The 72,089-nt window shown below is 37.6% G+C and overlaps 2 protein-coding genes and 1 pseudogene across 5 annotated transcripts; 1 reads left to right on the top strand and 2 right to left on the bottom strand.

Moving 5' to 3' along the window:
• Positions 1-28,167: 28,167 nt before the first annotated feature.
• On the bottom strand, positions 28,168-33,925 carry LOC132631641 (uncharacterized). 4 transcript variants are annotated; one of them, XM_060347295.1, is made up of 6 exons: positions 33,487-33,652; positions 32,434-32,781; positions 29,642-30,771; positions 28,994-29,165; positions 28,653-28,820; positions 28,168-28,566 (listed from the first exon to the last, which is right to left on the bottom strand). In XM_060347295.1, exons 1-4 carry the CDS (start codon positions 33,635-33,637, stop codon positions 29,097-29,099), a joined length of 1,698 nt encoding a protein of 565 aa, XP_060203278.1. In that variant the 5' UTR covers positions 33,638-33,652; the 3' UTR covers positions 28,168-28,566; positions 28,653-28,820; positions 28,994-29,096. The 4 variants fall into 4 exon arrangements, with proteins under 4 accessions (XP_060203278.1, XP_060203279.1, XP_060203280.1 ...); XM_060347296.1 differs by lacking the exon at positions 33,487-33,652 and adding an exon at positions 33,772-33,925 and having other exon boundaries at positions 28,168-28,820; XM_060347297.1 differs by lacking the exon at positions 33,487-33,652 and adding an exon at positions 33,693-33,822 and having other exon boundaries at positions 28,168-28,820.
• Positions 33,926-34,428: 503 nt separating this feature from the next.
• On the top strand, positions 34,429-38,429 carry LOC132631642 (GPN-loop GTPase 3-like; annotated as a pseudogene).
• Positions 38,430-48,467: 10,038 nt separating this feature from the next.
• Positions 48,468-52,319, bottom strand: LOC132631643 (large ribosomal subunit protein uL18-like). Its single transcript, XM_060347300.1, has 9 exons — positions 52,082-52,319; positions 51,072-51,141; positions 50,892-50,983; positions 50,515-50,641; positions 50,344-50,423; positions 50,141-50,257; positions 49,629-49,763; positions 49,306-49,475; positions 48,468-48,866 (listed from the first exon to the last, which is right to left on the bottom strand). The coding sequence occupies exons 1-9, from the start codon at positions 52,082-52,084 to the stop codon at positions 48,758-48,760; spliced, it is 903 nt and encodes a 300-aa protein (XP_060203283.1). The 5' UTR covers positions 52,085-52,319; the 3' UTR covers positions 48,468-48,757.
• Between the last annotated feature and the right edge of the window lie 19,770 nt (positions 52,320-72,089).

Below are 72,089 nucleotides of genomic sequence, written 5' to 3' on the forward strand. Positions count from 1 at the left end.
TCTGAGCCCGAGCCTGAGTAACTATCTGTATCTGGCTAGTCTCTCCTGCCACTGCTTTGCCCTTCTGGGCAGCCGTCGTCTTCTTTGGAGGCATCACTGTAAACATAATAATCGGTCAGAAGAGATCATCCTAATAGCACAGCTCTATCGCACGATCTAAGATCCAAAGAAAGGTAACACCCTAAATGTCCTGTAGCCTCCTATTTATAGATGTGGTGCACAACACACCGATAAACAATACTCTACTAGACACGGCCTGTAGACATTCCAAGGACAAACCGCTCTGATACCACTTCTATCACGACCCAGCCCCATACTTCTGAAAACAAATATCATCTTAAGCGGTCGCCCGTACAGAAACATCATATCAAATCCAGTAGGTTGGCGGAATACACATCGCCCAGATATGCAAACATATATGCCGCTGTGGCCATAATAGCAAATGGGACCGCATTAAGACGCAGATCATAATCACAGCGAACAAACATGACCCATGACCCACATATATGACTACAGGCCTCTACAAACCATGACAGAAACATATGACGGGACATGGCCCCGCCGTACCCAAATAGTCATATATAAACAGAATATGCATAACAGAAGGTATGTACTAAAAATATGAGCTCCGGATCAAAAGGAGTAATCCAAGTGGCAGAATGTGTATCCTATACTGGAGGATCACCAAAACGAGCGTCCGTACCTGCGGGCATGAAACGCAGCCCCCGAAGAAAGGGGGTCAGTACGAAATATGTACTGAGTATGCAAAGCATGAAATACAGAAATCCGAATCATAACCGAACTGAGGAGTACCGAATATGGATACAGGATGAGTATATCAAAATCTGTGCAGAATATATATATATATATATATATATATATATATATCATGCAAATAAAATCATGCATAAGGCTCAGGAACGTGGCCGCCACTCCGATGCTGGCGCCACAACACATCATACTCCAGAAGGCTTCATATCTCCGTACAATCCCCGAACATATCGTATCATCGTACATATCACAACACCAGAACATATCATATGCCATATCACATCATAACACCGTATATAAGCGGTACCCGGCCCTATGGCGAGGTCTCGGGAACCGTAACACATCATACTGCCGAATATCACATAGTGCGCACGATCACAAAACCGGCCCGAGATCCGGTGAACGACATCATTGTAGTAGGCACGAGCGGAGTAGTGCGAAAACCATATGCATATACATAATTAAATTCCGAGACTCGACGAATAAATACATATATATATACTGATATCAGAAGGCTCAAAGTAAGTATCGAGTCCATCGGAATTAGTAAACAAAACTTGCGGGCTTTTAAATTACAAAACTTTCAAAAAAACACATCATAGGTCATTTTCTGAAAATTAAGTATCATTTATATTAAGGAGCTTTCAAATAACCTTATAGAGTACTTCAAACGGAGCCTTAGAATCATATGCACATATCCGAAATATACATATCCAAACTTTGGCCATATCAAATATTTTTCGAACCACATCCGGAAACGTATCGACTAGTACTTCAAACATAATAGGCATGTGTCAAGTCATATAGAATAATTCATGGAAATCAAAGACATAGGCCATCCTAGTGGCTCTAGGAGTAGAATATTTCTTTAGAGCATACATATATGTCATTCGTTTATTTCATAAAGGTCATGCCAAAAAGGAAGAAAGGTAGGCTTTACATACCTCGATCGCTCACTACCAAATCTCGATCACTCGCCAAACAAATCCCGACTCAAGTCTCGGGCTCTCCAATATCTACAATAATATTATCAATTACCCAAAAATTAGTTACAAGTACTTAGGAGTTTAATTCTAATTAGTACTTGTCTACAGAAATTTCGGCAGCATCTCCCCTGTAAATTCAACATCCCCGAGAATTGAACTCGGCCAAATTCATCAACAACCATACCAACAATACCAACAACCATACCAATAGCATCACTAATCAATTCAAAACACATTCTAAAATTAGTAACCTTCCTTCCAACATAATTCATCAACATTCAATTCAACTACGAATTTTCAAGCCGATATCGACTCTTACATATTCACTACCAATTCAAGATCATTCAAGTGCAATTCAAAAGTATTTCATACCATTCTACAAAATATACAAAAATCCTACCAAGACTAGAATTCATCCGAAATCTCCAACCTTCAACACAACATTCACAATACATTTTTCATCTTCCAATTTCATCAACAACAACCACAATTTGCACTTTAACAATTCCATTCCCATAATTACATAAACTATAATAAAATCACATACTTTCCGACAACAACTTAACAACAATTTTTTCATGCTAACTAGAACCATTAATCTTCCACTTACATCACAAGGCCACCACAACATAATTAACATACTAAACAAATTCAATTCATCTCCCTTCACAAAAGGCACCACACGGCCACAACCCCCCCACACACACACGCACACACACGGCTCACACACCACACACAACATCTCCATATCTTTCATTAAATTCTACTCACTATAACAATATAAATTTCCCATAAGAAAAGAGTAGAATTCTTACCTTTTTCCAATTTTTCCACTTGGTAAAAAAAGTACTTTCTTGCCTCAAAATTTATACCACGTTGAAGAGGGTCTCGAGCTTAGTAGGAACACAAGAAAATTACAATTTTTGAACTCAAGATTGATGGGCTAAATTTTTTCTTTTCTTTTCCTAAGGTGGCCGAATGCCCCTCTTTTTTTCTTGCTCTCTTCTTTTGTTTCTTCTTAAGTGTTCTAGAATGAATGGCCCTCATCTATTTTTATGACTTGGTTGATTAGTCACATGGGCTTGGGCCATGTAAGTTGGCCGGCCACCCCACAATTTTTGGGCCTCTTTTTTTTTTCATTTCATTTAGGCCCAAATTGTTGCGGGTCTTATTTTAAAATTCCCGAAACTTGTCTCTAGAATTTCCCATTTTGCCCTTGACCTTCCTCCATGTTTCCACATCAACAATTTCATAAGCAACACATATATTTTAAATAAAATCACATTATGGCCTTATTTCTTACAAGTCACAACTATTTCGAATTTTCCGAATGTGCAAAATTACGGGTTATAACAGCAACCCTGTATTCTTGAATATAACGAATAAATTCTCTCCTCGCTCAATATTCTGAACTCTTTCTTTGTGGGTACGAAAACTTCTTCTTGGAAATACCTGGGTATTTATAACATTGAAGCTCCACAGGTCGGTTGACACAAAACCCTTTTCTAGTCGGTCAATGACACGAACGTATAGTTTGTGTAGTACTTGGATTCTTGCCTTGTTGAGTCTGCTTCTAACACGTGTAGAAGGCTTACTAATCCCTACAAATATGTCAAGGAATATTTCATACTTAACAGCCAAGTTTTCTCCATAATTCTACAAATCCTAGTTGTTGTAGGACTTGCCCTGGAATTTGTTCATGAAGCTGTTTCATCCACCAGGTTCGTCTGCCTCTGAATCTCTGTACTGTCTGAAATAGAATATGTTCTTGTACCTATTCCACCAATCTCTTTCATTCCTTATCTGCCGTTGAACTGCTTCTGAGATCTTGGCTGGAACATGTTGACAGACCTGTTTCATATAACTGTAAGCTCTGTGTCTGCAACTGATCAACTCTTCTCTATCTTTCATTGAACTACTCTGGGACTGTATTCTTCTTCTCCATTCAGATTTATTCCTTGCCTAAATACATTATTTCGGTACAACGAGAAGGGGTTTACTATGGTCAGTGCAGTGAGGGTACTTGTAAATCACTAGGTAGCCATACAACACTCGTCCCAAGGTTGACTTAGCCCAAGCAATGCCCAAAGACTCCCATTTCTTTCTTTCTTGGTCAACAACCAAGCACATTTCCAACAAGTCTCTCTTCTTTTTTTGGGGGGGAGCAGACAAAGAAAATAGAATCTTACTATTTCTGATCCCTTTTCTAAAATGCTTGAGTGGTCTGCTCAGCAAACGTACAAAGTGGACCGCAGTTTGGCTGACCCTCTTCTTCCCATTCGGGTTGGGTTGACCCAGAAGTACAGTAAGAAGGAATGGAACCACTGGAGAGTAGTCTTCACTTTTTGACTTATGATTTTATTTTTACTTTGTGATGGAACATGTTTTCAGACCTGGTTCTTCTGTTAACCTGATACACATGCTTTATCTGCAAACTCTTTAGCTGAATAATTTCTTTCTTCTAATCATTATCTTCTAAGTCACTTCACTTCTCCTTACAGCTGGGTCATTCAACCAATGCACCTGATGACCTGTGACCATTAATCCCCGGTACATGATGACTCCTTTGTATAGAACAACTTGCATAATTTTTCTATTTCTTCAATGAAATGCTTCTTCCACTGAGTCATTTATCCTTCCCTTGCTGCCTTCTTTCGTTGTCTTATTCATTAAATCATTTATGTTGCGTACTGAACATCTCTGTAGGCTGGGTCACTTCTTCTCTGTGCTTGTCTGCTTGTCTGTATCTAATGGAACATGTTGGTGGACCTTATTCATGTGCATTGCTTGCAGCTGTCTCTTGCGGTCGATCAGTCTTTGCTACTAGTTCCATGTGCATTGCATTCTTGCTCATTCAGACATTGTACAGTGTTTGGAACATCCGCTTCAATTAGCCATAGGTATAGCCTGATTTGTATTCTTCATGGCATCATGTTCAATCATTGTTCATCTATTGTCAATCATCAAAACTTATATATACATTAGTCTAGCTAATGCCAACAGAGTTCTTCACAGAACCTGCTCTGATACCATATTATGAAATAGAAACAAATGTAGCAAAATATTTAATGCTTGTATTGAATGAATTACATGTTGTACAATGTTTTTTATATAGAAATAAAATCTAACTAATTTGTACACTTTTCTATTAACTATTTGCCGCCTTCTAACAATCTAAAATGAGTTGTCCAAAGAATATGGAAGGTTCCAAGAATGTGAGTCATCAGTTTATCATCAACTTGGGCTGAAGAAGAAGGCATTTTGCCCTTATCTTTCAAGTTTTTAGAATTGTGCCCAAGTAATTGATTAATAACTTGAGCTTTGTTTTGTGAGCTGATCTTTAAATTCTCCGTCTTTTCTCTGTCAAACATATCATCCTTAGCTTCACCGGAGCTATGAACGATTCCACCATTTTCTTGTCCAATACTAAATAATAAATTAATTTTCTCATAAAATGGATAAAAAAAGAATAACGTAAGGTATTTTAATTTTTATTCCTCATTTCTTCGTATTTATCAATTTGATTAAATAGATTGGGCAATTGCACCGTCTGTAAATATTAAAATAAATGCATTCTATTATTGATTAACACATATCAACTCAAGAGTATGAGAGTAATGCAACATTAATCAAAAGAATAGAGTGTTTAAGTTTTTATTTTTATTTTTACGCAAACAAGTTATCTAAGCACAACGCAAAACAAGTCCAAACTAGATCAATTTTTTTTATTTTTTTATTTTTACCCTAACTCATTGATCAAGTATTAAGAGGTCGAAATTAATTCGTACTATAAAAACCTTGTTGGCAATAAGTCAAGAAATTCACAGGAATAAAATGAGTCTAATTAAGCTAATTTAGGGGGTAGAGAATACGCAAAGGGAATATATTTTTTTTGTGGTTATGTTTTTTTTAAAAAAAGTAATTGGTCAAAGAAAAAATTCTAAAACAATAATTAACCTTTCGATTTTAAACAAAACATTATTGAAAAATTCATCTATATTCTCATTGAGAAAATATGTAATAAATATAGTTTCTAAAAAGAGTAAAGTATGATCTAAAAATAATCTAAGGTGACCAAATTGCAGAGGAACAATTAAATACTACTTAAATTATAACAAAAAAAGAGTCAATATATTATTCAATCTAATCTTATAAATAACAAGTAATACTACTTAAACAGATAGATGTTAGTCTACATAATAGATATGGTTCTTTATAATGAAAATGAAAAACACTTATCTCTGTTAGGTTCTTGTAGATTTCAAATTTCTCCATCTATTGATTATTTAAATTCTTCTAAACTTATATTTACGTGTATTTATATAATTTAGAATTATATTTAGAGATGTCTGAGGTCATGAAATTGAGATAATTATGAGATAGTTTTTATTGTGTGTAAACCCTTCTCTGTACTCCCTCTCCCAAATATTTTTAACCTACTTTAGGTTCAATTTTTTCTTCAATTTAGACAATTTCTTGTTCTAAGTTTTAAGATTTTTCCCTTTCTTTTACATACTCATTCCTTTCACTTCTTCCTTTCAACCTAACTCTTCGAACATGCTTCTTTAACTTTATCTTGGACATAATCCGAGTAAAACACCATTTAATTTTTTGCGGGTAAATTTACAGTTATGAGTTCTTATAAAAAAATTACAGGTTAATCCATCAGAGTTTCTAAGAAATTGAAATATTAATAATATACTTTAGAATAAACAACTTGGAACAGTAAATGAACTATACATGTACAATACAAAAATAACGAATAAAACATACAGAAAAAAAAATCTTGAAATATTTAAACAAACATAATTCTAAATTTTTTAAAATATTAGAACTTACATAGTTAATTACGGAAAGAGATTTTCTTTTCAGAAAACCTAAAGAGTCTTTTACAAAAGCTCGCAAACTTCAGAAATAGTACACGATCAACTTACAAACAAACAACTGGAATTATACAAATAAACAAGAGTAACATGGAGTGATAGAAAGGATATGCTAGAGAGTGATTTCGTTGTTATATTTTTCATATGTCTAGTCTTCTAAGCTCCTTGACTATTTATAGACATATTCTAGACTTGAAACTTGGACTTGAAGTATCTTCGAAATTCTATATTTTCAATATGTTGGGTGTTAATTGGGTCCCATCGTCGTAAGACTTCAAAGAATATATTTCTTTCATTCTGTCTATATATTGCGCCCTCCATTTTTCAATATGTTTATCTCATTTCTTCTTTATTCTTTTTTATGTTGAATAATCTTCGTTCTAAGTTATTTAACCGATTTTCTAGTATTGACAACGTCTCGAGTCGTTTTGTGACAACAAGCAGTAATATAAATGTTACACCTGGTACTTTTATGCATTATGTTCGTCGTAAGTTAGTCGACATAAACTCGGAAATCAAGATTATCTTTGAGGTTATAAGTGCTTAACTCAAGTTTAACAAGTGTTAAGGAAGTATCCTGAGGGTTGGAGGTTAAACGAATCAAAGATGTTATAACCCGTACTTTCGGTGTCACGACCCAACCAGAGGGCCATGATGGGCACCCGAAACTACTCTACTGAGCACCTCTGAACATACATTTCATAATCATCTCTAGGTGGACCACAAGGATAGCTCGTGGGTATTATGATCTGTAAGGGCATATGTCGCAAAATAGTAGCACATTTCTATATAATCATCAACAATTATGCCCATCATCACAAGCCGACAAGGCTGTCAAAATATTATACAACAATATGAACTAATAAGGTCAGGGGACATCTAGCTACATACATCTGTCTACGAGCCTCTATATAGATTACAGGAATCCATAAAGATGGGGCAGGACTCCTCCATGCCCAAGTATATACACAAAGAGTAATACCAATAGACTACGGCTCCGAAGCAAATGGAGCGCTCCTAAAACTCTGTTGATGAAGCTCCTAAGGATCAGATCCGTCTCCCTGCTTCCCTGCGGGCATTAACGCAGCGTCCACAAGAAAGGACGTCAGGACGAGTAATGTACTGAGTATGTAAGGCATGAAATAGTAACATGATAAAAGCAAGAAGAATAGCGTAAGATAAAAGAACCGTTTATACCTCATGATACCTTTTAACACATTCGTCATGCTTACTTAACTTTTTCTAGAAGAACATTTCATATATCCACTTATGTATCCATACAATACCGTACCCGACCATATAGATTGGGTATTACCAGTACCCGGCCATAGCAGGACTCGGTAATATCAGTACCCAGCCGTAGAAGGACTCGGTAACATTCGTACCCAACTGCAGTAGATGAGATCCCGGCCACATAGGCTCGGTGTCACACATAACTATATATATACATATATAAGAGTACATAAATAAAACCACTCATCATCATCATTATCATTATCACTATATCTTTCCTTAGCTGATCAACTATCGTAGGATGAGATCAATAGTGTCATGAGAGTATTAAGAACGATGAACTTGGATAGCATTAGAAATGGAATTATCATCGTCGCTATATCTCACCTTGAAGGAACAACTATCATAAGGTGAGATTAACAATAATGAAAAAAATTAAGAAAATCATGAAATAAGCTCAATAATCTCATAATAGCGTCAAATCCACAAGCTTTGGAATCTCTAGAATGGGATCATCACCATCATCATTATCATCATAGAACACATCTATCTTTGGCATCATAAGAACTTTGAGAATCATAAACTTCTAGCTTTTTGGGAATAATGATGTTATGGAAAGCATGTGGGGATTCATAAGAAAAGAATCATGCCTTTAGAAAGAAAGGTTTAGCCTTAACATACCTTGTCGTTTCCTTAACTACTTAACGCTTATCCTTCCGAACTTACAAATCTACATTCAAGATGATTCATACCAAGGTCAAGCCATTGAAACTTTCATAAGATCAAACTAGACTAATAAATGAGCCAACGAAAATCGGACAGCATTTCCCCTATATTATCTACTTCCTCCAAATTCCAAAACAACTCCCAAACATAATTAACATCATCAACCATAGCGTAATCATGATACTACATGACAAACATATACAAATCCATCCGAAACTTCCTTCGAAAATCAGTCCATAAGCCAACAACATCAACATATCTATCTATGACCTTTATGCCATGTTTTCCTTTACTTTAAACCATTAAATCCTCAAAAGAAATGACTTAATATCAAACTCAAGATGAAAAACATACCTTATAAGTTGAAGAATTTCACCTCACACAATTCACCCTAAAACTTATCCACCACAACTTCAATTAGAAGTATGAACAAGCTCCGTCCATAACCTAGTTAAGAATTTTATGGCTTGATCTTCTCTTGATCTGATTTGGAATGGTTTGGAGTGTTGGAGAGAGCTCATAGGGTCTAGATGGTTTGTTTTTGGTGAAAATATGAGCCACAAAGTCGTGGCCCTTCTTTGATTGGTTGAGATTCGTTGTTAATCTTACAAACCCGAGCTTAATTTAATGTAGAAACTCCTAAATTTGCTATGTTTTGGTGTAAGGATATTGGATGAATGTTGTGGGAGGTTCTAGAGAGGCGTGGAGATGAGAAATGGTGAAAAATTAAGTGATTTAGGTGACTTAAGCGGGTATATATAGTAGTCCAAATCGGGTTGGGCTGATGGGCCGAAATTGGTGGGCCTTTTAAGTAGTTTCTAGAATTTCCGCGTAGGTTTGCAGGCTTCTGATAGTTTGTTTTAAAATGCCCATAACTCCCTACTCTGATGTCGTGTTGACGAACGGTTTGTTGCGTTGAAAACTACACTTGACGAACTTCATTTTAAGCTCTTGAAACACCTCAAAACTCCTGATATCCTAGGAGATATACCTCTCTGAAGTTGACCCAATATTTCTGTCCAAAATTCTGCCAAATGTTTCCCAAATTTTTGACAACCTTATTTTCTTTGATTTGCTCGATCCCAGAACCTTTAGACACTTGTTCAACACTTATTAAGAGTATTCCTTAACCTTATAAGGGTTCCATAACCTCTCCGAGCTTACATTAATTTACTCATGACGCAAACGACGTGAGAATTTTTGAGGTATAACATTCGGGGTAAAACTAGGAGTGCTTAATATGTTAAGGAGGTTGTGTTTTAAGGTATTTGAATCATATAATATTCGTATGCTGAGTTTTGAAGTCAAGCAAGTTGTAAAACAAAAGTCAGCAAAAGTTATCGAAATTAACGTTAATAAGTTTATTGAAATTTGGGTCTAATGTCACTGAGCTTTCCTCCTACTTAGAGTTACGAGGCCATCGACCCACCAAATTGAAGGTCTACGAGTCTAGTTTCCAACACATTAAACCGTTTATCGATACGACATCGGAATAAAGCGATATTCGCGTTTCCACGAGACTGTGCAGAGAACCAGTTCTACGTGATGGCCGCTCGAGGCAAGCCCTGTAGCGACCCTAAGGCGGTGGAACTTTCCAAAAATTGTTTAAATCGGTGGCACGACTTATGGAGCTCATTTCTCATCCTTTCCAGCTTCCATACACCCTAAGACGCCCTCTCAAAGCTCTCATATATCCCTCTCAAAGCTCTCATATCACCCTAACCTAAGGTGTTCAAGGTGAATCCAACGGTAGAAACCCCATGTGGCTGGTTAGATTATTGTTCTTCTTCTTGTAGCTGATTTGAAGACTGAGTCAAAGTGAAGTAAGCTTGTGGTTGAGGCTGTTCTTGTTAGTTGAGGTACGATTATGCTTTCTCTTCATGTATTCAAGCTTATCTAAGTATTAGTTAGGTTGTATGATGAAGAAATTGTGAAGTAAAGACTAGAAATCATATTGGAATGGTTGTAGTGTTGTGGACTATTTTGGATAGTTCTTGGACCATGATGTGGCTAGAAATTATGGAGAAACTTGATCTTGATGTTGTTTTTGTTGTTGCCATATGCGTTGTAAAGAAAGGAAATTTTTGAGTATATTGTATAACATGTTGATATTGTTCTTGGTATGCATAGTTGTTGAAGGTGTTACTGAGTTATAGTTATAAAAATATGAAGGTATTACAAGATAAAACCCCTCTTCCTCTCTATGTATATAGACATGTTGATGTTGTAGTTATACTTAGTCATTTTAAGTAGTGTTTCAGGAGGCGGGGCGCGAGGCGAGGTGTTTTACGCAGCACGGGGCGAGGCCTAAGCCCTGAGACACGGGGCGTAAGTCCCATGGATCTACGGGGCTTATATCTCATGTATCTTCAATTTTATAATTTTATTACTAAAAAATAAGCAAAAGTAAAGTTTTAATTAAAATTCTGCAAATAAATTCAAATAAATCACCAATAATATAAAAAGAATTATTATAAATATTATTTGGAAAAGGAAACAACACAAAAAATGATAATAGCCTAGATAATCTTTAAAAATTATCTTCATTCACTTCATCATCAATCTCCAGATCTATTAGTCCTTTCCGACCTCAACTAATATTTGCACTGACTTTTATTTGTATATCCGAAGAAGGAGAAGGGAAAAACGTGTAAGAGCAATGACAACAAATGGATAAAGTTGCTTCAGGAACATAGTGCTATGAAATTCTATCATATCAATTTCAGGCATAATCATCTAAAAAAACTATTTATGTCAGTGTTATTTTCTATGCGAGTTGCCTTTTTTATTTATATATTTTAGGAAAAATCAGTTCAATATGAAAACATGATAACATAAAATACAAATATCGTTATACCAATAATAAAAATCATAATTTATAGCAAAAATACTTTTAAAATAATAAGAATCAAATTTAACGCCTGGGGCGTACGCCTTTACGCCCGGGACTTACGCTTTTGCGCCCGGAACCTACGCCCTAAATTTAACACCTTTTATTTACGCCCCAGAGCATTTTTGGTACGCCCCGCCCTGGGACTCGTCCCGAGACTCGCCCCAAAAATGCCTCTGAATACACGAGTTGTATTTGAAGTAATGAACGAATAGTGTATTTGAATCATTTGTTGTGTTGTGTGGATATGTTGAGTTGGTTTAGTTGTTTAAAGTCGCTGGAAATGTTGGTGTATATGTATTCTTATGGTGCTTGGTGGTGCTGCAAGCAGTAGAAAGGAATTAGGCGAAATTGATGCCGTAGAATCATGTTAGAGTGTTATTTCTGTTCGAGGGTTACTTAGTACGTTCCTTTATGTTGATAGTAGTATTGTTTATTGGTTGTAGCTTGACTTGTGAAAGGCGCTAATTTCGCCATCACTGTGGAAGGATCGACTTAGAGGTATGTAAAGGCTATTCTTCCATCTTTGTTTGGCATGATTTCTTATTGAACAAGTCCCAACCAAGTGCACAAAGAGGTGCCGCTCATAGAGATTCCATGTCTATGTTGTTTCGTGATATTCATATAGAAGTTTCCCTCATTGAGAATTCACTTTCAGTTAGCATTGTTGCTCACGTAGTTAATAAATAGAATGAGAGATTGTAGAGCTTATAGAAGTGTATATTTACCTTCGAGGATATGATGTTTGGCTTCGGGGATATGATAGTTGACTTCGTGGCTATGATCTTTGCCTTCGGGGCTATACAGATGTGCGTCTTCCTTCGGGGCTATGATTATACATACAAACTGCCTTCGGAGCTACACTGAGTTCCTTCTAGGCTAATCAGGCATGTCTAGATGCCTTATACGAGGTTAAGTAGTTTAATGGCATATTATTAGTTATTAGAGGGCAGAGGTAGGTAAGTACAACTAGAATCTATATTGACTCTTCAGTTTATGCTCAGTTATGTTATATTTGAGTTTCAGTAGCCTTACATACTCGGCACATTATTTCGTACTGATGTTCCTTTGCCTGGGGACTCTGTGTTCGTGCCCGCAGGTTCAGATAGGCAGCTGGAGAGACCACATCAGTAGATTGTCGAGTACCAGCTAGTGTGGTAAGCTGCTTGTCATTCGAAGTTACCTGGTCCAGAGTCTTGTGTATATATACATGATGGGTAGGTCGGGGCCCTGTCCCGGCCATAGTACAATAATTACTCTTTAAATGCTTGTTGACGTATCCTGTATGTTATGTATGTCAGTGTAGCGGCCTTGCCGGCCTTTGTATATGTTCATTCTAGTAGTGTTGTTGTAGAAGCTCATGGTGGCCTCGTCGCCTTGCGCAGTTTTATGTATATACGTTTTACGGTGTGCTTACCCTTCAAAAAAGATTGATGTTATGTTCAGATGATTCAGGATACGGCCTCGTCGGCCTAAGTTGAGGGTTACCACCTCCAGAGTCACAGTTAATGTCACAACCCGGCTAGGGGCCGCGACGGGTACCCAGGGCTAACTACCGAGCACCACTCCTTCTACTACTCATTGAACGTTCCTTTATCAAATTCATACTCAAGTTATAAGAAATCATCTTTCATTTGAAAACATAAATACATTATATACATAAGCCTTCCGGCCATCAAAATAATCTATATATATACATAGCCGCAACCTCGTGAGACCATATAACCCACACTGCGTATCTACGAGCCTCTACTGGAGTGCTAGACATAGGGACGGGACAGGACCCCATCGTGCCCAAAATATACAAATATACACAAAAGAACAACCAAGCACCTCCGGAACAATGGAGTGCTCTAAATCAGCTAACAGCTCCTACGAGTCTCGATCAAGCTCACCTCCCTGTCTACCTCTGGGCATGAACACAGCGTCCAAAGAAAATGGACGTCAGTACGAACATTATACTGAGTATGTAAGACAAGAATGGAATAAATATAATGGAAGGATCATGAGCCATAAGAGAAAGATATAACCTGCATGAGTTTCATAGATGAATATATTTCGTACACATATCGTATATTTATATAATCATGGTACATATGTCATCCCATCACATATATCATCACATCATAATCCTCATCGTTAACCCGCGTCCGGGTAACCATCATATGCCGCCCACTAGTGGTGATCATGCCCGGCCCTTTAGGCTCGGTGTAAACATAGCAGCCTGCCTTAGCGGTGACATGCCCGGCCATTGAGGCACGGTGGAATCATATCATCATATAATCAACAACAAATTCATCATTTTTACACATCTCATAGGCATAACATAGTCTTACATTATTGATCATCTCATAGACCTATCATGACTCAGCATCATTAGACATTTATCATTAAGAGCATACATTAGACTTTGAAGGCAACTATGGCTATGTCGGGGTGACATAAGGTCGTGAGCCCCCGATTATAATATGGAGTAATCATCACCATCATATCTCACCTTGAAGGAACTAACAATTTAAGGTGAGTGTGCGCAAAGAGAAGCATCGATGAAACCATGCTTAGAATTATTAGCTTCGTGGACACCTTATATTGCACTAATATTCCTCATACTTATATTCATCATCATCATTATCATGCTCGTATCGTATTTCCTTTCTTAATCATGTACGTATGTAGTTTGGTGTATTTACGGACTCATAGTCTCCATCGTATAGGATGATCATGGAAACTTGAAAGATTCATGCCTTTGAAGGAAGGGATTAGCCTTACATACCTTTTTCGTTTAACTAGTTTATCGCTTGCTTGCTCTCCTTCAACGCCCACGTTTCAACCTTCAAGAGAATTCGCATTAACATTAGTCAATCGGCTATAAGAACGTGTTACTATTTCCAGGGAAAATTGGGCTGCATTTCCTCTGTTTCTACTACCTTTCCCATGTTCTATATCAGCTCCCAAACATTCATAACAACATTCACAATATCGCAAACAACAATCATCATTTATCTACATTTACCACAATTCACCATTTCCCTTCAATTTCTCCACAATTATGGTTATAGCTCCTTATCACGTTTTCTCATATATCATACCTATTCCATGGTCTAAATTTCATTTATAACATATTCACAATCACAACATACCAACATTCATAATTCATCCCAAACTATTGTTCAACAATGATACTATTCACTCATTCATGACCCATTTCCTATGTCTTTCTACCATTCAAGTGTCTTAACCTTCCAATACCTTAAACAAAATGGTATGGTCATAAAACTTACCTTAGATGATGGATGAACAACCCTTGAGTGAAACTTCTCTTCTTGCACCAAAACCCTATCTCACTTCCCTTGAGATTTCGTGGTGTAGATGAACTTTTGCTAGGTTTCACACACTTGTTTTCATAGATTTGGTGTAGTTGATGTTGGTTTTCCCTTGAATCCTTTTGGATGAACGATGGAGAAGGTTCTATAGGTTTCTTGGTGTGTGGAGGAGTGAGATGAAATGAAATAAAATGAAGGAGAGAGGTCCTTATATTAAAATGAAACCTGTCCCGACCAAGATATACAGACCAATATATTGTCCATACATTTTATACGGGCCGTATGTTTGGTCCAGAGAATCGTGTCCCTCTTGGATAATTATACGGCCTAACATACGGCCAGTACATTTTATACGGTTCGTATGTTGGGCCGTATAGTGCCCAGTTGTTCCGATTTCGTTCTCGTCAACTCGTTTGATCTCCAATTCTTATGGAACCTTCTTGACACTTGTTTAGAACCTCAATACCAATATAAGGGACGTTACCACTCGTCTCCAAGACATCATTATTCCATCGTTAACTCGTCGTCCATGATTCCTACCCGACACATAACATATCCTTTGCTTTCTTTGTCAACTTCTTCCTTTATGTCTAATGTCTTGAATCTCGATTAGGATCGTCAAATGATATCTCTCACTTATCCAAATCACCGTATACGTCGTGCTCCTCGCTAGCCTATTCACTGTACATTTACGGGGAATTTTCCAAGGTGTAACATTCTTCCCCCCTTTTGGAACATTCGTCCTCGAATGTTAAACACTCGGGAATTCTACGAAAATTTCGCCAGTGTTTCCCCTGTAATATGGCACTACCATCCTATCAGAACAACCCATAATAATATTTCCTCACAGGGCCACAACACGATAGTAATGTAAATTGGCCACACACGACCAAAAGCATGAAAAGTAAGCCTACATACCTCATAATCTTGGTGTTTCATCATGAATATCTCCTGAGGGTTGAAATAAGTGCGGATATGTGGATTTCATTTTCTCTTCCGCTTCCCAAGTCATTTCTTCTCGGTTGTTTTTTCGCCACAAGACTTTGACTAAAGCTACTTCCTTGTTTCGAAGTGTTCGCACTTGCCTGTCTAAAATGGCAATGGGCACTTCTTCATATGCTAGCTTTTCTGTCACTTGCACATCATCAATTGGAGCAATCTTCGTAGGATCTCCAACGCATTTGTGGAGCATTGAGACATGAAAGACTGGATGGACTGATTCAAGCTCTGAAGGCAAGTCCAATTCATAGGCTACATGACCCACCTTGCGGGTAATTTTATAGGGCCCAATGTATTTAGGACTTAACTTCCCTTTCTTGCCAAACCTCATCACCCCTTTCATTGGCGACACTTTCAAGAATACCCAATCATCAATCTGAAATTCCAAGTCTCGTCGGCGATTGTCCGCATAAGACTTTTGGCGACTTTGGGCTGTCAACAATCGATCTCGGATCACCTTGACTTTTTCTACCGCTTGCTGAATCAATTCAGGGCCTATTAACTGTACTTCTCCTATTTCAAACCATCCGATTGGGGACCTACACTTTCTTCCATATAAAGCTTCATACGGAGCCATTTGGATACTGGAATGATAGCTGTTGTTATATGCAAACTCAATCAAAGGTAAATGATCATCCCAACTACCACCAAAGTCTAAAACAAACGCCCTTAGCATATGTTCCAAGGTCTGTATAGTACGTTCGGCCTGTCCATCAGTCTGCGGATGAAATGCTGTGCTAAGTTTTACTTGGGTACCTAAACCTTCTTGAAAGGATTTCCAGAACTTGGCTGTAAACTGTGCTCCTCTATCTGTGACAATGGATAGTGGAATACCATGGAGTCGCACAATTTCCTTAAGATACAACCTTGCATAGTCTTCCGCTGAGTATGTGGTTCTGACTGGAAGAAAATGATTTGCTTTCGTGAGTCTGTCCACAATCACCCATATGGAATCATACCTGCCTCGAGAACGAGGTAACCCCACAATAAAATCCATGTTGATCACTTCCCATTTCCAAGTAGGAATTTTCATGGCTTGCAATAATCCTTCTGGCTTTTGATGTTCGATCTTTACTTGCTGGCAATTTCGACATTGAGCTACAAATTTTGCTATGTCTCTTTTTATGCCATCCCACCAATATATCATTCTAAGATCGTGATACATTTTGGTTGCACCAGGGTGAATAAAATACCAAGAGTAATGGGCTTCTTCTAGAATTCTACGACGTAATTCTGCGACATTTGGAACACATAGCCTGCCTCGGTATCTAAGAATCCCATCCCTGGAAACGTCAAATGGGGACTTCTATTTTCCATGAGATGTGTCTCTGTAATGACACAGATGAGGATCTTCATACTGACGCTCTTTCACTTCTATATTCAGAGATAAAACTGTGGGATTATTTATATCAATTCCTGCATTACCCGAATCAATTACACGTACTCCAAGATTAGCTAGTTGATGGAGCTCATGAACTAATTCTTTCCTTTCCGGAGGAACTTCGCATAAACTGCCCATTGATCGGCTGCTAAGCGCATCGGCTACTACATTTGCTTTTCCAGGGTGGTACAAAATATTCACATCGTAATCTTTAAATAACTCTAACCACCACCTCTGCCGCAGATTTAACTCCTTCTGTTTGAAAATGTACTGAAGACTTTTGTGATCTGTATAGATATCAACATGCACACCATACATGTAATGTCTCCACATCTTTAATGCATAGATGACTGCAGCCAATTCGAGATCATGAGTTGGATAGTTCTTTTCATGTTTTCGCAGCTGCCTCGAAGCATAAGCAATGACTTTACCGTGCTGCATTAATACACATCCTAACCCAATACCGGAAGCATCACAGTACACTACATAACCATCTGGCCCTGCTGGAAGTGTTAAGACCGGAGCTGAGGTTAGCCTGTCCTTCAACTCTTGGAAGTTGCGTTCACAAGCATCATTCTATTGAAATTTAGCCGACTTCTGGGTTAGCTTCGTCAATGGGGCTGAAATAGAGGAAAACCCCTCTACAAACCTTCTATAATAACCTGCCAATCCCAGAAAACTACGGACTTCTGTAGGCGTCGTAGGCCTTGGCCAAGTCTTCACAGCTTCAATTTTCTGAGTGTCGACTCGAATGCCATCATCTGAAATAACATGGCCCAAAAAGGTTACAGAATTCAGCCAAAACTCGCACTTTGAAAATTTTGCATATAATTCTCGGGCTCGAAAAATGCCAAGAACAATACGTAAATGATCTGCATGTTCTGCTTCTGTGCGAGAGTATACTAGAATATCATCAATAAACACTATTACGAATAAGTCCAAGAGTGGCCTGAATACATTATTCATCAAATTCATGAACACTGTCGGAGCATTAGTCAACCCAAACGACATCACCCGAAATTCATAGTGGCCATATCTCGTTCTGAAAGTTGTTTTGGGAATATCCTCACAAACAAGACTGGCGCTCCCCATGGCGATGAACTGGGTCTAATAAACCCTTTTTCAAGCAAATCTTTCAACTGTGCCTTTAGCTCCTTCAATTCTGCCGGAGCCATTCGATAAGGAGGAATAGAAATAAGCTCGGTGTCCGGCAACACATCAATGGCGAAGTCAATCTCTCGTTCTGGAGGAAGACCTGGAAGCTCATCAGAAAATACATCCGGAAATTCATTCACTACCGGGACGGATTGGAAAGTTAGCGACTTTGCTTCGGTGTCATGAACTCGGACTAGATGATAAATATAGCCTTTAGCTATCATCTTTCTTGCCTTGAGGTAGGAAATAAAACTACCTTTTGAAGATGTTGTGTTACCCTTCCATTCAAGCACGGGCTCTCCCGAAAATTGAAATCGAACCATTTTCATTCGGCAGTCAACACTAGCATAGCATGAGGCCAACCAATCCATACCCATAATCACATCAAAATCTAGCATTTCCAGCTTAATTAAATCAGCTTTGGTCTGGCGATCACATATCACCAGTACACAATTTTTATACACTTGTCTTACTATCACGGGATCACCAACCGGAGTAGATACCTCAAAAGGTTTAATTGGCTCAGGTTTCACCCCAATACAACCAGCAACATACGGAGTAATATAAGAGAATGTAGAACCCGGATCTATTAATGCATACACATCGTGGGAAAATACAGCTAATGTACATGTAACCACATCCGGGGAGGACTCAAGATCCTGTCGCCCGGCTAAAGCGTACACACGGGGCTGAGTGGCACCTGAAGTAGATGCTCCCCCTCTGCTTCTACCTCGACCTGCGGACATCTGGGGAGTCTGCCCTACCGGGCGCATTGAAGAAGAACCAGCTGCCGAACCTGTGGGCTGAACCCCACCTCTACCATACCGCTAGGGACAATCTCGCATCAAATGCCCAGTCTGTCCACAAACATAACAAGCATCTGTGTCCTGGCGACATGGCCCCAAGTGTAATTTCCTGCACCGGCTACATCGTGGAACTGGTGGTCTCCTCTGACTATAATCACCCCCAAACTGAGAACCCGAAGCTCTCGAACTCTGACCCTGTCCTGAAGGAAAAGAGCGATCAAATCTCCTATCTGCAAATCGTGGAGGCGCACTAGTCATCGACTGGCCTGAGTGCCTAGAATATGTCTGCCTTGATCCCCCTCTATAATCACTGCCTGCCCCCATAGATCTGGTCCTCTTGCTTTGCCTTCTATCAATATCACGATCACTTCTTTGTGGTTGTTGTCGTCCCTCTAAGTTCTGGGCATGGGCTTGTATTCGGGAAATATCCTTCCCGTCTTGCAACGAAGCCGTCAAATAGTCCTTGAATAGATGTGGCCCTAGGCCACTCACAAAGCGATGCACTTTATCTCCCATATCGGCCACCATAGTCAGGGCATATCTAGCCAATGAATTAAATTGAAGGCTATATTCCCGAGCACTCATGTTTCCTTGCTTTAGATTCAAGAACCTATCCGCTCTAGCTCGGCGGACCTCGGGTGGCAAATAATGTCGGATGAAAGCATCTACAAATTCTTGCCACACGGGAGGAGGCACATTTTATTTTCTTGATGCTAGCCAATTATTATACCACAATACCGCCACATCTCGGAGTCTATACGATACCAACTCCACGGATTCAGTCTCGGAGGCATGAATAATCTTCAATGTCCTCAATATCTTATCAATGAAACCTTGCGGGTCTTCATCCGGCTTTGACCCGAAAAACTCTGGAGGATTCAAACTCATAAAATCACGGGCTTTGGTACTAGATGACCGATCACTTGGGCCCGCATTTTGTCGCTGTGCCTGAGCGGCAACCAACTGTGTCAATAAATGAATGGCCTCGGTCACTTGTTGACCCGAAGCACCCGATGGAGGAATTGGAGCTGAAGCTCCCCCTTGTTCTTCCACATTAGGCGGGGTGGAGGAATTGTTAGATGGAGCCTCATTATGTGACTCGCCCTTTTCTACATTCATTGGCGACTCTCTTTCTACCTGCCTTTTTGTCGTAGTCTTGCCCTTCTAGGCGGCTGCAGTTTTTCCCTTTGGCGGCATTTCTGAAATCATAACACACTATTAGGGAGTATAAAATCTTATACACGGCTCTATCGCACGATCTTATAAGAAAAAAGATGGTCATTTTTTGTAAATGCCCTGTAGTCTCCTGTTTATTAGTGTGGCGCGCAACACACCATAAACAAGACTCTACTAGACACGGCTCGTAGACACTTCCTAGGACTGAACTGCTCTGATACCACTTTTGTCACGACCCGGTTAGGGGCCGCGACGGGTACCCGGGGCTAACTACCGATCACCACTCCTTCTACTACTCATCATACTCATTGAACGTTCCTTTATCAAATTCATACTCAAGTTATAAAAAAATCATCTTTCATTTGAAAACATAAATACATTTATATACATAAGCCTTCCGGCCATCAAAATAATCTATATATATACATAGCCGCAACCTCGTGAGACCATATAACCCACACTGCGTATCTACGAGCCTCTACTGGAGTGCTAGACATAGGGACGGGACAGGACCCCGTCGTGCCCAAAATATACAAATATACACAAAAGAACAACCAAGCACCTCCGGAACAATGGAGTGCTCTCAATCAGCTAACAACTCCTACGAGTCTAGATCAAGCTCACCTCCCTGTCTACCTGTGGGCATGAACACAACGTCTAAATAAAACGGACGTTAGTACGAACATTGTACTGAGTATGTAAGACAAGAATGAAATAAATATAATGGAAGGATCATGAGCCATAAGAGAAAGATATAACCTGCATGAGTTTCATAGATGAATATATTTCGTACACATATCGTATATTTATATAATCATGGTACATATGTCATCCCATCACATATATCGTCACATTATAATCCTCATCGTTAACCCGCGTCCGGGTAACCATCATATGCCGCCCATTAGTGGTGATCATGCCCGACCCTCTAGGTTCGGTGTAAACATAGCAGCCCGCCTTAGCGGTGACATGCCCGGCCATTGAGGCACGGTGGAATCATATCATCATATAATCAATAACAAATTCATCATTTTTACACATCTCATAGGCATAACATAATCTTACATTATTGATCATCTCATAGACCTATCATGACTCAACATCATTAGACATTTATCATTAAGAGCATACATTAGACTTTGAAGGCAACTATGGCTATGTCGGGGTGACATAAGGTCGTGAGCCCCCGATTATAATATGGAGTAATCATCACCATCATATCTCACCTTGAAGGAACTAACAATTTAAGGTGAGTGTGCGCAAAGAGAAGCATCGATGAAACCATACTTAGAATTATTAGCTTCATGAACACCTTATATTGCACTAAGATTCCTCATACTTATATTCATCATCATCATTATCATGCTCGTATCGTATTTCCTTTCTTAATCATGTACGTATGTAGTTTGGTGTATTTACGGACTCACAGTCTCCATCGTATAGGATGATCATGGAACCTTGAAAGATTCATGCCTTTGAAGGAAGGGATTAGCCTTACATACCTTTTTCGTTTAACTAGTTTATCGCTTGCTTGCTCTCCTTCAACGCCCACGTTTCTACCTTCAAGAGAATTCACATTAACATTAGTCAATCGGCTATAAGAACGTGTTACTATTTCCAGGGAAAATTGGGTAGCATTTCCTCTGTTTCTACTACCTTTCCCATGTTCTATATCAGCTCCCAAACATTCATAACAACATTCACAATATCGCAAACAACAATCATCATTTATCTACATTTATCACAATTCACCATTTCCCTTCAATTTCTCCACAATTATGGTTATAGCTCCTTATCGCGTTTTCTCATATATCATACCTATTCCATGGTCTAAATTTCATTTATAACATATTCACAATCACAACATACCAACATTCATAATTCATCCCAAACTATTGTTCAATAATGATACTATTCACTCATTCATGACCCATTTCCTATGTCTTTCTACCATTCAAGTGTCTTAACCTTCCAATACCTTAAACAAAATGGTATGGTCATAAAACTTACCTTAGATGATGGATGAACAACCCTTGAGTGGAACTTCTCTTCTTGCACCAAAACCCTATCTCACTTCCCTTGAGATTTCGTGGTGTAGATGAACTTTTGCTAGGTTTCACACACTTGTTTTCATAGATTTGGTGTAGTTGATCTTGGTTTTCCCTTGAATCCTTGTGTATGAATGATGGAGAAGGTTCTAGAGGTTTCTTGGTGTGTGGAGGAGTGAGATGAAATGAAATAAAATGAAGGAGAGAGGTCCTTATATTAAAATGAAACCTGTCCCGACCAAGATATACGGACCAACATACGGTCCGTACATTTTATACGGACCGTATGTATGGCCGTATGTTTGGTCCAGAGAATTGTGTCCCTCTTGGCTAATTATACGTCCTAACATACGGCCAGTACATTTTATACGGTCCGTATATTGGGCCGTATAGTGCCCAGTTGTTCCGATTTCGTTCTCGTTAACTCGTTTGATCTCCAATCCTTATGGAACCTTCTTGACACTTGTTTAGCACCTCAATACCAATCTAAGGGACGTTACCACTCGTTTCCAAGACATCATTATGCCATCGTTAACTCGTCGTCCATGATTCTTACCCGATACATAACATATCCTTTACTTTCTTCGTCAACTTCTTCCTTTACGTCTAATGTCTTGAATCTCGATTAGGATCGTCAAATGCTATCTCTCACTTATCAGAATCACCGTATACGTCGTGCTCCTCACTAGCCTATTCACTGTACATTTACGGGGAAGTTTTCAAGGTGTAACAATTACAGAGTCGTTCACTCGAGCCGAGTATGACACCGGGTGTCGGCCACGCCTCTCCGAATTTGGGCGTGAAATAAAATGTAGTCAATATTAAACTATATTTAACTATTTTGATTTAGACTAATTTAGTAAGTACTATTCTAGCTCTTTATTGGTATCAGAGAATGTTCATATACAAACACACATACACACATCAAACTTACAAACAGCGAAACCAAAACCCATTGCTTTACCATTTAGATTTCTACCTGATACTAATAAGTATAGTGATGGTTTTGTTTGTTTGTCAACTTTAGTGCAAATAGCGATGAAATAAACTAAATTGTACTTTGATTTTGCTATATTACAATTATATATAAGAGACAATCCAAAGATTTTTGTAGTACTTAAACATTGTAACTATTTAGTTAGATTGCCAATTAAAAAGGATTTGCTCTTTCAAATATTTGCCCTTATATTTGCTATTTATTACTTCATATACCAAAATATTTTTTCAACAAATCAAGATATTTTCAAACTCTTTTTGGTAATACATCACTCCTTAGACTAACTTTTTGGAGGTGAGGTATTACCATGATTTTTTTTTCTATGTCTTATTTTTGCCCCTACATTATTTCTTTTTTACTTGGGTTGTCACATCCACTAGGGCAATTTGCAGAATTGCCCTTTTTTTGGGGTGGTATTTAAATTTTGCCCCTCATATTTGTGGTCTTTAAATTTTGTCCTTCAGCTAAAACCCATAGGTTCCGGGTTCGAACCCCCGCTCAGTCAAAATTTTAAAAAACAAATTGCAAAGCAGAGTTTAAATTTCGCTATGCCCCCTCCGGCAGACTTTTAGTCATGTTTAACTAAAAGTCTGCCGGAGAGGGCAGACTTTGCCTTGAAGCATATATACGTATTTTTTAAAAAACTTTTCAAGGTAAACTTTTAGTAATGCCTTAACTAAAAGTGTGCCCCATAAAACATAACTAAAAGTATGCCCCATAAGGCGTAAGTTTTCCTTAAGGCATAACTAAAAATTTGCCTTATAAGGCAAAGTTTAAATTTTGCTATGCCCCCTCTAACATAACTAAAAGTCTGCCGGAGGGGGCAGACTTTTAGTTGTGTTTAACTAAAAGTCTGCCCCCTCCGGCAGACTTTGCCTTGAAGCATATATATATATATATATATATATATATATATATATATATATATATATATATATATATATATTTTACTTTTCAAGGTAAACTTTTAGTTATGCCTTAACTAAAAAGTGTGCCCCAAAGACATAACTAAAAGTATGCCCATAAGGCGGAACTTTTCCTTAAGGAATAACTTAAACTTTGCCTTATAAGGCAAAGTCTATGCCTTAAGAAAAATTCTTGCCTTATGGGGCATAATTTTGTTATGCCTTAACTAAAATTCTGCCCCATAAGACATAACTAAACTATGTCTTAGGAAAAATTCTGCCTTATGGGGCAGACTTTTTGTTATGCCGGATCCGGCATAACTTTAGTTTTTCCTTAAAGATTGTATGTTGGATCCGGCATACACTCCCCCAGTCCTACCTGGCGAAATTATTTTTTTATTTTATGCTTGAGCGGGGGTTCGAACCCAGAACTTCATGTATTCGCCCACCTTTCCAAGCAAAGGGCAAAACTTAATGACCACAAATATGAGAGGCAAAATTTAAAGACCACAAATTTGAAGGGCAAAATTTAAAGACCACCCCAAAAGAAGGGCAATCCGTGCAAAAAAATGCATCCACTATGGTGCATATAATTTGAGCCCTTTAAAAATACTTGAAAAATTGTGCATGGTGGTCATATCATCTAATAGAAATAACTATGCACAAAGATATTCTAAAATGGTAATAATAATAATTTTGGAGAACTCATGGCGGAACGTCAGCCATATTTTCTTAGTAATTCTAAAATGCCATTAAATTTCTCTTGATCTAAATTTTATTTAAAAAAAATATTTTGAATATATAAAGGTTCAATGATGTAACAATATTTATACAATAGAAAATAAATTTTAAAATTGATCCTTAGAGAAAATAAAAATGAGAAGGAACAAAATTATTAGATATATACGTCGTCGCACCGAGACATGATTTGATTATTTAAATTTATCCAATGCTAATGTATTTGGGGCTATATCATAGTTATAATATTATTATAACACAAATTTAGAAAACATATTAGATAAAGAAAAAAAGAAAAGAAATATTGTTTCCTCACATGCATTTCTTGAAAGGAAAAGAAAACTTTTAATTAAGAAAAATCATTATTTTTTTCATATATCTTTTAAATGTTTTGAATAGCCAAGTATTGAGGTTTATAGTACTTTTTACATAGTTTTTAAATATATAAATTTTCAAAGACTTAAAAATTTTATGCCCAAATTCACTATCAAAATTAAACTATTTGACTCTCGGAATTTAAACTGTGACACATAAATTAAAACTTAGTGATTATTTTATTACCGTGATCTTGGGCCCGGGCTCAGCACAGGCTTCCTGACACTAGTTTATAATATGTGTATGTATAGAATTAAACTTAATTTATTGATTACTAATGTAATTCCATTAAAATATTATGTGACAATATTTTTCTTGTTCTCCATTGATAAAATGAAGGTGTTTAATTGGATGGGCTCAAAAAAAGAGGAGATTGTCTTACTTTCTTCTTCCTTATGTCAATAACTCAATCAAAATAAACTAAGAACAAAGAATCTGTTAAACTTAATACATTTAGAAATTATTTGGTTCCGAGATTAGTTACGCGGGAGTTAGTAATGCAAGAATTAATAATGCAAGAATTAGTAATGAAAAAATTACTATGCAAGGATTAGTTCGTTTTAAATGTTTAATGTGTTGTATTAAAAATTATTGCACATGGTACAATTTCCTTTTTTTGTGTCGTTGTATTTTGTTTAAATAATATCGTCTTACTATTATAGTCTTGGCCATCTTTAGCTTTGTATATATTCTTTGCAAAGCTTTATCTAGACACATCTTTCTCCCAAATGTGAACCATGTGAACCTTCACTGAATTTTTCGTTGGAAAAAGGATCAAAAATATTCCTCTACTTTGTTTTAATGGCTAAAAATATCTTCCATTACAATTTTGGTTCATTTATGCCATCGCCGTTACGAAAGTTAATAAATATACCCTTCATTTAAAGAAAATTCTCAAATTGATTCAAATAACTCGATTTCATAAAAAATAGTCCACTCCTCTATTTTACCTGTCCAACCCACCTCTTAAAATAACTCATTCTATTCCCTGATGGCGTTTGAGAGACAATCTTGAAGTACATCATCCCATCTTTTTTCATTAGCCAACGTTTTGATATGTGATTATCAAGTTCTTTAACTGAAAAGAAAAATTGTAAAAGGCTGCATTTACGAATTCCTTTCCCATTGTGTCATTAGTTGTACTGTATTCTAATTGTAGTGTGAAAGATCCATACGCTCCTCTCTTTTACCTAGAATATTAGAAGAAAGTGAATGAAAATGCATTTGGAAGAGATAAATCAAAGAGCGAAACTAATCAGTTATGTTACAGCTATTTTGTACCTTTTTAACTTTTTATTATCAATGGCTGTCATTTTAGTTTGACAAATTGATGTTTGTTTTGCAGTTGAAGCCTTTGTTCCCAATTGTCAATGAATAGTATAAAAGTAGGAGTTCGCCGGAGCGGTGGGCTTAAGAGCCAAGTTGCTGGAGGAGAAAATATAAATGAGAAGGAAGACTTGGTTATCTTAGGAGGCGAGTCGGGGCAGGTAAAATATGTGAGTGAGTTATTTTTGTGAAATTGAGTTACTTGAATCAATTTAGGAATTTTCATCAAATGAAAGTTATATTTGTTAACTTTCATAACGACAGGAGCATAAATGACCCAAAATTGCAACGGATGATATTTTTAGCCATTAAAACAACGTAAAGGGATATTTTTTACCCTTTTCCCTTTTTTGTTTACTCACCTCTTTTAACGATTTCAATATCCTGATTCCTAATGTCCTCTTCAATTATTTTTATAATTTAAAATTTCAACAGATAGAAAAAAAAAAAAAAAAACAATATGACATCCCTAAAATTGGTTTTAACTTCTTTTATCGAAAGCAGTTCAAATGCGTAAAAGCACCGTTTAGTTGTAGCAAAAAATTAGGAAGGATACCGGACTCCCAGTGGTAACTTTGACCTACTAAAGCAAGTGTGTATTTAATTATTTGTTATTTTAATCTAGATAATATTTAACATATATCTTTTATTCCATATTCTACCTCAATAATATACATAGATTTCCTCAAAAACTTGTACAAGTGTTATGTATGAAGAATCGGAAAATTTTTAATCCACCGACGATACATATTGTGCTGAAATTAATTCTCCTTGAAACACCAACCAGACAGTATGTAAGATGCTGTATGTTACGTCGTGTTGATTTTTTATACATGTATCAACACTCCTAAAACAACCACCACCAAATGACAACTTAGTTTGATTGGTATTGGACTTATGTTGTTGCTGGCATAAGTTATCAAAGAACTTATGTTTTATCTCATGCAAAGATAGGTGGAGTAAGCATAGGAAGCATAGCAATTCGTGGATTAAAACAACAAAAATGACCAAAATAACCCTCATTTTTCAATCAATTTTCTTCTAAAAGCTAACAAAATATATTTTAACCCCTACATTACTAATATTTACATTACAACCCATACATTATTAATCCCTATATTACAATCCACGTTATTAATGACCATTACTAATTCCTATATAACTTGAATCTAAATCAAACGACTCTTAAAGTATTAGCAATACGTGGATAAGAACATATGAAGACAGAAATACATTTCCCATAGGCAATTCTTAAATAACAATCCTAATACGTTTTATTCACCATACCAACAATCCATGCATTTTTATTCTCCGTATTATTTATTCTCCACATAATAATCCTTGTATTGTTATTCACCGTATAACAATCCATGCAGTGTACTGCAAACCTTAGCCATCAATAACACGACTTTTAGCTCCAACCGAGCAGCCAGCCAGGGCACCGGAAAGTTCATCAACCAATTTTTTCACAAGGAATCGTATCATTCACAATATGTGCAGGATTTCGAAGTACAAAAATGAATTGAGAAGAACCACTGAACAAATGCAGAGCTGTCTCCAGGACTTCTACCAACACTAAGGAAACTTAGTCTGGTCCAGTGAAGGAAGATAACTCTGAACACAAAAGAACTAAACTAGAACAAATTAATCAAGATCAATAGAAATCTAGAGGTGAATTGAGCTACAGCCTTGGCCCAACCCTGAATACAACCTAAGGGAGTCGAAGCTGGCCAACTTACTTTTTTGTTTTCAAGTTTATAAGACCCTGCGGTTGCAATTGTTACCTAAACTAGATGGAAAAGAAACTTCAAGATTTCCTGGGCACTGGCAACTGGTAATAAAGGAAATCTGCACATTGGAAACATTAGGCTGAGAAAGGTCCGCCTTAAGAACATAAGCACTTAAACGTGCAATATCCATATGCTCAGTATTACCTTCACAATCAGTAAAGAATAGTTGCTCGGGCAGATACTTGATTTGCAAGGCAGGATCCAATAAGGAAATAGAGAGTTGCAATCAGGAGAAGAGGCAATGAAGAAGTGCCATTTAACAGATTCTTCTTATACAGAGTGATAAATCAACAACTGCAACTTTTGCCTCACCTGCAATCTCAAAAATCAAAAAGCAAAAATAAGGTAAAGTGATAGCCACAAGCATATCACAATGAGGAGAACCATTAAGTCTGTCACTAAAGAAAAATCCCCCCCCAAAAAAAAAAAAAATTGAAATGATGGAGACAGAAAAGAGAGCAGTTTGCAGGTGTGATCAACTAAACCTTCAAATTCTTCCATTAGAAGGTGAATGCGGAAAGCATAAGATGACCATAAATCTTTTTGTTGTTCATAACAAACCCCTGCCAAGAGTGAAAAATCATCTCTTCATTCAGCAAAAACCCACTTCATCCACGTGAAGAAGCAATGCTTTGATATATGCTCAGGTAGGTCTACCTGTATAAATCATGATATTAGAAAACCAAGAACAAAAGTAATTTTAACATATCAAACAAGGATATTGCACGCTGTCTACCAATATTTATCCATGAGGCTGTCTAGGTACCCACACTCCTCTGGCCATCAATATAAAAAAAGATCTAAGAAGCAAGATGATGCATGTAATTGACTGCTCAAAAGTCAAAATCCTATTCTTTCAGATGAGCAAATCAGCATATTTTGCTATTTAAATTTCTACTCATGGACACAATCCTCAAACCTGTTAGTTGCGCAGGTAACAGTCTAATATACATGATAAATTATATATGACAAATGTCAAATGCTCTAAGAGCCTATCCATGGAAGAGATGGACAGCACAGGTCCTAAAGGTTCAGGATTCATATGCAACTGTCAAGATAGCAATAAAAAAGCGGAAAATATGGCCAGGCAAACAGGGTAGACCTTGAATGAAAACAATGTATTTTGAACTTACACTGCTCCAAGTAGTAGAATACCCATCAGTAGATAACAACCAGTCACCAGATGTCGGATGCAACTCCAGTCTACTCCCAATAACACCGGCAAATTCAATTCCGTCTAATTCTTCGAAGTCAAGATCCCTTCTCTTTTTCTTTCTGTGTTTTTGCCTTTTCTTACGCTTATTTCTGGCTGAAGACCTGTTGTCCTGCTCAGACTCGCTTTCTTCCAGAAGCTGGTCGTGATCTAATATTGGATAAGTCTTGGATTTGCGAAAGCTTATGTCATTGCCGACAAATAAACTCTCCCAGGAATTCGAATGCTGGAACTTCTCGGATAAATAATAGTAGAAAGCCCAAGACTGCAGTCCCAACCATTTTATAGTCTCTACAGATTTTCTTCTGAAGCATTCTCGCAGAATTGTTGCAAAGCTATCTTTAGGGATTGTTGGCGAACAAATTTGGAAAACGACATGCTTAACCTTTTCCTTTTGCTCCTGACTACCTTCTTCACGTATAAATCGCATAAGTTGCCGACGTTGAGTAGTCACTGCATTCAAGAGAAGCAACTGATCAAGAGAATTATTGCCATCCCACTTGGAAAGGATGATCTCCAGCAACTGATCAAGAGAATCATGACAATCCATCTTTTGCAACCTTGGTTTAGCATAACTTTGGAGTAAATCCAAGAAAACCATTAGATCTTGTTCCCCAAGAATGACGAGAAGGTGTTGACATAAGAAAGAGAAAGATTGCTCAATCAGAAACTCATCTATAATTTCCCACACTTCTTTCAAATCATCCTTGTACATCAAGTCAATAAACATATTGATAAAAAAATCATTATCAATGGTCAGAATGTCGCCATCTTTTAATGACTCGGCAAATTCCTTAGATGACCAAAATCCAGGAACATACTCAAGAAAATTCTCCACTGTTCGCTCAACGTCCAGATCAAGAAAATAGTGAGGCTTTGTGGCAACCATTGCAGGTGATTGTCCATGTTTTCCCCTCCACTCGAGCTCCTCCCAACAGATGTCTCTATTCACAAAGGCAAACTGCGATAGTGCCTTAGCCCCCTTTGTATGGTCCGCATAACCCGTACCGGCAAAATTAGAGAACCACTGCAAAATACGGTTTTGGTTTCCTGCATGATCAATAATTTGCAGACAAAAAAAGATGCTGAGAGTAGGTAATCAGTTCAGAAAAATGTCTTAGTAAGTGAGAACAGAGGTGGTAAACCACATGACTATCCTCTACAGTCATCCAAATCACAAGGCAACCAATCATAATGAAGTCATTTTGATAATAATATTAGAACAAAGATTAGGAACACTAGTTATCAACATTAGCTTTCATTTCCCTCACGAAGGAAAATTACATAGAAAATTACATACAAGAAATTAAGACAAATTATTTCACTTTATTGTTCATTCAGTAACTCTTGAACAAGATACCCCAGAAAGAATGCACTCTGGCAATTTCATGTTCCTTTAATCCTCCAAATCCCTGCCACACACGTGTCGATCCAACACGATTTGGCTGTGGGCTGTGGGTTTGGGATCCACACCGGATTTAACTTACCTTGAGTGCTTTGACCACATTAGCACATCTATGACCAAGAAGTATAAATTGATCGGAACAGGCCAAAAAGCCATCTCTATTAATTTGTTGCAAGGTAAGCTTCAGGGGCATTTAAGGAAAACAAAATGTGGGTACATAGCTAACCTACTACCTTCATGTAGTAGGTTAGCAAGACCCATATATATATTTATAAAATATGAGAACGCCTTACTATTACACGAGATATCTTATGAATAAAATAATAGGTGCTTATAAAGAATTAAATTTGATTAGTTTTAGTTCAATAATTTTAATTAATTGAAATATATACTTTTTCTATCAGCAATCAACATATATACTTATACAAGTTGTAATATACATTTATTGGCCGTACCATACTCCCGTATCCTAAATTTCCTGTGCTGAAGAATCCGACCTCTAGATCCGCACCCGTACCGGGTACCCGCATAGGTCTGTTCATGGTAAATCCCCCATGACCAGAGCAGGTCATAAATTTTTCACGCAAAAGCTCCCTCACTGACTCGAACCCCCCCCCCCCCCCCCCCAAAAAAAAAAAAAAAAACCCCACCCCAACCCCCCTTAACCAGAACTGGTCATAGATTTTTCACACAAAAGCTCCATCACTGACTCGAACCTCATGGTTGGACGAGGAGCGCCTTTCCACTAAACTATCAATTGTCATTTATGACGTCAACTTCAAAGGCATACAGTTATCTAAACTTTCAAAGTCATTTATTTCAAATTTGAAGCTGATGGATTTTAAAGCATTCCCTTTCCATTTTTCTAGTTTACTCACCAAATTTGTAGTACTTAATGCATTGTTTTAATTTACTTTTTCATCAGTAAAAGGTAATTTTTTAATAAACTCAATACCAAGATAGTACTGAGCTAAGTACAAAATATTGTTGGGAAGGAGCCCTTCATAGCTGACAAGAGCAAATATATCTTGGAAAGATCCAATTTGAATCAGTAAGATATTGATAACTTCGACTAACATATTGCGTAATATATCGATTCAGTTACCACCTGTAAAAGACAATATATCTCATGGAAAGAGTCAATCAATTCAGTAAGATAATTTTTTGATCAAGAAGAGAAAACTAAAAGGTAAAATTAGAAGTATTTGGCTCATGAGTCAAGCAAAAAGGAGCTTAATAACCAACTTAAAGACAAATGAAATATCAAGATTAACTTCATTAAATCACATAAAATAGTAAAACCTTGCCTTTGAAGAAATTCTCTAATAAAAAACATTTCTTTGCAATGATATGCCCTGCTTTCTGAGGTTCCTCCTGGAAAAGCAATTGTAGAAGTTGTCCAACTAAGGGCCGCTTTAGAGGCTTACACGTCAATAAAGTCATGAATAACTCACGTTGATTACGTGGTGTTATAGACTTGATCCCTGCGACTGCATTGCAAAGCCAAAGGCGAGATTCAGATCGCCCTTCCACCAACACCAATGACCAGATGACTGATTCTAGCTCATTCAGAAGAGCTTTTCTCTGCTCGACTGTTTCATCAGTTGCATTTTCCCTCCAAGATGGTTTAGATAGAAATAACTGCAGCATTTTATCTGAAATATCACACATTGGCATAGGAGCAGGTTAGTCCAAAGTACGTTTTCAATGAATAAAAAAACGGTGGAAAATCAAAAGATTTTAGTTTTAAGGACAACTCAAACATCAGAAACTTTGGAAAGCAGGAATTTCCTCATACTAGAATCTAAACACACATATCACTGGGCTGTAGAGCACCATTCAATATTATCATACAGGTATACAGGACATCACATAAGTCATTCATGTTGAAGTGGCAGTAGTTCCATAAAGGAAATAGTACTAACGAGAGAGTTAATATAACCAGATAAATAAGCAGCGTTTTTAATGACTCTCTTTGTTTCTTATGGCTTCTAACTTAGCCATTCTATACTTTACTGGAGAATTAAAATAGTAAAACAGAGTACTCAACCAAGTTCCTGCTTAGTGCTGCCCATATTTATGATAGTAACATATACAAATATGACAGTGCAATCACTTGACTTTAGCGAAGACTTGAAGTTAAAGAAAAACGAAGTTAGGTTATTCATAGAAAAGAAGACTGTAGAAAATCTCAAGAACTGAACAACTCATTTAAAACAAGTCCAGAATGAAGCTATCAACTTCAGGAAATAAAATTATCTCCGCTTAGCACTCCAAGTTATCAGCTGCTATCACATTTCAGCTAAAAAAAAACTTAGGAACATTGAAAGGGTAAAATGCCACATAAGTCCAAATATTACCTCTAATTATGGATATATCAAAGCATATGTCCAGCAGAGTGTTTCGAAACTCACAAACATACAATGCAAATGATTCCAAAAATTTCACATGCACATCACACACACACACACACACACACACACACACACGTACAACTGTATATGAGCACATTCCTTTAAAAAAAAAAAAAAAAAAGGAAAGATAAAGAGTATGTGCGAGGACGAACTTGCAGAACAAAAAAACAATCGACTGAAGGGGAAAAGTTGAAGAGGAATAATAAGTTGCTGAAAGGAGAAAACAAAAACCTAATGATTAATCGGAGACGCCGTGCGCGAAGGAAAGGCCAATTTTTTGGAATTTTTGGGGCAAAATAATATGTATGTATATGGCTTTTCTAAAAGCTTAACCGACCCGAAATAGAAGTGGGCCTAACATGGGCCGAGCTTATGTGCAAGTTTCATCCTTCAAACGCACTGGTCTTTAATTTCTGCTCCTCATTTTTTTTTCCAACTGCTTATTTAATGAAAATATTACATGCTTTACTAGAGAAGTTCTGTGATATTTATTTCTCGAAATTGAACTTTTCTTGGCTCAGCATAAATTCTGTAACAATGAAGTTATGCCACATAACTTGTGTAATATTTTTAGAATTTATACTGGAATTATGCTTTCTAAGACATATGGTCTTTATCATTGTTTAGTTGAATAATGTTCCTGTTTTTGTGGAGTTTGATGTGTTTTTGGGTATTTTTATGTTGAGATTTAAAAGTTTTACGATATTCAACATAATTTGTGAAATATTATGATATAAATATATAATCTTACGGGGAGTGAAATATAAACTTATGTAGATTAAAAAGTGTTAAAAGGCAAAAATTAAAAATTCACAGATTTGAGGGACAAACCAAGCGGCCCAGCCCAAATAAAATGAGCTATATCTTTCGCAGCTTTTTGACGCGGAATAGAAAAGGTAAAGAAAAGAGGGTGGCTAGTAGGTGGAATAGCAAGGCTTCCTATTTCTCTGCAATTGCTGGCAAGTTCATATCTTTTCTGTTTTTCTCTTCCATTCGTCCATATTATATTCTTCTCTGTTACTCTATTTTCTATTGTAAAAAGAAGGAGGCTTCCTTTTTTTTCTTCTTTTGTTCCTTCAGTGGTACCGCTTTGCTAAAATACAAGATCAATGGCTCTTGTGTTAATGGATTTCTGATTTTTCGACAAGGGTTCTTTGTAATATATCTATTAGGGTAGTCTCTCTCAATGGTTTGTTTCTTTTGTTGCTGTTATATTCAGTGGAGTTTCAGACGAAAGCTATACTAAAAGTGGCAAAACAATCATACAATCTTATTTTCCAGGTCAAAGGAGCAATTTTTATTTTTATTTTTACCGTTGTGGGTGGCGTAAAAGAAGGAATGGGGTTCAGGGTTTGGGGTCACGCTGATGGCTGATGGCCAATCTTTTATTTGTCTATATTGATGTTGCTTATAATAGAAAATCTGATGATATAATTCTTGATATCACCATTGTAAGGATGCTGCTATACTATTTTAGGGGCTGTTATGAGGTTATTTCGTAGAAATTCTTTTTAGCCATTTTCAACAGTACTTTTTTCTTTTTCTTTTTTTGACTCTATTAATGAGTAGTTCAGGTGATATTGTGATGTTTCTTTTGTCGTGATATTGCTTATGGGACACGCTGATGTACTAAGCTTGTTGTTGGCGGCTGGTGTTTGGTGTGCAACATACGTGTTGGTTGCAGTTCTTGGCTTCTTTCAGATTTTCAGTTTTCTCAGAACCTCTGTCTTCGGTTGATCGCTTGATTCTAGCCGTGTGTAAAAGTAACAGAAAAGGGAGTGGTCATGGGTTACGCGCAGTTAGTTATTGGCCCTGCAGGCAGTGGAAAGGTGATAGCTGAATCGTGATGCTTCATGTTACTATAATGTTCCTATTGCATTATACTTGGATGTCCCGGTATAGCTAGTTTCAGCTAGACTACTTTTTTTTACAGTCCACTTACTGCTCTAGTTTGTATCAACACTGTGAGACCACACAACGCACCATCCATATTGTGAACCTAGATCCTGCTGCAGAGAACTTTGACTATCCAGTGGCTATGGGTGAGTGGAGATAAAGTATTTTAAGTAATTAGTTTGCTATTTATATGCGTCTTAATTCTAGAATTAACTTAGTGATATTGGCTGCAGACATCAGAGAACTCATCTCGCTGGATGATGTTATGGAAGAACTTGGTCTCGGACCAAATGGTGGCCTTATGTATTGCATGGAGTATCCTTTCTTTAGAAGATTGTCATTTTCAGAGTGCCGATCAAAAAAAAAAAAAAAAAAAAAGATTGTCATTTTCAGAGTCCCAGTCCTATTGTATGAGAACTTCGACATTCTGTTATTGTACCTGTCAAATTTGTATGCCCTTAATGGTGATCTCAGACATCTTGAAGAAAATTTGGACGACTGGCTTACCGAAGAGTTGGACAACTACTTGGATGATGACTACCTAGTGTTTGACTGCCCAGGTACTTGTATTTTTCCCCCTCATAGTTGTTGTTCTTAGTAGCAGTAGTACAATCATTGTATAGCTATGTTAATATAATTTCTGTACACATTTGCTGCTAATTTTCGTGTATAAACTACAGAATCTTGTCAGTAGGCTAAGATATTAACCTAGAATATTACTAACATAACTTCATGTGAGTAAATACTCTGGGGGCGTTGGGTGGTGGGCTCTCAGTCTGAGAGCTTGACTAGCAGTTGTGATGGATCAATCTTAGATATGAGATGAGAACTTAAGATTCTGTTATTTCGAAATACATTTCTTAAGGCTCACGTCAATCTGAGAACCTCCTGCCTTTTCCACTCCTTGGGCTCCGTCTCTCTATCCTAAGGCATAGTTATGGTGTTTTCTCTTCTCTCTTCAAGTCACTGAAGAATAAATATGATCCAGCAATCCCACATTAGTCCATTGCATTCATGTAATCCCTTACAAATTCCTAACTTAATTTCTGCATTGCTCTTTGGACATCTGTCTCCTGATTACAAATACCGATTAATCTAAATTTCTACACTGACCAGTAGTCTTCTCACTTAACAAATAAATTCATGTTTTTATAGAAAGATATGCACTGATGCACTCACAGACACATATACATAAAGATTACTGACTTCTCATCATTATATAGGCCAGATTGAACTTTTCTCACATGTTCCTGTGCTGAAGGGAACACCTAAGGCGTAAAAATTTTAATGTTTGTGTTGTATATTTACTTGATTCTCAGGTGCGTGATCTTTAGAAGTTGAATTTCTTCTTCTTTTTCCCTCCCCTGCTATTGATCATGGATGGTTATGTTCTTTTTGTATCTCAGATTATTACAGATGTAACCAAATTCATAAGTGGTTGTATGGCTTCTCTCTCTGCTATGGTTCAACTTGAACTGCCCCATGTTAACATTCTGTCGAAGATGGATCTTGTGACAAACAAAAAGGAAATTGAGAAGTTAGTCCTACTATAACTATTTTCTTTATCTCTTTGGCACTTTCATCACATGCTTCTTCTAAAATTAAAATCTATTGTTCCCCTAGTTACTTGAATCCAGAGCCTCAGTTGTTACTGGCAGAGTTGAATCAGCAAATGGCTCCACAATTTCAGAAGCTTAACAAATCATTGATTGAAGTGGTAAGCCCTGATAGTTATAATGTTTCAAAAAAACATTATGTATTAGTTATTGAATTGACAATCATATGTTTTGTGTACCCCTATTATTCTCTTTGACATTGGTACTTAATGACACCTTAACTTGAATAGGTTATTTCTCCAAGTTAGATTCAAGATTGTAGAGGCTCGTAAGATATGCCTTGCCCGCCATTGATTCTGTTGTGCTTGACTCATCGCTTTCGAATGAAAGGATATAAGAAGAAAGTGACCATAATGGCTGATATTTGCTTGTGTACAGGTGGACCAATACAGCATGGTGAGCTTTCTCCCTCTTGACCTGAGAAAAGAGAGCAGGTAATATACTCTGGTGGTAAATTTAAGTACTCTACATGGAAGCAGAGGCTTGTTTGTCCTGTAGCTTGAATTTTAAAGCTTGATTTGCTGATGGAAAATGTGAAAATATTGATGTTTTGTGTCTTGATCACTTCAATATGCACCCGGTGCTCATGTTTGTGTCTTGATTACGTCAATATGCACCTGATGCTCATGTTTTCACTTCCTGCTTCTCTTTCATGCTTTGGATTTTCATATTAACTGTTCTCAAATAAAAATATTGATGACAGTGTGATATATGTGCTTATTCTAGATATTAGCCATTTCTTATATATTGCTTGGTTAGTGAACTTATTGAGTACAAAGAACTTTCTGACATAGGAGATACGTTAGATGTTCTTCGTCAGAAAAAAAAAAGAAAAAAAAAAGGGATACATTAGATGTTTGAATTACCTGTTGATGATAGCTCGTTTGTGCTTATGTGTTGCGTAAATAGCCAATAAGAAGGCACCTTTTGTGCTATGTAGTCTTATTTATTAAATAAATACTGTTTTCAGCTTCAATGACAAAGATCAACGTTCTCTTCTGTTTTGCAGCATACAGTACATCTTATCTCAGATCGACAACTGCATTCAGTATGGAGAGGACGCTGATGTAAAGGTTAAAGATTTTGACGAAGAGGAGGGCGATTTGAAGTTAATTTTTCTTGACATTGTTCTAGAATCAACGAGCTCTTGGGAGGTGGTGGGTGGTGAAAATGTATTAACAAGTGTCTTTTGTGAGACTTGCCTTTTTTGAGCTTTACCTCTGTGAAATTACATCATCTGCTGATTAAGTTGCTTTTGCATTATAATTACCCCCCAAAAACATGTTTGAGGTAAAAAGACTTCTTATTCCTGGTACAAATCACAGCTTGTTGGATATGACGTTTATGCGAGCTTCTCATGAAAATTTTATTAAGTAACTTCCCGGTTGGTTCTTTTTTTTTTTTTTTGGGGGGGGGGGGGGGGTGGGGGGGGGGTGGGGGGTGTTGACATGGAAGGTTACGCTGCTATTTCAGTAAATACTGGATAATTTTCTTTCTAGTGCGTGAGTGAATCCAATGCAACGGGGCTATATGCTCTTAGCTCCTTGAAGTTTGTTAGATCTATAACAGAAAATGAGTGGTGAGTAAACAGGAAATGATGAGGGTAGAGCCATTGAGTACCAAAAGACTGGAGTGCTCCTAAATCAAGGCAGTTTATTGAGTGGCGAAGAATGCTAAATCTGAAATAGTTGGGATCGGAAGAATAATATAGGGTGAATGCTCATGAATATAATCATTTCTCCTCCATTTTGCAATAATTACTTGTCTTTGCAAGTAATAAAAATGCAAGTAATTTTTTATTATAGCAAGTAATAATGAGAATCCTGTCCAGGGTGTTTGATATGGTCAAAATATTCTCTAAGAAAATAAGTGTCTTAAATTCAGGAAAATGACTTTTCTAGTAAAAACAAAAAAAAAAACAAGTTTCATAATTAGTATTCCAACATTGTCTCTCCTCACCCTCCACTCCAGCCTCTACCCCCCCCCCCCCCCCCCCCCCCACCACCACCATCTAACCTCATAGATTTTTGCCAAAATTAAATACATGTAAAAAAATTAGTGTGGATGCCATGTCCCCACATCTACTGTAGCACTATGATCTCTCCAAGTCTTTGAGGTTATAAATAGCCTTTCATTTATGAAAGAAGGCACCCAAAAAAATAGAAAGAATTATACTACACTTGCTCCTTTCCCTCTCTATGTGCTTTTATTGCTCCTTTATTTTATTACATCGCTTTTATTTTACACACGTTATCAGTACGAGGCTCTAACTAACTGATATTATCCAATTCGGTCGGGATTAATCTTTAAAGAAATTCAGAGATGAGAAAGTGAGGTAAGTTTCCTTCACTTAATTTTCTTAGCATAACTAGCATATTCCAGTGGTTGATAAATAAGCGGTCTGCTTTGAAAAGCAATCTATAATTAGTATAGAATGATTAAGATTCGTTTATAATATTCTTAGATTTGCACTCTGAAATATTGGATCTACCGAATTTGACAATCAGTAATTAAGGAGTTTAACATCTTTATTTCCTTTGGCAATACTAATTAAAGTCATCTGATCAAGTTAAAATCCGATTAGTTACCATAGTATTAATATATTGTTTGGCTATTGGCAAAATGTTATTGCAGAGGAAATTTATAACGGTATAAGTAGATTTGATAAATCTTAATACTTAGCTAAGTGTGTGGTAAGTATGGAATATTCACTAAACTGATTAGAAGAAAAATTGTGTGCATATATACTTTATAATCTTTTACTATTTGATTTTAAAGTTCACATCAAAACATATTATTTAATTGAATTACTCTTGTCTTTAGACGGACGTGATTTGATTGTATTGAATTTTTGCTTGGCGTTAATATGAAAGTTTAATTTGCTTATATATACTCCTATCATATTTATGTGATCTCACTTAATAATACTATATATTGAACTCAATAGTATGCAAACGATGAACTTCAAAGGGATAATTGGAGTTGGCATGGTTATATTTCATGTCATTGGTTAAGCGTGAAACGGTGGATTCAATCTCATCGCATTAAGTGGGTATAACATCAGGTCCAGTCCTGGTACACCGTGATAATTAATGAAATATTGGGTTTGAGTCCCATCATGTTATGGCCTACCAAGCCTTTATATGGGTAGGACATTGGGTTTGAGTCTCATGCGCCATTTTGATGATATAATGATGACTAAAGCAAAATAATGTGCTTTTGATGAAAAGTTATGAAGCTTGTCCCATTGAATTTGCTCCATTCCTGAAGTGAATGTGATAGCAGTACATAATAAGTCTAAAACAAGACAACTAGCTGAATGTATGAATGTGGACATGAAAAGATAAAATAATAATGGTCATCATGATTGTGGTAATTATAAAAGGAAGAACACAATGGGTTCTCAAAATGGCCCTTCAAAAGGTGAAGTTAATCTTTGCGATGTGGTACGAAATGTCGTTGGGAACGCAATTATCGTGCGACCTAATTTGACCAATTTGATAAATCTTCCATCAAAATAAAGGAATACAAAATGGAGGCGCACTTGACCTTTCAAATTAAAGTGATGCTGAGGTTGGTCATATAAATATAATAAATTTCAAGGCATGACAAGGAACTTATAATGAATATGAAGCACATACAAATTATTATAGTTCATTCCTTGAATAGAATGTAACTTGTGATAAGCACCGTGATTGCTGGCCCATTCTTTAAAGTGAATGTGGCAAGATGTGATAATATATATGCATAAAGACATGCTTATGTATGGTTATACTATACCACAGCTCACCTCTTGAGGAGGTTTGAGAAAAATCGTTATTGTGATATAAGTGGTCATTGATCATCTTGCCGATGATGATTGTTTAAGGGAAAAGGTTAAAGCAAGCAACAGTTTTTGCCTATAATGATTTTGATCATGACCGAAAATGATATAATTTTCTCCTTTAAAGGGAATGTGTTATGAAATATGTGGTAGTACATAATTAATTGGCAGCTTTGGAAGAGTTAATATATTACTATTTTGGTGATTATCAATAAAACATTTATTGTAATAAGTCTCAAAGAAACTTATTGAGTTTCAAAGGTATTCACCAAAGTGGCCATTCATAGTGAGACTATATGTGATGGAAAGATTTAATATCTTCATATTACTACAGTCATAGTAGGTAAGAAATATAATGTGAAAGGTTATCCTGCTTTCCTCCTCTTTATACTACACAAATATGAGCATGATGATAGAATCACATACGATTGTAAACTGTAAGTTTATTGAAAGAAACATCAGTTGGCATGACCGGTTGGCCATCCCGGTTCAAATGTGATGCGAAAATAATTGAGAATTCACATGGTTCTTATAGAAGAAATAAAAGATTCTTCAAGAATTCTCTTATGCTGGTTATGATCATAAATCTATTATTAGACCAGCTGAGGTTGGGATCAGGATCCCCATAGATTTGGAAAGTATAAAAGGTGATATATATTCATGAGCTCAGTCACCTGCCATGTTGACCATTTACTATTATATGATTTTAATAGATGCATCTATGATTTGGTGTCACGATCCAACCGGAGGGCCATGACGGGCACCCGGTGCTAACCCACTCGGGTGCCTCGTATCATACATTCATATTCCCATCTAGGTGAACCACATGGCCTACTCATGATTTCTTTACATCAATAATGCTAATCTCATTGGGCAACAACACATTTATATCATCATCAACAACTGTGCCCATATCCATATATACAAGCCGGCGAGGCTATCAAAAGAATATACAAAACATGAGCCGACAAGGCTACAAGACATCTAACCATACACAACTGTCTACGAGCCTCTAAGAAGAGTATGTAACATCATATAGGCGGGACAGGACCCCGCCTTGCCCATATGTATGTACACAAAAGACTAATACCAAAAGCTGTAGCTCCGGATGAAATGGAGCTCCGCTATGCAGTCTCTGAACAAGCAGTCTATGGGTCGGGTCTATCTCCTTGTCCACCTGCAAGCATGACACAGCGTCCACAAATAAAAGGACGTCAGTACGAATAATGTACTGAGTACATAAAGCATAATCAACATCATAATAAGAGCATAAGAAATAGCATAAGATAGAAGAATCAGGAGGTAATAGAGTCATTTGTACCTGTAGTGGCCTTCATCATATCTGCTTATTGTCTTTCATAGGGACCTTCTATTTCTAATGCTTACTCATGTACATATATTTATATATATATTCGTATTCGTATCATACCCGACCATGAAGGTTCGGTGTTTCACATACCCGTCCATTACAAGGCTCGGTGATTATACATACCTGGCCCTACCAAGGCTCAGTGTTATCCGTACCCGACTGCAGTGGTGCGGGCGCGATAGGTATCATACCCGGCTATATAAGCTCGGTGTTACATAATAGTCATACGTACTTAGACACGTATACATAAGAGTCCATAAGTATCATCAACATCATTACCATCATCACTTTCGTTACATTTATCCTTAAAATATCAACCATCATATAAGGGAGGGAATAACATCGTGGAAGTATCGGGGATCATAAGCTTTAGTAGCTTTAGAGATGGAGTCATTTGAAATATATTATGGAATTCATGAGAGGGTATATAGCAAAGGAACCATGCCTTAATGAAATAAGGGTTAGCCTTACATACCTCTTTGTCCTCTTAACTAACTAACGTTCACTGTCGAAGTTTGAACAATTTACATTTAGAAGGATTCATACCATAGTTAAGCCTTAATGACACTCTTAAATTCAAACTAGAATAATTCATGATCTAATGAAAATCGGGCAGCATTTCCCCAATTTCGTCAACTTCCATCATATTACAAAACAACTCCCAAACATCCATAATACACCCACAATATCATAATCAAGTAATCACATTCCATTAAGCCTTCAAAATTCATCCTTATGTTCATCTTATACCAACAACTTCACACCCATTTTAGCACATTTTCATACAATGCTTCCTTATCACTATTACTACCTTTCATAACAAGATTATATCCATATTATACTAAGAATCATGACCCAAGGTAGCTTACTACTCAAAAACATCATAAAAATTGCATTTAGCCCTCATTTTCTACTTTCTTCTTCTACCAAAGTTTTTCAACAGCCAAGCATCCATGATAACATCATGAAAACTAACCTTTTATCTCATGGGAATGAGCTTTGGAGTAGCTATCAACTTAGGTGAAAACCCTAGCTTCAATACCCAAGAATCTCTTGTAGTTTACTAACCCTAGGGAGCTTTCTAACACATGAACACTTTGATTCTTGCCTCTTGATCTTTGTTTTCTCTTGGGTTGGAGTGGAATATTCTTGGAGAAGGGTTTAGAGCTTTTAAGACTTGTGGAAAATGAAAAATGAAATAAAAGAGCAAGAGCCATCTATTTATACAAAAAAGTAAAACTCAGCCCGATGGACTTATACGGACCACTTATACGGTCCGTATAATATTATACGGTCCGTATAGGTGGACCGTATAATACCTCCAAGAAAAAGACCCTTTCTGTAAATGTCAAGTTATACGGACCCCCTTATACGAATCGTATAAAGTTATGCGGACCGTATAAGAGGTCGTATAACTCCCAGTTGTCCGAAACTTTCTCTCGTTGATTCGTTTGACTTCCAATCCTCGTGGAACCTTCTTGACACTTACATAATACTTTACTAACCATAAAATAGGCCCTATAGCAGCCCCTGGAGATATCACCAAATAAATATTAGCTCAATTATAGCGAAAACCTTTCCGAACTCGACTTGTATTTCACTTCCTTCAACAAACTAAATTTCACATATTCATACAACTTCAAAATCTTATGGTATGCACCTTAAGCTATCTAATATCTTCCTTAACCTCGTAAGGGTTTCATAATCACTTTAAGCTCATGTTAGCCTACTCACAAGGCAACAAAATCAAAAAAAAATCGAGGTGTAACATTTGGTCACATGTGCGTTTGGTATCTACTTGCAATTTGATTTTTGCAAGGTAATTTGCTCAAATTGATAAATTAAGAGCATGGTTCCAAACAATACAATTATGTTAATAATGCTGGTTTATATCCATAGTTGGTTTAGAAGAAACGGTATGCCTCCAATATGATAGTTGAACCGTTGAGTATGAGAATAAAACACCCAATTTGGTATGGGATATGTTATTTAGCACATAGTAGCACTTGTATGCATCAAGCCAAACAGGTAATAATAAAAACCTCATCACGATTGGTTCAGGGTCAGGAACCAAATAATATGCATCTAGAAACATTTGAATGTGCGGGAAAAAATTCAATTGCACCACCACAACGCACAAATATGGATCCCCAAAGAAGGTTGGGGATATATGTTAGTGTTACTAGCATCCAAAATCAAAGGGCGCAATCGAGTATTAGTGACTTCACATAAACAATGAAGCTTTCGGATTTATAGTCCAAATACCTGAAAATGGAAAGCCAGTGGGGTACATTATATATACTGCGAAAATGAAATGATGAAAATAAAGTCGTTAGATCTAAATAACGACTTATGGCGCTAAGGTTTTCTTCTTGCAAAGACCTGACATTGGTTATATGCAGGCATATTCTCCTGTGGTGGATGCAATCACTTTCAGAGTTCTTATTAGTCTAACAATATATGAAAACTCAATATGCGTATAATGAATTGTTGTCACTATTAATATTGCTAGCTAGACAACAAAATCTTTATGAAAATCCCTGAGGGATTCAAAGTGCCTGAAGCATAAAATAGTTCTCGGGGAACTGGTTCGATAAAGTTTCATAAGTCCTTATAAGGATTGAAAAGAAAAAAAAATCAGCGCGCATGTGATATAATTTCCTTAGCAAGTACATATTACAAGATGGGTGCAAAAGTGGCCCAATTTGCCCTTGTGTTTCTATAAAGAGGTGTGGATCTAAAGTCGTTATGATTATTGTGTATGACTGGGATATTATTGGAACGCTTAAAAGTTTCCAAATGCAGTTAGATGAATGATTTTGAAAAGACAATTTCTTTTTGGCCTACAAATCAATCATTTGACAAATAAAATATTTGTTTATCAGTAAAGTTACACATAGAAAGGGTGATCCATTGAATACCCCAATGGTTGTGAACTCACTTGTACAAATAAAGATTCATTTAGACCTCATGAAAATGATGGAATATTCTTTAGTGCAATAGGTGCACTTATATATCTTGCTAATACTATCATTATGAATAACATATTCTATTAGAGTACATGCAAAATATAACTCCTATACACATATATTTGAAGGAAATCAAAAATTGATATATTGTTTATTCTAACAAATACTATCAAGATTTTATTGTCCTTACAAATGCAGGATATTTGTATGATCTAAGTGAACTTTGTACGATCTCATAAAATTATTTATTTGCACGTGAGTGTATTCCATATTATCTTATTTTGTAAGGCAGTTAATAATTGCTACTTGGGCAAATCACTCAAAGATACTAGTGACTCTGATGGAAGTCGAGAATGTGTACTATGAAGGTGATCAATAACTCAACATATTTAGGAAGGAACTGTGTGGTCTCTCTTTGAAGATAAAGATTCCAACACTACAGGATATAATGCTGCTGGAGATAGAACAAAATTCATTTCACCAGAATTCTTTTTCACACATGATCTTCAACAGAATAGTGAAATTGATGTTCAACAAATTCGGCCAAATGGTAATTTGGTGGATGTATTTACCAAGACATTGCCAACATCAATATTTAGAAGTTGATCTGCATGATTTGAATATGCCCTTGCCGAGATACAAAATGATGTTCTCTTCAGGGGGAGTGAAATACGCGTTGCACTCTTTTTCCCTTAACCAAGGTTTTGTCCTAATTGGGTTTTCCTGATAATCTTTTTAATGAGGCAGCTCTCAATGCGTATTACAAAATGTATGTACTCTTTTTCCTTCACTAGGCTTTTTCCTACTGGGTTTTCCTAGTAAGATTTTAACGAGGCAGCAAGCAATACGTGTTATGAATAACTGTGTACTTTTTAGTTTTTCATCCGAATTTTTCTTTTACATGGATATCCAAGGGGGGGGGGGGGGGGGGGGGGTTGTAAATAAATTAGTGTGGATGCCATGTCCCCACATGTACTATGGCACTATGATCTCTCCAAGTCTTTGAATAGCCTTTTTCATTTATGAAAGAAGACACCCAAAAAAAAATAGAAAGAATTATTATACTACACTTGCTCCTTTCCCTCTCTCTCTACGTGCTTTTATTGCTCCTTTATTTTATTACATCGCTTTTATTTTATAACAATACAATTGTTTTTGGGTTAGTATCTTTTGTTTACTTCAAACCCCAAAAATAAGTAAAGAATCACTTACTTTTTAGAAAAACATTTTCCTTCAATACCGACCATACATTTGGTTGAGGACTTTTGAACTAGCACTCGAGTTATTTTTATAAAAACTTAGGGAGAGTATGACTAGCAGATCCATATTTGTGGGTTTCTTATAATAAAAAGCTTAATAGTAACTTTTTTCAATTGTGTTCTCATTCAATACATGTTTTAAAATATCTCTCTGAGTTTTTTGACTTTCTAATTACATCATCAGAAATTTGGAGAGAAAAGGCAAAAAAATTAAAATTCCAAATTAAACGAAAAAGAAAATAAAAATAAGATATCATTATCCAAAAATTTATGATGGAATCTGGTGGCACGTCGCCTTCCCATCCCGTATAATGTGGTTGCTAAAATGTACGACGCAGCATCAGCATGGTAAAATGCTTGAAGGAAGTCTACTATTAAACTTTCTTCAACTCTTTTTTTCATTTACTCTTGTGTGGTCTGGGCTAATAATAAGATAGAATTCCCTTGTAATAAAGGAAAGAGGCGTACAAATTGAGGTTTGGCAAGAACGATAGTTATACCATTCCGCGATTTTTCTTGAATATAATTCGCCCAAATATATCAGATTCCAGTATAACAAGATATAGTAACTTTTCACCCTCAAATACTAGAAGGGCTGAGAATTTCCTTCTATGCAACACAAGGGCAGTTAAACTTAACCCTTTTTCTGTGCTTGTGGCTGCATCCCTCCCCCAACCTGACACCATCAACCCTTTCCGCTAATTTCAGGCAGCACAACAACCACCCCTCTAAGTCTACTTTTCAGTACCCAAAGCACATTAAAACCTACTGAAAGTTTTTCGTATTAGTTTTTTTCCATTTTCGGCGACATAATAAAATTATCCGGATGGCGCTGGTGAGAAAATTGATCTGGAGTTCGGCCTGAGTCGATGGATGTGGTAGAAGTCCATGTACAGTATGATTACAAACTACCCGCAAGGATGGCCCAGTTGGTTGAGCATGAGGTTTTCATAATTGAGGTCTCAGGCTCGAAATCCCCTGCCTACAACAACAGAGAATTTGCCTTCTAAATCAAGCTCATCTCACCGGGCTTGCCTAGTGCGGGTTATTTCTCCTATGTGGTTTGCAAGCTACTGCACACGAGCTAAATTTACCCTATGCGCACCCGAAGGGTAGCGGCTGCGAGTTCCCATGTCCAAAAAATAAAAAGTATTTAAGTACAAACTACAAAATTTCCTTCAGTGTCAGATAATTAACCAATAGAGAATACACATTCTGTCACCAAAAACTTGACAGTAAGAGCATGTTTAGATGGGCTTAAAAAAAACAGAAACAGCTTATAAGTTAAAAAAAATAAATTGGGGTAGGCCAACTTATTTTTTTGACTTATAAGCTTAAACTGCTTTAGATAAGATAAGCTAAACGGGCTCAATTAATTTTTTGAGCTTATTTTAAGCACAAAATGGCTTTAAACTAGCCAGGCAAACACTCAAAAAAACTGAAAACAGCTTATAGGCAACTTATAAGCCAATCCAAACGGGCTCTAAGTATCTCCATTGAACTCAACAGTCATACGCAATTATAGGGTACTCGGACAAAACGAAGAAAGAGAACAAAAAAGACCATCTTAACATAAGTAACCAGGCCTCTATAATTCAACCGGTAAGAGTGTCAAAGCCCTCACCAACTAAAAGAGCCTACTCTTGCTTCCTTCCCCCAGCAGGGTCAGAATATGTACTAACATCTACTCTAACACACCTTAATCAAACTGCCTACTGAAGAACAGAAACAAGTAAATATAACAAGTAAATATAAGACCAGATTGGGACTGCAAGAGCAAAACTAAAGACCACCTAATCCAAGTTTCATTTTCAGAACAAAGTCATCCCATCAGAACCTCTAAACAATAATACCGGAGGACCGGATGCTCAAACGACATTATTTGCATTGATAATTCAGACAAGACCCCCAATATCAAAAGCTGGATATTAATTAGCTAGCGAAGCCCAAATACTTCTCCAAAATAGCCTTGCTAAGATATTTGGCACAGCTAACTTCACAACATAAATGATGCACTTCATAGATGCTCGACTTTCATCATAAAGAAATCAACTATTCCATTAAACAAAACAAAAATAATCAAAAAGCAATTCCCAGTGCGTTTGTAGATCCAAAGCGATGAGTCAAGGTTCCAAAATTACTTCATGGGATTTGTGCACTTGGCAAATCTAACCTCACATTGTCAAACAGGAAGAACAACTCTACTAAAGCATGCAAAACTGAAATTTCTGTCTAGGAAGAAACAACAGTATCACAAAACCCTAATTTCATAATTCTAGTGTTGTTCACTCATCATCAGACTCATCATCATTTCCAGCAGCTGAATTCAAAGCATTCAGTCTTTCAATCAACTTAGCCTTCCTTTCCTCATAAGTCAGCTTCTTCAGATTGTACCTGCAATAGAAGCCCAAAGAATTAAATGCGTGAGACAGGAGCATAAAATACAGAAGAGATAGCGTAGACAGTGAATTATTTAAAATACAGATAATCACAGCACTTTAATTGGTCTGGTTAGCAAACATTAAATACAACTAGAACACTGAAAATCATAGAGCATTTTAATTGGTCTGGTCAGTAAACATGAATATGGCACTATAGAATTAAGATCCACCAGACAACAATAATAAAGAAGTCCCATTTGCACATAACATAAACAGGAAATATAGAGCCTCCAGGCACACAAGGAAACAAAACTAATGTGGTTGAGGACTTAAAACCACACTGACATTATTGCACTTTTGACACATTTGCAAGTGCAACTTAAACTTCTTTTTACCAATATAAATAAAATGTAATGGCTCATAAGGTTAACAAACTAAAAATAAAATCAGACCTCTTGTGCTGCTTGGGAGGCTGCTTCCCGGATTTCTTTGGGCTTGGATCAGAACGTATGGCAGCATGAACCTTCTTGTACATCTGTTCGAGATCATCAGCCTCAAGACCCCGCTTAATGTACTCACTAAAGTGAGACTGAAATTTCTCAGGCTCATCTTCTATCAAAGTCTGAAAACACATACAGGTTCCTTCACATTTTAGAGATGGAAAATAGGAAGACACCAGAACCATCAAAGATGAACCTCATTACCAAGATTACCACAAATATTGTCCATGGAATTTGTAAATGAACAAAAATTCAAAAAGTCTGTTCTGTCTCACCTTCATATATGTTGCAACATGGCCACCATAGATGTACTTGCGGTGAACATCAGCATCAAGCTGCTTGGAGTCCTTGCTGAATCCAGCAAACCTCTTCTCGCCATGAGGAATATCAAGCCCACCATCCAATGCACCCTGAACATGAGCAGAGAAAGAGTAAATGAGTATGGAATGAACAAATGCAAATGACAGGACAAATCCTTGAGACACAGGCCCGCGGAAAGAAGACATGCATTTAAAGGCCATCAGCCAGACACATCAAAAGGCCCAACTAACCCATCAATATTTAAATAGACAAACAACCACTCTTAAATTTCCTCATACAATACCAACCATTGTTTGTAATGTCATCGCAGGGGTTATACCAAGTGGAAGCCATTCATTAAAGGTTGAAGGAAGGTGAAAGAAATAAACGGAGTGGCCGTTTCATCAAAACTTTTCCAAATCATAACTATATTGCAATTTAGACTATAACAGGTTGAAAGAGAATGAACAGAAAAAGTAGAATTTACCTTGAGAGCACCAAAAACACGATTTCCAGTAGTAGTTCTAATAAGGCCCACATCCAAGAGAGCACGGAAGGGCCTCCTGCTTTCAGCAGGTTCAACTGAGTAATCCTCCCCACTGGCCTGAAAAGATTAATAATACCCATTACTAACTAAAGCCAACAAAATTGCATACACCAATAAACCTTGATATTGCAGCTGCCACTTACCTCAGGGTTTCCTTGATACTCCTCATCCATTTCGAGCTTCTTGAGAACTCGTCTTGCCAAGAGAAGTCCAGTACAGTATGCTAAATTAACATTGAATCAATTAGCACTGATCAGAGAAGAGCTGCACAATTTCAAGTGACATGACCCATTAAGAAGAGGTTCTGTAAATACCAGCAGCATAATTTGTCAGTCCAACTTCAAGGCCAAAATGAGGCAGCTCACGGGCATATGCAGAGGCAAGAATCATATCACCAGCTATGCTAGCTGACACAATTTGGGCTATTATGTCCTGATTAGTCTGAAAGAACGTTAAGGTAAATAAAGCAATATAGCATAACTGATGCCAATTTTAGCAACTTCACCCATCTGGGGTTACAGACTAGCACGAAATGAACTAGCTGTAATAGCAACGAGACCTTGATTATTTTTATTGTTAATAGCAACAAGATCTTGAATAGGAGATACTATCAAAAGTAAATAGATCAAAACCCAAGAGTAAGTCCCTAAAGCGAGCAGCAAAGATCAAGAATGATGCTTCTAAAGGATACAAATCGGACAACAAGACGATATTTTGGAGTATTGTACTTGTTTTTGTCCTGATTTATCAAGCGATTCCTTGCTCTATAGTCAGTCTTTCCCTCTGCACAGTAGCAAAAGTTCATGAGCTGCTGAGGTAAAAGGTTTGATAGCAAAAATATATAAAGGATAAAGAAAAGAAAACTACACACCTCTCCTTCTCTTGAATTTAACCTGGTAACGCTTAAAGTAAGCCCTAGTCTTCTGGACTTTGATGAATGCCTGCACACAATTTTAGTAAGCATCAACAAGAATATGCATACTTAGGTATTGGGCAGTAAGGCAAGCTTCAATTTTAGAAATGTATTTCAGTCTAAACGCAGAGAATAAGATAGCTATCAAGATTGGATAAGGAAAATTGAACTTTCTACAAAGTGTAGTCAAACAATAGCATAACACTTAAAACGCCCAGAACAAACTACAAAATAATGTGATGGAAGTTTCACACGGGACAAGTACATCAATTTCAAGCTCTAAAGTGACTAACTAAGCAAAAGCAAAAAAAATGTGTCAATACGACCAATAGTTTCTGATAAACACATCATCGTGAGACACATAAACACATACATATGCATACACACACACACTCACTATAGTGTGTGTAATATTTAAAAAGTCACAACCACAGATTCATGGCTTTATGCTCCACATAAAGCCAAATGTTTGGCCATTAGAATTATTCACTTTTTTCCGGATTTTTTTTTTACTTTTTTCCGGAATTTTTTTTTGCTTTATTTGAAAATCAGCTTTTTGCCATGAAAATTCCAAATACAACTTTGAATTTGGAAAACACCTAAAACTCGATGTTCACTTTTAATACATTCAAACAACCAAATATTTTTTGCAAAAACTATAACCAACACAACTCAATCTTCAACTCCAACTTCAAAAATACCAAATAAAGTAAAAAAAAAAAGGGTTTCCGTGGCCAAACGACTACATATATTTATCAAACAGGCAGAAATAGACAGGCAAAAAGAAGTTACAGCACATAAATAGTAAACGTCGCATAGGGTCAAGTAGAGAAGAAGGCTGATTAATATCTATAAACTTCAGAATGGAGATATTCCTAAGAAAGTTTTACTACAACAGTAACATTGTATTTCTGTTCTTTTTCTTAGCAAATGTGGGTAACTAGATAACAATAAAGAACGAAGCTTACCATTGTTCCTCCTGGCGGCGGGGGATGGGGGATGGGGGTGGGGGGAATGAGGAGCAAGCTGTTTGTTTGTGAAGAGAATTAATACTGCTGTCAGGGCAACATCAAATAACTACACACAAAACCCTAGTCATGTATTTTGACCTTACTGCCCTTCCACTAGAGACCCCAAAGGGCTTTCTGTCTTTCTGATGGCCGTTTCCATTTGGCTTTGTTTGCAAAGAACCTGTAAATTTGCGGTTGAATTCACTGAATCATCCTCTACAAAATATAACACATCGCCTAAATATTATGTCAAAATCGCTTAAGTATACAAAGAGTCATTTACATTTATTCATTTTTATAAAGACCCTTTTTAACTAATTTCTCCTATACTTTGAGAATTAAGACCCATTTGGCCATGAAAATTATTCACTTTTTTCGGAAAAAATTATTTTTACTTTATTTGAAAATCAACATTTAGCCATGAAACTCTTTTTCTTTTTTAAAATTGTTTTATTATTACACAGGGTAGGGGAAATGGGAAGAGCATTACAAGGTGGGAATCGAACCCTAACCAACAAGGTGAAAGTTCAGGTAGTCAACCAACTGAGCTACTAAGATTCCTCGGCCATGAAATTCCAAATACAACTTCAATTTGAAAGACAAAAAAAACACCTAAATCCTGATTTTCACTTTCTGTTTTGGACCATTGCATTTACTTTTTCTTTCTCAATATACACTAAATAATTTATTTTTATAAAAATTACGCTATTTATATTAGCCACCAAACTGTTGCATGCTCTACTACCTATTACCCAATATTCTAAACTTCATAAAAAAGGGAAAAGGGTCAAATATACCCTTGTACTATCGGAAAAGGACCAAATATACCCGTCGTTATACTTTGGGGTCATATATACCCCTGTCGTTATACTTTGGGGCCAAATATACCCCTCATCCGTTAAAGTTGTCCAAGGTGTACATCCGATCCTACGTGGCTGCTACACGTTCGATGAAGTGGATGCCACATGACATGCCACCTCAACAACCCTAACCCATTTTACCCCTCCCCTCCTTCCAGCACTTTTCCTTCTCCTCCTCCACCATTACCGCCACCATGACCGCCTCTTCAAATTCCAGGCAGCATCAATAGTCAGTGACTTATGAAGTTGATGATGTGGAAGCCAGCTCAATCTATACCCAAACACGATTTGTGGTCAACAAATAAGTTTCTGAGTTTTTGGCCAGTCAAGAACACGATACTACTGATAATTTTATTAACGCTGATGATCTCTCAGAGACTTGCATCAATTGATTAATTTGACATAGGAGTGTTGTTATAAGATGCTTCAAAAGTTTACATTCCTTTTGCCAACTTGCAAAACAGGATGAGGGAAGGGTGCTACTGAATTGTCATTTACCATTTTATTCGCTATGCTTTCAAAACTTTTTGAAGCTCTTACCAATTTTTTTTTTTTTTTTTTTTGATAATCTTGTCAAGCTCCTAACATAAATGATAGATGTAAGGCTCATATGCTCTGTAACATGTGGACCATTTAATGGTTAAAAAAGTTCCATTTGATGTCATGATTTATTTTGCTTTTGGTCTCGTTGTGTTACTTAAAATATTTGCTTCTGCTTCATGACTCTTAATTTTTTTTTATGCTGCAGAAAGCTCTTGCTGGCATAAGACGCATCAATTTGGAAGGTCTGCGTTGGAGAGTGTTTGATGCGAAAGGACAGGTTGAAACGCCGTTGATTTTTGTTTTTAAATCAAAACAACATCAACGAATACCTCATTGATAAAATAAAAATAATCATTGATGCTGCCTGGAATTTGAAGAGGCGGTCATGGTGGCGGTAATGGTGGTGGAGGAGAAGGAAAAGTGGTGGAAGGAGGGGAGGGGTAAAATGGGTTAGAGGTGTTGAGGTGGCATGCCACGTGGCATCCACTTCATTGAATGTGTGGTAGCCACGTCGGATCGGATGTACACTTTGGACAACTTTAACGGATGAGGGGTATATTTGGCCCCAAAGTATAACGACAGGGGTATATTTAGCCCCAAAGTATAACGAGGGGTATATGTGGCCCTTTTCCAATAGTACAGGGGTATATTTGGCCCTTTTCCGTAAAAAAAATTAGCACTCTTCGAGAGCTGATCAGTTTGCAAAAAAAATAATAAACATTAGAGTAAAGACTATGGTTTAAATAGAGGAAGAAAATAATAAGGATGGCAAATTCGGATAAATTAGTCAAGTTGGGTGGTTTTGCTAGTTTTTAGAAATTGAGAGATGTAAATCATATTTCATGCTTTTTAGGAAAAATACATTCAAACAACCAAATATTATTTGCAAAAACTATAACCAAACACAACTCCATATTTGACTCCAACTTCAAAAATTCCAAATAAAGTGAAACAAATTTATTTCTATGGCCAAACGCCCACTTAGTTATTCATGTCCTCTATTAAAAGTATGTTCAATCAATAACTTCGTCGTGGTTATAAAAAATGAACGTAAAAGCAATAATATGAACACGAAAGTAGACAAAAAATATAGAGCAAGAGATTTTTCTATTTCTTTCCAGTGAATCCAAGTCTTAACATATGAGTCCTTATGCCTTTATTTATACCTAGTTTCTTGACACGCGCGTTGCAGGTGTACTGCAACATATGTATTTCCTCGTACCTCCCAACATGTGTGCGACTTCATTGAAACGAATTTACTTGAACGTGAGAGAATAAAGTTATAGTGACGCTTGAGGGTCCAAGTATATATATATATATATATATATATATATATATATATATATATATATATATATATATATATATATTAAGTAAAAGCTAAGATGAATAAGACTTGGGAAAGAAGTGAGAATTGGACAAGTAAAAGACATTCTAGATTCACCCGCGTGCTTGAGCTACTTGCTTAGACTTCCTATGTGCTTGAGCTACTTGCTTAGACGTCCTATATGCTTGAGCTACTTGCTTACCCGTCCAACTTGCTCGAGCTACCTACCACATGCCTTACTTGTTAAACGAGGACGACTCACGTGCTTAAGTAAGATAAGTTATCGACTTGTTTCACCTACTAAGCAAGTAGGTAAAAAGTAGATGCATCACCTACTTAAAAAAGAAAAGCCCAAATAAAAGGGCAAGAGAGAGGGGCGCTAAGGCCATTTTAAAGGCCAACATCTGGTCTTTGTTTCATTTACCTTCTTGCTCATATGTTGTTCTCTAAAGGCTGTCTCTCCATAGCTCTTAAGAAAATTCTCTCTATCTTAAGCTTAAGGTAAGTGATAACTTTTATAGGTCTCGTTAAATTCTTCACGAAAAATTATGTAACTTACTTCTCCACGTTTGAACTTGAAGGATAGCCCTATGTTGTTCTCTCCTGACCAGCCAAGGTCATCTTTTTCCCTCGCTCCCAAGTGATTTTTTTTTTTTTCAAGCTTAATCTTGAGGCAAGCTCACTTATTGAAGAATCAAAGTTAAGAGAATAAGAACCCCCATCAGTTAAGGTAAGAGTACTGCTCTTTTGCATCACTCCCTGTGCTTGAGTTGGTTGAGGAATTTTATACATGTTTTAGTAAGAACTCGGGGAGTCGTGAGTTCAAGACTTTTTCTATTGTGTAGAAGATTTTTGGAGTTGTTCTAGGTGTTTTTGGTCGATTGGGACAACCAAGGTAAGGCATCACCTTCATCTCCATTTGTGTGCTCGTTTGAGCATTTTAAACATGATTTTAGTTAGGGGTTGTCTGGGGCTTGTTTTAACATTCAAGTTGGTCCCCATATTGTGTTGTTTGAAGGCTGTTTTAGATGTTAAAAAGATGGGGGGTACGACTTCCCCCGAAGAAGGCAGTGTGATCATGTTAGGGGACGAAAATTGAAAGGTGTGGTGATATACCAAATGTTGAGGGTTTTTAGGCTTGCTACCCGTCTTATGCTATAGCATACTATTTTGTGGGTCCCCCATTTGTGATTAGTTACTAATGTTAGCTTTGTTATACAGTTTTATGGAAGAATAACTTTTCAAAAGGAAGGGTTGAATCATCATACTTTTTTGAAATTGGAAATTGAGGTATGTAAGGTTATTCTTTCTTTCGCCGCTACGACAGGACTTCCAATTTATTTTTTCTCATGTATGAGTTGTACTAAAGGTTATGAAGGTATGCAAAATCTATATCATTGGTCTTATGAATAGATGTCATGTCATGTATTTAAGTGTAGATACTCTGTTAATTTGTTCCATTCGTGGATTCAAACTTCTAGAGTATGGTAGTGGTGTAATAGTGCTTTCTGTAAGGCACATCATATCAGTAGCCTTAGAAGATCATTGATGACTTATAGTTCTTAATTAAGATGAATCGTATCGAAATAAGCTATTCCAAGTCTTTTATGAGGATAAAATTATTTGGGTGATATTATGATATTTTATAGACCTTTTATTCGTATAAAGACCATTCTACTCTTATCGTCAAAGTGTAAGGATTAAAGTACGTCAATTCCAGGTTATCGACTTCATAAGTCGGATTAGAGCCATGCCATGTACGTACGAATTGATACTTCAATAAGATGTCCTACCCTTAGGGTCAAGTTCCCAATCTACCATTATGGAGTTGGAATATCTTACTTAAGGTGAATTATGTTGATGACTCCGAAGTATGGTTAATGGATGATAGATTGTTACTTAGGATGAATGACACCGAGGACTTGCAAGTTATTATTGAGGGGTTATAGATCTTCACGTAAGATGAACTATGTCGATAGCATCTAGATTACCGTTATTGGACTGTAGAGAGTCACTTAAGATGAACTACATCAATAGCTTTATTTGTTTTTCGATGGATTATAGTTCCGAGTTAAGAAGAATCATATTGATAGCTTATAGCTTACTGTTATGGAGTTAGAGTATCCTACTTAATATGAATTATGTTGATGGCTTCCAAAGTACCGTCAATAGGATATATATTGTTGCTTAAAGTGAATCATATTGAGAGTTCTCGATTATCGTCATCGGGGTGAAGATCGTTACGTAAGATGAATCGTATTAATAGCTTTTAGACAATGTTGATGGGTTATTCTATTTAAGACAAACCATGCCAATGGCTTTCAAGTGATGATTATTGATGGGATATAGGTTTCTAATTAAGATGAATCACGTTGATGGCTTATGGATTACAATTATTGGGTTATAGTACCTTACCTAAGATGAATCATTGATGGGTTATAGATCTCTACTTAAGGTGAACCATATAGATAGCTTCCAAAATTATCATCATTAGGTTATAGTATTTCACTATAGATGAATTGTATCGAAATAGTCGTTCCAATTCTTCCATGAGAATGATTATTCGAGTGATGTTGTGAAACGTTATAGGTCTTCTAATCGTATAAAGGATTGTTCTACTCCTATTGTCGTTGAGGTCTTTTATGTATTGTGTCTCGATAGTTGAACCTTTGATCAATATCATGTTCTTGTGTTGAAGATCCTTCCAAAGTTATTATACTTCATTGGTTACCAAGTTATCATAAATAATTCAGCATTTGTTGTCATAGAGTTCATATGATCCTGAAGATAAGCTTTGCTGTCTTAAGTTGAGTCGCTTAACGATATATGGGTATAAGTGAATCTTGTCATTGTAGTATAACGATCATAACGAGCTTTCCTATGCTTATCAAATACAAAAGACAGCCCAGGAGCATAAGAAGAGAACTATTGTATGGAGTCAGAAAGTTCTGAGTTAAGGATTATAAGTGTCGTAAGTATGTAATGACCATATCGTATTCATCTCCTTTGTCACGACCCAAATAGCTGTGAGTGGCACCCACACTAATTCTCCTAGTGGGCGAACCATCCCCTTAACAAATTATCAAACCATTTAAACAGTTATAAATCAATAACCAGAATTAAATAAGACAACCGGAAACATGCTAAAGCTTAAGCTAAAACAACTAAGAGCTAATGAAGGTTTGGCGACATTTCCTTTGTTCGACAACCTCCTCCATAAATAATACAACTCCCAAACATCAATAAGAACACCCATAATATTATAATCAATAGATTCTTCAAGTTAAACATTGTTTACTTCTCAAACCCACCTTCAAAATCATCCATAACCACAACTATAATACAATACCCTATTCATTCTCATATATTACTCCTTTAACATCATTTGTATTATTCCCCATAAGATTGTACTCATAACATGTCAAAAACTATAATTCAAATCAAGTTATTATTCAAGAATATCACTATTTCCCTATATACTCTTCTTCCTTCCACAATCCAAGTCTTTCAACCACTCAATATTCTTAATAACATGAATTGAACATAAAACTCACCTTTGATGATGTATAAATGGACTTTGGATGACAATACTTCCCTTGGAGAAAAACTCCACTTCAATACAAGAGAACTTCTTGATCTCCACAAACCCTAGTGAGCATCCACACACTTGGCTTTACTAATTCTTGGTGTTTAATCCTTGAATTCCCTTGGATATATCATAATATGAGGTGAGGAATATTCTAGAGCTTTCAAGACTTAGAGAGAAAATGAAATCTGAAAATTATGGACAAGGGTCGTCTATTTATAGCTGAAACCAGAAATTCCGGAGAAGCGGTTCCACAAGCGGGTCGATGGTCCGTCGACTCACGCCTGCAAATACTTGATCACAGAAACGCAGGGACGGTACACATCGATGGTCCGTCGACAGCCCGTCGACCGTGACTGGTGCCTGTAGATTTTTCCTGATTCAGTTCAGATTTCGCCGATTTGATCTGTTCAACTTATAGTCCTGTAAATTACTAGGAATACTTGTTGGTACACTCGTACACGGGTAAGACACTCTCTGCCTTAACTTTCTCCAACGAGCTCCCCTCTCTCTCCTCAAGAATCTTTGGAATCTTAATTAGAATTATTAAGTATGCCTTCTTACTTGTAGGGACACCATAAACACCATAAATTGCGTTAGTCTGTTTACCGCGCAACAACCCGAAATTTCGAGGTATAACATTCTCCCTCGCTTACGAACATTCGTCCTCGAATGTTAAGTTCTCAGGGGTTCTATAGAAATTTTTGCCAGAGTTTCCCCTGTTATATGGCATTACCATCCTGTCACAACACCCAAAATAACATCGCCTCACAAGTCAACAATAACAACAGCCAGAAAACATGGCCACACACGACCCAAAAAGCAATAAAAGGAGAATTTCATACCTGGGGATAATGTCGTCTCATCTTGAATCTCTTCCGGGGGTGGAAATAAATGTAGATGTCTGATCTTCATGTCCTCTTCTGTTTCCCAAGTCATTTCCTCTCGGTTATTGTTTTTCTACAAGACCTTAACTGAGGCTACCTCTTTGTTTCTGAGTTTCCGCACTTGCCTGTCCAATACAACAATGGGTACCTCTTCATAAGTCAATTTCTTTGTAACTTGAACGTCATCCACTGGCAGTACTCTGGAAGGGTCTCCGACACATTTACGGAGCATCGATACATGAAAAACTAGATGGACAGATTCAAGCCCTGGAGGTAAATCTAGTTCATAAGCCACTTGGCCTACTTTGCGCACTATCTTATAAGGCCCAATATATAGGGGACTAAGCTTGCCCTTCTTGCCGAATCTCATTACACCTTTCATCGGCGATACTTTCAAGAACACCTAATCATTGATTTGGAATTCCAAGTCTCGTCGGCGATTATCCGCATAAGATTTCTGGCGACTTTGAGCTGTCAATAATCGGTCTCGTATAAGTTTGACCTTTTCCATCACTTGCTGAATCAATTTTGGACCTATCAGTTGGGTCTCTCTGACTTCAAACCATCCAACTGGCGATCTACATTTCCTTCCATATAGAGCTTCATACGGGGCCATCTAAATGCTAGCTGTTGTTGTAGGCAAACTCAATAAGTGGCAAATGATCATCCCAATTGCCTTCGAAATCCAATACACATGCCCGCAACATATCTTCTAAGGTCTGAATAGTGCGTTCAGCTTGTCCATCGGTCTGTGGATGAAATGTTGTGCTGAGTCTCACTTGAGTTCCCAAACCTTCTTGGAAAGACTTCCAGAATTTAGCAGTAAATTGTGCTCCTCTATCGGTGATAATAGATACTGGGATACCATGAAGTTGCACTATCTCCTTAAGATACAGCCTTGCATAATCTTCTGCTGAATATGTAGTTTTGACCGGAAGAAAATGGGCTGATTTTGTAAGTCTGTCCACAATTACCCATATGGAATCATACTTACACCAAGAATGAGGCAAACCTACGATAAAATTCATGTTGATCACCTCCCATTTCCAGGTTGGAATTTCCATAGTTTGTAATAATCCTCCTGGCTTTTGATGCTCAATTTTCACTTGTTGGCAATTTGGACACTGAGTTACGAATTATGCTATATCTTTCTTTATTCCATCCCACCAATACATTAACTTACGATCATGGTACATCTTGGTTGCTCCTGGGTGAATAGAATAACGGGAGTAATGAGCTTCTTCTAGAATCCGACGACGTAGTCCTGCAACATCCGAAACACATTGCCTGCCTCGATACCTGAGAATCCCATCTGCAGAAATCTCAAATGCTGACTTCTCTTTCTGAGGAAGTGTATCTTTATAGTGGTTCAACTGGGGATATTTATATTGGCGCCTTTTCACCTCCATGTCCAGGAATGAAATAGATGGGTTGTGAATATCAACTCCCACATTGCCTGAATCGATTAAACAAACTCTAAGGCTAGCTAGCTGGTGGATCTCAAGAATTAATTCTTTCTTCTCCGGCAGAACATCACATAGACTGCCATGGACTTGCGGCTAAGAGCATCAGCCACCACATTTGCTTTTCCTGGAAGATATAGTATACTCACATCATAGTCTTTCAATAACTCCAACCATCGCCTCTGCCGAAGATTCAACTCCTTTTGCTTGAAAATATATTGGATGCTCTTATGGTCCGTATAAATATCAACATGAACGCCATACAAATAATGTCTTCATATCTTTAGTGCATGAACAACTGCTGCTAATTCCAGATCGTGGGTCAGGTAATTCTTCTCATGTTTTCGCAGTTTCCTAGAAGCATAGGCTATAACCTTCCCGTGCTGCATCAACACGCAGCCCAATCCGACACCGGAGGCATCATAATAAATAATATAACCCTCTGATCCTTCTAGAATTGTCAGGACTGGGGCTGAAGTCAATCTGTCCTTCAATTCTTGGAAGCTCCGCTCACGAGCATCGGTCCATTGGAATTTTGCTGGTTTCTGAGTTAGCTTCGCTAATGGTGCTGAAATAGAAGAAAACCCTTCCACAAATCTTCTGTAGTAACTTGCCAATCCCAGAAAGCTACGGACCTCTGTAGGTGTTGTAGGTCTTGGCGATGTCTTCACAGCTTCAATCTTTTGACTATCAACTCGAATACCTTCAGCTGAGATAATATGGCCAAGAAAAGTCACAGAATCCAACCAGAACTCACATTTTGGAAATTTAGCATACAATTCACGAGTTCGAAGAATTCCAAGGACAATACGCAAGTGGTCTACATGCTCTGTTTCTGATCGGGAATATACCAAAATGTCATCGATGAACACGATCACAAATGGATCTAAAAAGGGCCTGAATACATTATTCATCAGGTTCATAAACACTGTCGGGGCGTTAGTTAACCCGAACGACATCACTCGAAATTCATAGTGGCCATATTTAGTTTTGAAAGCCGTTTTCGGAATATCTTCTTCTCTAACTCTCACTTGATGATACCCCGACCTCAGATCAATCTTGGAAAACCACTTGGCACCTTGCAATTGATCAAACAAATCATCGATTCTCAAAAGTGGATATTTATTCTTGATTGTCACCTTGTTCAACTGTCTATAATCAATGCACATTCGTAGGGAGCCGTCTTTGTTTCTTACAAACTGGACAGGTGCTCCCCATGGTGATGAACTAGGCCTAATAAATCCCTTCTCGAGCAAATCTTTCAATTGAGCCTTTAGGTCTTTCAACTCTGCCGGAGCCATTCTGTAGGGTGAAATAGATATAGGTTTGGTGTTCGGCAACACATCAATGGTGAAATCGATCTCCCATTCCGGTGGAAGACCTGGAAGTTCATCCGAAAATACATCTGGAAACTCATTTACTACCAGGACAGATTGAAAAGTTTGCACCTTTGCTTCAGTGTCATGAACTCGGACCAGATGGTAACTATAGCCTTTAGCGATCATCTTCCTTGGCTTAAGGTAGGAAATAAACCTACCTCTTGGGGATGTTGTATTACCCTTCCATTCAAGCATTGGTTCTCCTGGAAATTGGAACCGAACTATTTTTGTTCTACAGTCCATATTAGCATAACAAGAGGCCAACTAATCCATGCCCATAATCACATCAAAATCCAGCATTTCCAGCTCAATCAAATCAGCTATAGTCTGACGATTATATACCACAATCACATAATTCCAATATACTTGTCTAGCTATTACTGGATCACCAACCGGAGTAGATACCTTAAAAGGTTTAATTGGCTCGGGTTTCACCCCAATACGGCCAACAATATAAAGAGTGATGTACGACAAGGTAGAACCCGGATCAATCAATGCATAAATATCATAAGAGAATATGGATAGTATACCTGTAACCATATCAGGGGAGGACTCAAGATCCTGTCGCCCGGCTAAAGCAGAAATACGGGGCTGGGGGCCACCTGAACTGGATGCTACCCCTCTGCCCCTACCACGGCCTGCTGAAGCCTGGGAAGTCTTCTCCACGGGGCGCACGGACGAAGAAGAGCGGATTGCTGAGCCTGTACACTGGGCCCCAACTCTACCACCCTTCGATGGACAATCACACATCATATGCCCAACCTGACCACAGGCATAACAAGCATCTGAGCCTTGACGACACGGACCTGAATGTAATCTTCTACACTGACTACATCGTGGGAGCGGTGGTCTCCTCTGACTTGGATCTCCTCCAAACTAGAAACCTGAGACTCTTGAGCTCTGACTGTCACGACCCAGCCCTGTGGGCCGCGACTGGCACCCTACTTGGGCACCCAGACTGATTCACATATCCAGTTATCAAACCCAAATTTAACTCAAATTTCATAATAGCTACTTTAAACATAATTCAAATCAAAACTTGTCTTAAGCGGTCACGCGTACCAAAAATATCATATCAGAACAGAAGGGAGCGGCGGAATGCACATCGCCGGTCACATGTACAAATATAAACATAAGGGCCATTTTGGCCACCATAACAGACGGACCGCATTAAGACACAGATCATAGCCAAAACAGACACATATAGGACCCTCGACCCACATATATGACTACAGGCCTCTACAAATACAAAACGAAGACATATGACGGGACAGGGCCCCGCCATACCCAAATAGTCCGATATACAGAAGTATATACATAGCAAAAGATGTATGTACCAAAAGTGGGCTCCGGGTCAAGAGGGAGCACTCCGAAATAGCAGAAAGTGGAGCCTACAGTAGTGGATCACCGGTGTCTGTACCTGCGGGCATGAAACGCAGCCCCCGAAGAAAGGGAGTTAGTACGAAAGATGTACTGAGTATGTAAAGCATAGAGTACAGAAATATAAGCCACAACTGAAAACAAACAGGATACAAAAGGGAAATACTGAACGGTATATCAAAATCTGTACTGAAAACATATATACATAATGCAGATAGAATCATGCAAAAGCTCAGGAACGTGGTCACCACTCCGACGCTGGTGCCACACACAGCATAACACCAGAAGGTTCAAATCTCCGTACATCCCCAAACACATATTTCATCATAGCATATCACCAGCCATATCACAGCATAACTCCAAACGGAACCCGGCCCTATGGCGAGGTCTCGGGAACCGTAACACAGCATACAGCCGAATTTATCATAGCGCGCACGAACCATAACCGGCCCGGGAACCGGTGAACGAAGTCATAATAAAGGCACGAGCAGAGTCGTGAGCAAACAATGCAATTTATATATTAAAACACCTTATGAATCTCAACAAAATCATATGTTAATTCAACGATCAATACGGGGCTCATTTCACAATAGTATTTCCAAAATGATATTTATAGCTCAAAATATAATTTCGAATATTACAGCAATCAAGACATTATTTTAGGATGGCCAGATTCATTAACGAATATTCTTTGCCGACGTTATACAAAAATGAGCATAATAGAGTAAACAAAGGAATCTCGGGATTAGCGGGCCCACCTCGGGTCAAGTCGAGGTGGCGGACATGAATCACGGACATTCGGGGTCTATGGAATCATACATGGAGGTTTCGAAGCGATCAGATTACATTTACAAAAGTTTCGGACATTTGATCACTTTTCAACAAAATATGACTTTTATAGTTCAATTCAATTGAATGAATAGTGCTCGATTTCCAATTCGGATTTCCATGAATAGAATTGCCTCCGGGGCTAAAAAAAATAAAATGACCTAGTATACCTAGGACATGCCAAAAGAAGGAATGGGAAGCCTTACATACCTTATAAGCGTCCCACGCTCGTCAAAACTCAAATCTCGTTTCGCTCAGAATCTACAAATGGTTAAAGTTACCAATTAGAAATTGCGAGACTTTAAGAATTCACTTAACTTCATATTTGTCTACCGAAATTTCGGCAGCACTTCCCCTATACATATAACATCCCCGAGGCTTAGTTCGGCTCAATATATCATCAACAACAACCCACAATACCAAAGACATCACAAATCACAACAGAATAGGTTCTAGCATCAATATTCTTCCTTTCTACATAAAGCGACAACTTCCATTCAAACTCCACAATATCAACTAATATCAACATTATCATATTCATTCACTCATTCAAGGTTATTCAAACGTATTCCAATAATATTCCATGCAATATACATGAATTCAAGTAATCCGCCAATTTCCACATTCTATCCAAAACTTCCACAAATGCGACAAACTTACCAACTCGCATCGTTTTCATCCAAATTCATTAACAACAACATTAATTCACATTTAAAGTCCTACTTTCACAATTATATAAGAATATACAAAAATCATATAATTTCCCATAAAAACCCGCAACCATCTTCAATGCCAATTCAACTCGCTAAACATTCATTTACGTCATAAATGCCACAACGACGCAACTAACAAACTAAACAAAATCAAATTCACCTCCCCTTCCACACCAACATGGCTCACGGCCAAACACACCCTTCACACACACACACGGCCATGCTCAACACAACACAATTCCGTAATCTTCATGTAACTTTAATCACTAACACACATATACCCATTCCATAACATAACAACATAGAAATCTTACCTCTTTCTTGAAATTCCGATTTGCCGCAAACGTCGCTCTTTTGCCAAACTAATTGTATCACGTCGGAGAGCGTCTTGAACTTACTACAAATACGAGAGGAACAAGATTTTATGATCACAATCAAAGGCTAGAATTTGTTTTTTCTTTTCTAAGGGGTTCGGCCGAGAGGCCTTTGAGGTGCTCTCTAGATTTTTTTTGTTTTTGTTTTGATGTTCTAGCACTCTCTATAGATAAACATGGATTAATACAGGCTTGATTAAATGGTCACATGTAATTCACATGACCATTTAAATGAGCTTGGGCCATGGCCTTTGGCCGGCTACCCCTCTACTTGGGCTTCAATTTTTCTTCAAATTTTTCTTGGCCCAATTCGTTGAAATCTCATTTTGAAATTCCCGAAACTAATTTCCGAAACTCCAACTCTCACCCTCGGCCTTCCCCGATGCCTTTGTACCAATACTTTCATAAACGACATAGGCATATTAACTAAAATCAAATTATTGCCTTATAACACACAAGTCTTAATTATTTTCAAGATTTCCAATCATGCGAAAACACGGGACATAACACTGACCCTGTCCTGAATAAATGGGGCGATCAGATCTCCTACCCGCAAATCGAGGAGGTGCACTAGTCGCAGACTAGCCTGAATATATGGAATATGACTGCCTCTGGCCCCCTCTATACTCGCTAGTAGCACCAACAGATCTGGCTCTCTTACTCTTCCCTCTGTCTACATCACGCTTACCTCGGTGCGATTGCTTCTGCTTTGTAAATTCTGGGCATGGGCCTGGACACGAGAGATGTCCATCCCCTCCTGCAATGAAGATGTCAAACAATCTTTGAACAAATGTGGCTAAGCCAATCACAAATCGATGTACTCTGTCTCCCATATCGGCTACCATAGTCAAAGCATACCGGGCTAATGAATTAAAATGGAGACTATACTCCCGAGCACTCATATTTCCTTGCTTTAGATTCAGAAATCTATCAGCTCGGGCCCTTCGAACTTCGGGTGGCAAATAGTGGCGAATAAAAGCATCTACGAATTCCTGCTAAACCGAAGGAGGTGAATTTTCCTTCCTTGAAGTTATCCAATTATTATACTATAGAATGGTGACATCCCGCAATCTATAGGACGCTAACTCCACCGACTCAGTATCGGAGGCATGTATAATCCTCAGCGTCCTAAACATCTCGTCTATAAAACCCTGCGGGTCTTTATCCGGCTTTGACCCGAAAAATTCTGGCGGGTTCAAACTCATAAAACCACGGGCTCTGGCACTAGTGGCTCTATCACTCGGACCCACACTCTGCCGCTGGGCTTGTGCAGCAACTAACTGAGTCAATAGCTAAATAGCCTCGGTCATCTGCTGGCCCGAAGCAGCTGGTGGAGGAACTGGAGGTACTGGAGCTGGAGCTGAAGCCCCTTTATGCTCCTCTAAAATAGGCGGAGTGTGAGAGGCATGAGATGGAGCCTCATTATGGTACTCACCCTCCTTTACATGTACTGATGGCTCCTGTTCAACCCGCTCTCCTGCCGCAGTCTTGCCCTTCTGGCGGCTGTCGCTTTTCTCTTTACCAGCATCGCTGAAATCATAACGCTCAATTAGGGAAAGAGGAAAATCTTATAACATAGCTCTATCGCACGATCTATGAAGAAGAAAGACGGTCATAATTCCTAAATGCCCCGCAGCCTCTTGTTTATAAGTGTGGCGCACTTCACTCGCATAAACAAGACTCTACTGAACACGGCTCGTAGACATACCGTAGGACGGAACTGCTCTGATATCACTTTTGTTACGACCCAGCTGGTGGGCCATGACAGGTACCCGTAGCTGGCTACCGAGCACCACTCCTCATCCTATCTATCATACTCAACCTGGGAATATATCATTCTCAACACAAGACTTATCATGAAACATTCTCCAAATATCTCCCAAAACATGTATAAGGACATTAGCCCCCAAGGCTACAAAAATGATATACAAAATATATACACTGAGAGGTCACATGGCATCTACAACCCACAAGTATGCATCTACGAGCCTCTAACTGGAATACTGGAACCATAGTGAAGGGACAGGACCCCGCCATTCCCTATATATGTACACAAAAGAATATACCAATGGGTTGCACCTCCGGAGTAGTGGGGTGCTCCTGTAAATCTGCTAAGTAAGCTCCTAAGCGTCTGTACAGTCTCCCTGTCTATCTGTGGGCATGAACACAGCGTCCATAAAAGAAAAGGACGTCAGTACGAACAATGTACTGAGTATGTAAGGCATATATGCTAGCATAATAAGGAAATATGGAGGGCATAAGAAGAACAAATAATTGTAACTGCTTGCCTCTTACGGCAGAATCCTACATGCTCACTTTTACCTTTAAAACATATCATATATATATGCATAAAATGTCTGAATCAAATACATCATTAGCCTGCGTCTGGGGTAATCATGTCACGCCACCCACTAGTGGTGCCTGCCCATGCCATATAGACATGGGGAAGTAAGCCGCCCGCCTTAGCGGTGCTACCCGGCCATCTAGGCAAATTGTAGTAATTATTATATCCCTAACATGAAGCATGCATAAGGGCTCAAGTAAGAACTGCAACTCTATCGGAGTGACGTAAGGTCGGGAACCTCCGATTACATTATGGAACATCATCATCGCTATGCCTCTCCTTGAAAGAACAAGTATCATGAGGTGAGGCAACAACAAGGAATAACATCAATGAATCGTAACCATAGGATTTTCAAGCTCATGAAGCCATCATTATCATCATCACTATCATCAAACATATCTCATAAGAAGCTCTTAAGGATCTTTAACTTTCCTCTTTAGGGATGTAAGAAGGTCATGGGAATATAGGGAAGAATTCACAATGTAAGAGTCATGCCTTTGAAAGAAGGGGAATAGCCTCACATGCCTTTATGTCTCCTCAACTTTATTGTCTAATTGTTTGCCTTTCAAGCTCACAATTCTACCTTCAAGAGAATTTGTACTAAGATTAGACAACCGGAAACATGCTTAAGCTTAAGCTAAAGCAACTAAGAGCTAATGAAGGTTTGGCGACATTTCCTTTGTTCGACAACCTCCTCCATAAATAAGACAACTCCCAAACATCAATAAGAACACACATAATATTATAATCAATAGATTCTTCAAGTTAAACATTGTTTACTTCTCAAACCTACCTTCAAAATCATCCATAACCACAACTCTAATACAATACCCTATTCATTCTCATATATTAATCCTTTAACATCATTTGTATTATTCCCCACAAGATTGTACTCATAACATGTCAAAAACTATAATTCAAATCAAGTTATTATTCAAGAATATCACTATTTCCCTATATACTCTTCTTCCTTCCACAATCCAAGTCTTTCAACCACTCAATATTCTTAATAACATGAATTGAACATAAAACTCACCTTTGATGATGTAGAAATGGACTTTGGATGACAATACTTCCCTTGGAGAAAAACTCCACTTCAATACAAGAGAACTTCTTGATCTCCACAAACCCTAGTGAGCATCCACACACTTGGCTTTACTAATTCTTGGTGTTTAATCCTTGAATTCCCTTGGATATATCATAATATGAGGTGAGGAATATTCTAGAGCTTTCAAGACTTAGAGAGAAAATGAAATCTGAAAATTATGGACAAGGGTCGTCTATTTATAGCTGAAACCAGAAATTCCGGAGAAGCGGTTCCACAAGCGGGTCGACGGTCCGTCGACTCACGCCTGCAAATACTTGATCACAGAAACGCAGGGACGGTACACATCGATGGTCCGTCGACGGCCCGTCTACCGTGACTGGTGCCTGCAAATTTTTCCTGATTCAGTTCAGATTTCGCCGATTCGATCTGTTCAACTTATAGTCCTGTAAATGACCAGGAATACTTGCTAGTACACTTGTACACGGGGTAAGACATTCTCTGCCTTAACTTTCTCCAACGAGCTCCCCTCTCTCTCCTCAAGCGTCTTTGGAATCCTAATTGGAATCATTAAGTATGTCTTCTTACTTGTAGGGACACCATAAGCACCATAACTTGCGTTAGTTTGTTTACTGCACAACAACTCGAAATTCCGAGGTATAACATTAAACATAACAGTCTAAAGAATGAACAACTGTCTATAAATGTAAATAATGTATGGAATGAAAGTAGACATCAAAATAAGAAAGATATTCAGGCGGCATGGCATGGATAGGAGCTCACCCTCTGATCTGAACGGAAAATAGCCTCAAGCTAGATGTGAGGTCTGGAAGATGTCTCTGGCAGACAAATCTGCACTCAAATAAAAAGTGCAGCAAGGTAGTATCAGTACAAACACTATGTACCGGTAGATATCATAGGCTATGTACCAATAGTTATCATAGGCCGACTGAGATTAGTATCATACATACATTCATAAAATTAACAAAATAGACAGAAAGACACAACAACACATAACCAAATAATGTCATCAACTGGAATCAGCCAACACAGAACTAAGATAAGTCCAGCCATAATCATCAAACAGGAATAATATAAGTCTGATGTAATGCAATGCAAAAATAATAGTATCTCAACCGTGTACACACGTGCCAACTGGTAATGTTTGCCTATCAGCCATGTCCTGCAGGGGACCTATGGTGTCCATGTACCACTCGCTCCGGAACTGACCTCGGATCACGAGCCCATAACTAGGCCACATCCTCACCCCCTGTCAAATGTGCCTTTCTATATGCATTCTTTCTGTATCTCATCATACTATGAATCCCAACGTATTTCCAGTCGAACAGTTAGTATGGAATATGATCAGCCAACAATATCATGCCAAGAATTACAAGGCATCATGCCACAAGTCATATCATGACTCAAGTAAATTAACTCATCAACATAGTGAATATGTAATCATCTAAATCAACAAGAAGGGTATTTATGAACTCCTTCCTTCTTATAAAACAACAAATACACCTCAGGTTTCAGTACATAAAGTAATGGCGACAAGCCCATATAATCAATCAATCAATACTAACCCAGGCATTTCCAATCAGACTTCATGCTCGAAAAACCTATACATCCTTTCTCCTATCAATTTTATTACATATACATTCAACTAATCAACGTCCAACTCAAGTAAATCATAACCTACCTCAGATGCAGAACTGGAACAATGCAAGCTACTCCACAACAACTTTTCCCTTTCGCAAAGCTTCGGAACGTTCAAGTCTAGCAATATGATGCTAAGTGAGTAACAAATCATTTATTCTAACAAGAACAACAATTGGGAAAGAAAACCCAATTACTTCTACACTTTTCAAATGGTGAACCCGTAATTTAATGATGAACTAATCATAATTTCAATCCCAACAATCATACTATTCCAATTCATGGGTTTTCTAATAAATTCAACCCATTTCAAACAGTTTTTAAAAAGTTCTCATTTTTATTAGAACCCTAAGTCTCAATATGCAATTTCCACCATAAGTAATCAATTCTCATTCTAGAAAGTCATACTCCACACTCATAGATGAATAAACAATAATAAAATCAACAAACTATTCATTATCCAAGGGTTTACTATTTATAGGGTTCTAATATTTCATACACCATTAAAGGAACTTAAGCTGGGCATGGAACTTGAAGAAGAATAGGGAATGAACTACGTACAGATTAGAATTTACCTTCAAAGAGGAGTTTCACCCTAACCTTAGAAAATCGCCTCTAACTGTTCTTGGGAACTATTTTGGTGTTATGTGGGGAATGACTTCGAAATTTGTGATAAAAGTGAGTTTCTGCCTCCCGTTGACTGCTGCAGTGATCCCCTCATCGCTGCAGCGGTCTCGCTGTAGCGGGAAACCCCACTGCTACAACGGACCTTATTAGACCTGAAACCCCGCGGCGGCGACCGGCTAATCGCAGTGGCGGACTCGCTACAGCGGTATAACACCCGCTGCAGCGGTCCCAATTGACCAGTGAGCTATGGGTTTTCACCAGTTTTTCACCCAAAATCCCAACATCAAATCGAGGCCCTACAGACCCAAACCAAATATGCACATCAATGTAAAAACATGATACGGACTCACCCGTGGCCTTGGAATTCCCATTGGAGGTCAAGTTTACTAAGTCACCCCCAACGGGAATAATTCAAGTTTTTAAACAAGTGCACAAGTGCAATCAAAAGCCTTTATTTCAGAATTCTAGCTCCTTAAGTTATCACTACACTCGCTCCTAGTCTCGGAAAGGAACTAGCAGGGGTAAAATGATCAAAATGCCTGGGTCGTTACATCAGATACCAATTAACCAACCGTTCATCCCCGAACGGATAAGGAAGGGAAACAAGGGGAAAAGTACCTAACTCAGTGAAAAGCTAGGGTTAATTATTATGCATATTTGATTCAGTCTCCGAATTAGCTTCCTCAATGGGGCGGTTCTTCCATTGAACCTTCACTGATGCAATCTCCTTAGACCTCAGCTTACGAACCTCTCTCTATCTAGAATAACAATAGGCTCTTCCTAATAAGACAAGTTCTCATCTAACAAGACTGAATCCCAGCGAATGATAAAAAACCATCACCATAATATCTCTTTAACATAGAGACATGAAACACCGAATGAACGCCAGATAAACCTGGAGGAAAAGCTAACTCATAGGCTACCTCCCCCACTCAGCTAAGAATCTCGAAG

This window comes from Lycium barbarum, chromosome 3 (genome assembly GCF_019175385.1).
Source record: "Lycium barbarum isolate Lr01 chromosome 3, ASM1917538v2, whole genome shotgun sequence".
Classification (NCBI taxonomy): domain Eukaryota; kingdom Viridiplantae; phylum Streptophyta; class Magnoliopsida; order Solanales; family Solanaceae; genus Lycium; species Lycium barbarum.

Bases quoted from the DNA above. Each gene is read 5' to 3' on its own strand.
- LOC132631643 (XM_060347300.1), bottom strand. The intron at 50,258-50,343 runs GTAAGTGGCAGC...TAATCTTTTCAG, and splicing joins AGTATCAAGGAAACCCTGAG to GCCAGTGGGGAGGATTACTC. The intron at 49,764-50,140 runs GTAAATTCTACT...GCTCATGTTCAG, and splicing joins GTGTTTTTGGTGCTCTCAAG to GGTGCATTGGATGGTGGGCT.
- LOC132631641 (XM_060347295.1), bottom strand. From the start codon at position 33,637: ATGTGCTCATATACAGTTGTACGTGTGTGTGTGTGTGTGTGTGTGTGT. The intron at 30,772-32,433 runs GCAAGGTTTTAC...TTGATCATGCAG, and splicing joins ATTAGAGAATTTCTTCAAAG to GAAACCAAAACCGTATTTTG. The intron at 29,166-29,641 runs GTAAGTTCAAAA...TGATTTATACAG, and splicing joins ATTCTACTACTTGGAGCAGT to GTAGACCTACCTGAGCATAT.